Source organism: Vigna unguiculata, chromosome 7 (genome assembly GCF_037176805.1).
Source record: "Vigna unguiculata cultivar grain cowpea cultivar isolate G323 ecotype 2 chromosome 7, ASM3717680v1, whole genome shotgun sequence".
Taxonomy (NCBI): Eukaryota; Viridiplantae; Streptophyta; class Magnoliopsida; order Fabales; family Fabaceae; genus Vigna; species Vigna unguiculata.
The window spans coordinates 46,011,062-46,083,150 of record NC_140798.1 but is presented as its reverse complement, the minus strand read 5'-3'; the positions used below and the strand labels follow the sequence as shown (position 1 = coordinate 46,083,150).

At 30.3% G+C, this 72,089-nt stretch overlaps 5 protein-coding genes and 2 non-coding genes across 8 annotated transcripts; 2 read left to right on the top strand and 5 right to left on the bottom strand.

Moving 5' to 3' along the window:
- The first annotated feature begins 9,441 nt into the window (after nt 1–9,441).
- Nucleotides 9,442–11,204, top strand: LOC114190512 (zinc finger protein CONSTANS-LIKE 16-like). The gene is made up of 2 exons (XM_028079426.2): nt 9,442–10,746; nt 10,890–11,204. Exons 1-2 carry the CDS (start codon nt 9,457–9,459, stop codon nt 11,139–11,141), a joined length of 1,542 nt encoding a protein of 513 aa, XP_027935227.2. The 5' UTR covers nt 9,442–9,456; the 3' UTR covers nt 11,142–11,204.
- Nucleotides 11,205–21,626: 10,422 nt separating this feature from the next.
- Nucleotides 21,627–21,698, bottom strand: TRNAC-GCA (transfer RNA cysteine (anticodon GCA)). The gene has a single exon. It is a non-coding gene; the product is annotated as a tRNA-Cys (tRNA).
- A 146-nt stretch (nt 21,699–21,844) lies between these two features.
- Nucleotides 21,845–21,916, bottom strand: TRNAC-GCA (transfer RNA cysteine (anticodon GCA)). Its single transcript has one exon. It is a non-coding gene; the product is annotated as a tRNA-Cys (tRNA).
- A 7,514-nt stretch (nt 21,917–29,430) lies between these two features.
- LOC114190339 (uncharacterized) lies at nt 29,431–30,298 on the bottom strand. Its single transcript, XM_028079180.2, has one exon. It carries the CDS (start codon nt 30,125–30,127, stop codon nt 29,678–29,680), a length of 450 nt encoding a protein of 149 aa, XP_027934981.1. The 5' UTR covers nt 30,128–30,298; the 3' UTR covers nt 29,431–29,677.
- An 8,149-nt stretch (nt 30,299–38,447) lies between these two features.
- On the bottom strand, nt 38,448–40,324 carry LOC114192609 (uncharacterized). The gene is made up of 4 exons (XM_028082388.2): nt 40,156–40,324; nt 39,475–39,671; nt 39,320–39,386; nt 38,448–39,183 (listed from the first exon to the last, which is right to left on the bottom strand). Exons 2-4 carry the CDS (start codon nt 39,612–39,614, stop codon nt 38,866–38,868), a joined length of 525 nt encoding a protein of 174 aa, XP_027938189.1. The 5' UTR covers nt 39,615–39,671; nt 40,156–40,324; the 3' UTR covers nt 38,448–38,865.
- A 4,037-nt stretch (nt 40,325–44,361) lies between these two features.
- RPL15 (ribosomal protein L15) lies at nt 44,362–47,639 on the bottom strand. The gene is made up of 4 exons (XM_028078463.2): nt 47,496–47,639; nt 47,092–47,419; nt 46,046–46,197; nt 44,362–44,879 (listed from the first exon to the last, which is right to left on the bottom strand). The coding sequence occupies exons 1-4, from the start codon at nt 47,553–47,555 to the stop codon at nt 44,661–44,663; spliced, it is 759 nt and encodes a 252-aa protein (XP_027934264.1). The 5' UTR covers nt 47,556–47,639; the 3' UTR covers nt 44,362–44,660.
- Nucleotides 47,640–59,233: 11,594 nt separating this feature from the next.
- On the top strand, nt 59,234–62,100 carry LOC114192636 (zinc finger protein JAGGED-like). Of its 2 annotated transcripts, XM_085675819.1 has the most exons (5): nt 59,234–59,595; nt 59,723–59,817; nt 60,330–60,461; nt 60,759–60,846; nt 61,047–62,100. In XM_085675819.1, coding segments are annotated over exons 1-5 (801 nt in total). In that variant the 5' UTR covers nt 59,234–59,593; the 3' UTR covers nt 61,531–62,100. The 2 variants fall into 2 exon arrangements, with proteins under 2 accessions (XP_085531945.1, XP_085531944.1); XM_085675818.1 differs by lacking the exon at nt 59,234–59,595 and having other exon boundaries at nt 59,700–59,817.
- Nucleotides 62,101–72,089: the final 9,989 nt, after the last annotated feature.

Sequence of the window (72,089 nt, the reverse complement as noted above, 5' to 3'; positions counted from 1 at the left end):
TTGACTGCTCTGGTGCCAAATTTATAGCTCCAATTTGAATTTTGTTTGATCAAAAAGTACAATGAGGACAAAATAATTATGCCACATCTTAATTACTTTTATCCTTTTTCTCACGGACTGGGTCATCATAACTCTAGTTAAATGACAATTCTTTCGTCTTAAATTAAGTGCTTGTTAGAGTAGGTGAAGTAACTACAATATAGAACTTTAAGGAGTTTCGATACGTGGATATAAAAAAGTTAATAACGTGCTTGTTTGAATCGTTATTGTAAAACTCACTGTCTATCATAAAAGATGTTGTTGGGACGGTGTTATTAAAGGGTTAAGGGTCAACCTACTTGCTATTTTCAATACTTCCTTCCTACTACTCACTTTTTTTCTATTCTGTCTTTTTTTTTTTTTCAAATAGTTCACATTCTTTCTTCACCTCTTGAAATATAATCTCTGTTACAATTTGAGTTACGACTTCTTTCAAATTTATTGAATGCTCTTGCTCTATGTAAGTTGAATTAAACCTCCATCCCTTTCTTCGTTTTGTTTATGTTTTGAAGTTTTGGCCTGATTCTATTAGTGGTCATAGTCTCATTGTTCCTTTCTTGATATTGGTTGTTAGCTCCTTAAGTAGTAGTCGTGTTGTGGTGCTCTGTTGTTAGAGATTGTTTGACTGAGTTAATCTCTCTCTAAGGTAAGGAAAACGAGGATTTTAAAACTTTTTTTTTTATGTTTCTTGCATGTTTTTGGTCTTAAATCATACTTGAAATGTTGGTTTGATGTTCGTGGTTGAGTTTTTTAGTTTTGTTGTTTGATATTTTTGGTTTTTGCATACTAAAACCAGTCAAATCCTGCTATTTTAGCTTAAGCGAGAATTTTTAGTTTAAACGAGATAAATCTAGCTTAGTAAGAATTTTTAGCTTAAGTGAGAATAATGTAGCTTAAGCGAGAATTTCTAGCTTAAGCGAGAATAACAGAATTCCACATTGCTCTCTGTTCGAATTTTAGCTTAAGCGATAATTTCTAGCTATTAGTCTAGCTTAAGCAAAACCAGTCTAACTTAAGTGAGAATTGCTACAGAATTTTAATTCCTTATTTTAACTTGTGATTGACTGAGTTAATGTTAAAAATATGATCTATGAAGCTATGCATGAATGATGTAGCATTTTTGTAGACGTGTACGTGATGTGTGTAGCATGGGATGATAATTATTCTAAGGTAACATGTGGAATGTTGATGATGAAAGAGTTTCGAGGGAAATTCTTGTTGATGGTGTGGTTAGTGTATGTCTTGATATAGGAGATATCTAGATAAATGAAGGTATTCTGAACTCTGATAGTGACAAGAGATGCTAGTCTTGAGACATGCTTGGGCCCAAAGCATAATGGGATTAACACAGTTGGGTGATAATCCCTTGTGTCTAGACTCTGTAGAGTTTAGAAACCAACACAAATGCATACTTCCTTTAGAATTCTATATCAAGCGCACAATCCAGATAATTGAGTTTGAGGGTCTTACTCTGTTTACCTTCACATGTCTTGTGTACTTACTGAAACCTGTTTAAAAATCTGTTTGTATACATATATGATTATTTTTTTATTTTATTTTTAGCTTACCCTTTTTCTCTCTATGTTTGTGTTCTCTGTTTGAATTTTCCTTTTTGCAATGATCACCAAATACTTAGTGTGAACAGACGTGTAGATTCTTGCGGATCATTTAGATGGTGGTGATGCTGCTGTCTAGTCTTGGACGCAGTAGCTAATGCTCTTTTGAGCACCTTTTGTCTAACTGTTTTATTTTGCAACTCTTTATTATGTGAGCACTCTCAAGTTAAACGGTTACATGTCTAACTTAAGCTTTTAGCCTTGTTCCTTAATATTTTTTAGTTCAGTATATTATGGATAATTTTAGAAGGTTAATTCTGATATAGTTGGTCGGTGCTCTATTTTTGTTCTATAAACATGTGATGTTTTATGTCTGTGTTAATTTGAGATGTTACAATTATTAATAGATGCCTCATTCTAGAATATATTTTTGAATATAGCATAGTTTAGTTTAATAGTTTTATTTAGGAATATTTCAACTTTTAAAAGCTAAATTAATATCATAAATCAGTACAATATTTTTTTTAAAGGATATTTTACTTTTTTGTATAATTAATATAAAATTAATCAATACTGTGGCAAAACATATACTTCAGATAAGTGTATTAACTTAAATCATTCTTGATTTTAGATGAAAACATTTTATTAATCAAATTAGAGTTTTGTCTAGACTTATAAAATATTGTATAATTATAATTTTTATTTATATGTTTTCTTGATTGGCTTACAATTTATAAGAGTTAAATGTTATAAGAACAAAATATCTACATACAAAAATTATATAAATGAAATTTATAGAATGATTCTATTTTTCAATTTGGTATTAAAGATTTTTTTCCCTTGAATTATTGAAGATCTTAAGAGATGGTAAAGAAACCATTTCCAGTGGTAATTAATTTGAAAGTGTAGGACAGATCGTTCTAAATAAATCTAATTATGATATATGATCACATCTAAGAGAGATTAAATGAGAGGAAAATTTGTGCTACATTTAGAGAGAAGTGAAACTTTTTACAAAAGAATCACCAGATATAAAAACTGGTACGTTGAAAACTTGAAAGTGAAAAGATGATTGATGTCATGAAACCGAATTTTTTAAAATGTATCCTCGCTTATTCACTGTCCTTGACATTTGGAATGCTTTGTCAAATAAATTTACGAGGTAAGTGATAAGTTACAAGTGTTTGAAGTGAATCAAAGAACATTTCCGACAAAAGAAAATAATAAAATCCTAACTTAATATAATGAGAGTTAGTTGTTATTTTAAGTACTTGGATCATCGCGACAAAATTTTTCATGGTCCACAAAATAGTCATGGTTTTGTACAAGGAATTGACACTTAATCTACAAAATGTTCACTGAACAACTTTATAAACTGAATGTGTGATTTTTATTTTTTTTATTTGACGTTATCATGACAATGAAGCAGATAAAGCAATCAAAAAGTTCTAAAAAGGACAAGTACAAATATAACGAATAAGGACGGTAATACCGATCTATGATACTATGAAAAATGATTGAATATCCTAAGTGACGGAACCATGAACAATAAAGAATAATTCAAAAAGGAGAAATGATACGTTAATATCTACATTTGATCGTTTTTTAATTTGTAATTCAAGACAAATTAACTTGTAACGTATGAATGTGATAAAAAAGTGATCAAATGTGAATGTCAACTTATTATTTTTCTTCAAAAAGAAACTCAACTGTTGTTAACGTAAACCAATGAAAAAAATGATGAAAAGACGTCTACTTGCTACAACTACATGCAGTGATGATTTTAATGATAAGGTCTTAATAAACATATCTATTCTTTTCAATTATATATGTACAATTGATTTTGTATATTTCGATCATGTGATTTTGATGTTAGACAAATTAAAAATCTTAAACATTTCTCACAAAAGCGAATCAATAAATCTAGTCTCGTTAGATAAAGAATTATTTCTGTTTTAGTGTACTTATGGTTTTATTAATTAAACTCATTAAATGGAGTGTTTCTTTTTTTACAAATCGTGTTACATTACAATATTTTTACCCTTTTGTCGGGACTCTAAACCAATGGATTCGCATATTCTAAATCATAGATTATTTTCTCACGACTTTCCCTCTGAAGCACTTATTTATTATAAAGTGTTACACACTATATCCCCCAGTCTTTTTCAGCCAAGTAAATGTTATTCATAAACCCCAACAAGGGGATCCATTAATATCACACATTATTATATCAGTAAATTGACCTTGATGCAGTGTTTAAAATAGTTTTGAATTTGAACTCAAATCACAAAATCAACTGGAGTTGACGAAACTAACATTTACTTAAATTGTTAAACCGCTACTAAATGAGTTAAAATGAAACAACGACTTCACAACATCACATACATAATAAGATGTAATGGTTATTTTCTTTTACAGATGTGTGTGTGTTGAGAGATTGAGGCTTAATGAATGAAAGTTGGCATAGTCAGAATACTTATTTAAGATGTTGTGGCAGCTAAAAAGTTACATAGAATTTCGTGTAAAGGTGCCGTATAGGTAAGAATGTTTAATACTCCCTACTAATGGTTACAAAAGATATAATAGGTGGCGCTTAATAGTTGCATCAAAATGAAGTAACTAGTTATGGATTACTTTGTTGTGACTTGTCATCAACTTTTTATTTTTGTCATCAAACTCATCACTGTTTTGGTGGATATGACTTGGATAGAAAAAAGCTGAGTCCTGAAGAAGCACACCAGATTTACTAGCTATGAGAGGAAAAAAAGAAAAAGCTTGCAGCGGAGAAAGATTTTTCTATCAGATTGATTGCATTGTAAATGATTCTACGATATGCTAATAAACCTTCAAAAGTGTGAAAATACGAGTTTTGCTTCTCTGATCAAGAAATTTGTAAGATCTTTATTTCTTGGAAATGCAAATGGTAGTTCAAATTTTGCATTAGGTAGAATTTAATTAAGGTTTTAAATCGAAAGTGTTGTCATTTATATGAATCAAGATGAAATTACATTTATGTAATTCCTCCCTCATTAATCATTCCACAAGAAAAAAAAAACGACCATTTTTTTTGCCGACAAACCACTGGTGATGAAAAAAAAAAAACTGAATCAAAGAACGATAAACTAAAATCCAATCACACAAAAGAGATCATAGGTCAGAAGTTATCGAAACAATATAAATCAGAAAAAAAAATGCTTACATTAAAAAAAAAATCAATGTTCTCAAAATTATTCTTCGAAATAAATAGGTATGTATCTTGTAAGTAAGTTTCATAATATCAATAAATCAAGCAGAATATTAACAAACAAAAAACACAATGTAGTAATGAACCTTTAAGATAAAGTAATTGCCGAATTGACTTAAATTATAAAAATAACATACATGATATATGTAATCGCGTTCGTACAAAACATGTAGCGTTAATTTAAATTTCATAGAAAACGCCAGATTCAATACAGAGAACAAAATATAATAAGTTATATTACTTTTTAAATAGAAGAAATAGCTGTTAAAATGGACGGGAAAGGACGTAAAGAACAACGGAGAGGCTATGTACAATTAAAATAATCAAGATGCGGTGCAAAATTAAATTTGAAAGAATAATGAAGTTCGATACAAAAATTGGGCTTTTTCTTGCTTTAGTAGTTGGCCCATTTTTCAAAACGTATATCCAATCAACCTCATTCGGGCTCAGTAGAAATGGGTCAAATGAAGCTTCTTTTTGTTTCTTTATGTTTTGGGCTAATTTAGAATTCGGAAACCAATTACATTAAAAAAAAAAACGACATTGAGGCTTGAGTCTCGTGAAGATAACAATACTACAAAAATCAATCCAAGATAATAAACTACAACATACTATTAAACGGATATGATTATAAGAAATAGTGACCACAATGCGATAAGAAGACAGAATTAATCTTCTAGTTATATTTTTTTTATGTATATAATTTGTTTGAGTTTGTTGCATTACTTCAATTTTGCGAGCATAATACTTTTGTTCAATTTTTTTTTTTACTTTTACATCCAACATCTTTTTAAGCAATGAATTGAATTATAAATTTTTCCATGAAAAAATATTTTTGAAAATATACCATTAGTCTAGAAAAAACAGATTCATTGGTTAAATATATCTGAAACATAACTCAACCCACTGTGGACTCTTTAATTTTATTAAAATCTAGACTTTTCAATTACATGTTTCTAATAGAAACTCAAAAAAGACACAATGGGAGATTACAATATTTTTAACAAATATTTTATAATTGATAGTTTTTAAATTGAAAGATAAAATAGTAACTTAATGAATAACTGCACTTTTTTTTATCCTCGCATCTTCTTTCTCTATTCTAAGTTCCTTTAATCCTTTTCTATTTTCTCTGTAATTTTATGAAATGATTTTTTTATAGCTTTCATTCTCAGATCATATTTTATGATAAAAAAAGAAATGTAATAAATATTGAATAATTTTTTTTAGCTTCTTTGGAAGTGGAGTATACTGTATTTTCCTTAGTTTTAGAGTTTTAGAGAGTTTCTCTTAAGAATACAAACTTGATATATGAAGATAACTATTTTTAATAGCTATAAATTATGCATAATGTGTTTTAATGCTCTTGAGATTTTAAAAGTGCTTATATAGTTGGATTTGAATTTTTAACAATTTTAGGTTCCAAGTAGTCGACTTAAGAATAAACAATTAAATGAATGAAGAGAAGGTGCGATAAAAGAAATAAAAATGCATTTGAAACTTGAGAAGATGGAATTTATTGCTCTGACTTGTTTTTTAACATTGAATACTTACAAATTGTTGACTTGGTATGCATCTATATCATAGTGCTTTTAAATTGAGGTTTAAAAATTGGTAAGAAGATGAAAACTAATTATTTTAGATCGAATGCATATTCAGTGATTCTATAAAATTTTCTGGTTTTGTATAAAACCATCCCTAAATAAAAATACGCTCAAATATTATGAAAAAGAGAGAGTAATAGACTAATTCTAAAATTAAATTATAAATTCAAGCGTAAAATTAAAAGTGTTATTAATTAAATTCGTCGAGAAAATGACTCTAATGAAAAATTGTCATAAAAGAAAATCATTGACTCTAATATGCATATTTGATTTACTCTGAAACAACCGAACAAATATCTTTCTCCCTTTCCGTCTCTTGATTTTTTGAAAGTGATTTTTTCTGTCTCTCTCTCCTTAGAGAAATTATATAGCAAATACTTTTTAAAAAAAAATTAAATTGAATGATTTTTTTTTTCGAAAGAGCAGAACAAAAATGGCAGATTTGCAATGACTGTGTTGATTAAAAAATATGTTGGTAATTTTACATTTACGAAGGATGTTGAAAAAAACGACAAGGTAATAGAAAGAATATAAAATGTACTTGTTAGTGGGTATTTATCTTTGAATGCGTAGATTTGAGTATGAAGTATCTGACAGAATAAGATTCCAAATTGACACGTGAAAGGGAAGAAGATGGTAATGCTATTGTCCTTTTCACCTCCAAGAATATGTTTCCCCATCACAATTCTTTCTCTATGCTTTCCAAATTTTGCATTTCACTCTCCATTTTTACTTTCTACTTTCAGAATTCCTAACTCCACATCACTCTTTCATAATTCTCAAATCCTTATCCATAATACTTTCCATGTCACTGTATATAATTATATCCATTCGTTTCTTTTTTCTCTTTTTCCATCACTATATAATCATAATATTGGATTTCTTTTTCCTAACCTAATTCAGGACAAGTAATCAAAATTGGATTGATTTTTCAACTTAGAACCTTACATCTTTCCTTGAGGTAGGTTTCATGTTTATCGGTGTACAAGGCAAAAATTCCTTCTTATGCTATTCTTTTCAAACACCCAACTCATTAACATAGCACTCTCTTTCTTTGTCTAATATTGGTCAATGTTTAAGTTTTTTTTTTTTCTTTACATAAATTAAGAAAAACAAGTATTTCAAAACAGCACTTCATCTCCTCTAATCTACTCACCTCGTCAAGTAGTCCTCTAACATTCTTATATAGTAACTAATAAACACTTATATCATTAGAAAATAGTATTTGTAATTAATAGATTCATGGTTAAATTATCTTTTTGATCTCTCTATTTGTCATGAAATTTCATTTTGGTCCTCACGTTTTCCGTTGTTTCAATTTGGTCCTCATTTTCTTAAAAATGACTCAATTTGGTCTTCACTGTTAACTTTGACTAGACAGTGTTAAAGTCAACGTCACGTGTCAATTTATGTTTTTTTTTAATATTTTTAATATTTTTAATATTTTATATTTTTTTATATATTTTTTAATTTTTCTTTTTGACACATGTCACTTCACAGTCGTGCCACGTGTTAAAGTGACTCAATTTGGTCCCTATATTTGTTTTTATTTTCAATTTAGTCATAATTTTTGTAAAAATGAAACAATATTGTCTTTCCTCAAATTGACACTAAATTTACTTTTTTATAAATTTTATGGTGATATTCTTACTAAAAGTAACGTTTTTATTAAATATTTCTATAAATATTTTAAATTAACTTTAAATTCTACACAAAACATTAGACTTTGATTTTGTTTTGAACTTGAAATTTAGTTCCTAAGTTTATGTGTGACAAGTTATTTGATTTTTAATCTTTACCAAGTTTGTATAATATGATACACTTGATGCCTTTATATATGATGATAAAATTGTTAATTTTTGAAATTAAGTTTGGAGTTTAACTTTGTTTAATAATAAAACTAAAAAAAATTTATTTAAAAATATTTCTATAAATATTTAATAAAAATGTCAATTTTATTAAGAATATCATCATAAGTTATATAAAAAAGATTAAATTGAGTCTCAATATAAGGAGGGACAATATTGTTTCATTTTTACAAAATTTGGGACTAAATTGAAACTAAAAACAAATATAGGGACCAAATTGAGTCACTTTAACACGTGGCACAATAGTGAAATAACACGTGTCAAAAATAAATAAAAAAATTCAAAAAAACCATAAATTGACACGTGACATTGACTTTAACACCGTCTTGTCAAAGTTAATGGTGAGGACCAAATTGAGTCAATTTTTAAAAAAATGAAAACCAAATTGAGACAACGAAAAACGTGAGAACCACAATGAAATTTCATAAAAAATAGAAGGACCAAAATAGAGGGACCAAAAGAATAATTTAACCTATATTCATTTAAAAAATAAGGTTCTTATTAGATAGGAGTAAAGACTATACGACATGTATGACATGGTTCATTAATAATTTGTAAATAAAGGTTTGAATGCGCATGATATGTTAATTTGTTTGGTATCTTGCCAACTTGGGAAGAACATGATTATTGTCTAATGAAGTGTGTGAAGGGACTTGACAAAATAACCTGATCTACTAGGACGCCTCATATTTGTGGTTATTTCCAGATAAACTATGACAGATGTAACTCTATTATCCAAAATCCAGGGGATCCAAGTCATGTATACACACTCAGCAGCAATAACTTGCAGACAAACTCAAGTAGGGTATACATTTAGCTGGCACCGCTGCATTGGCTACACTCTCACACTGAACCCAATAGATATATAATTGGTAAAAAACCCCAAAAGTGATTGAGGAAGAAGAGAAAAGGGGACCACAGAACAAAAGTCTTACCCTTTTAACGTCACTGTGAGGCTGAGGCAACAGAAACTACCAAATCTATCTCACTCAGATATTTCTAGCAAGACGGGAGTAGATTAACTATTTTTTGTTTCCGATATGGGATTAAAATTTGAAAAGCCCATGCTCATCCACAGGGCAAGTGGGTCACCACGAGAAATCGCTCTGATTAGAAATCTACCCAATGAGGAAGCAGAGAAAAGGATGAACTTTCCATGTTCCACCAATGAAAAACCAGATAAGGCGTTGCATTGTGGACCCCAAAGTTCACTCCCTTTCACTGTAGGAGGTCCCAAAAGTGCAAACCCGAACGATCTCTCACTGTTAAATGGAATGCAAAAGCGTCTCTGTGGGTCACCGTTCACACTCACACACACCCCTTTTTCATCCAAAATAATAATCATTGTATCGTATTCCCTCCCCTGTAACCAAACCCACACTGTAACCCGATTCCCCCGTTTGATATTTGGCTTCAAATTTTGTTTGGGTGTGATGAGTACAGCAAAGAACGCGGCAAACGCGGTTGGAGGCAAAACGGCAAGAGCATGCGACAGCTGCATAACCAAGCGGGCACGTTGGTACTGTGCCGCTGATGATGCTTTTCTCTGCCAGGCCTGTGACTCTTCGGTTCACTCCGCCAATCCTTTGGCTCGCCGGCACGAAAGAGTTCGCTTGAAAACGGCGTCGTACAAGTCCACCGACGAACAACAACAACAACAGCAACCTCCCACTTGGCACACTAAGAAAGCTCGAACGCCCCGACACGGGAAACACTCTCGTAGCAACAATCCCTTCCATCTGGTCCCGGAAGTGGGTTCGGAAGAGGTGAATTCCCATGACGAGAACGAGGAGCAGCTTCTTTACAGGGTCCCCATATTCGACCCTTTTGTTGCTGAGCTATGTGGGACCAATAGCTCTTCTCCTTCTTCGGTGACTTCAACTGATCAAGGAGCAGCAGCTGCCGTGGCCGAGGCCGAAAACAAAGGGTTTCAGAGCAATGTTTTTCATCACAGTAATAATGAGATGGAAAACCTGCATGGGATGCTTCCTTCCGACGCAGAACTTGCTGAGTTTGCGGCTGATGTTGAGAATTTACTGGGTAGGGGGCTTGAAAACGAGTGCGTGGGGATGGAGGATTTGGGACTGATTGATGCGAAGGAGGAGGAGTGTTCGGTGGGTAGTGGGGGGGTGAAGGTGGAAGAGGAAGAGAGCCCTGAGATGGAGATGGAGATGGTGGGGAGAGATGTATCGTTTGAGTTTAGCTTTGATTATGAGACGTGTGAAGAGGTGAAGGAGAAGATTTGTGATTTTGAATTGGGGAAGGAGAAGGGGAATGAAGAAGAACTGGGAGAGAATGATGAGGTGAAAAAGAAGAAGATATCGTTGCAGCTTGATTACGAGGCAGTGATTATCGCCTGGGCTAGCCAAAAGTCTCCTTGGACCACTCCTGACAAACCAAACTTGGACCCCGACGAGTGCTGGCACGAATGCATCGTATGTACTATTGTTTCTCCTTTTTCATCTCTCTTTTCTTATTAATTGCCACCAACTGTTAGATTCGCCATAACTTTTCTTATTAAGGGTGATGTGATGCTTGTTTGATTATGTGACTAATGATGTTTAACTTAATTAAGCAGGAAAGTTATGGAAGGGGAATTCATGATCCTTATGGTGAAGTGGGTGGATTTGGGATTCATCCGGTGATAATTGACGGAGGCAGAGAGGCAAGAGTGTCAAGGTACAGAGAAAAGCGCCGAACAAGGTTGTTCTCCAAGAAAATAAGGTACGAGGTTAGGAAATTGAATGCAGAGAAGAGACCCAGAATGAAGGGGAGGTTTGTCAAGAGGGCTTCCTTTGCACCATCCACATTTCCCTTGCTAAATCATTAAGACCTCATTCAAGTTTTGTTTACTATTTATTTCCTAAATAATATATTTTTGCTTTTTGTTTTATTTTCTCATCTTTCTGTATAGCAATTTTGTTAAGTTAATAAACGCAACAAATTTATAATCATGTCTTTAATATATACTGTAAGTGATGAGTCTTTTGTGAAGAAAATTTCTATAGAAAAAACAACACAAATGAAATTGGAGAGATTTATAAAGTTTTTACCTCATATGTTGTATAATGTTTTCCTGTACATAATAAAATTTAGACTCACTCAAATTTGTAATTGTGATAATGTTTCACATCTATACTCATGAGTAATTTCTTTTTTTTTAATTCCTGTAAGAGTTCTTCAAATTACATATCAGTTATCCCTGCAAAATACATACTAGTTACCCCTGGTATAATTTTAGTTTACCTTTAATTATCCAAATATCGTCATAAAATCAGAACTAAAATTAGAAGTTCCTAAGTTATATTTCACAATCTTTCACAAGTTTAGTGTACACATGTACGAACTTTAATAACCATAAACATATTTTCAACTTTCAAAAATATTTTTTTATTTGGTCTGACTCAAAATATCAGGGACTCGTGACAAAACTTATATTAGAATCTTACAAAGATATATATATATATATATATATATATATATATATATATATATATATATATATATATATATATATTCCGTGATTTGAGTTTCGTCAAATTAAAAACGAATTGATGATGTTACTAAAAAATATAAATTCGATTAAATGTTAAAGACTGAAATTTGTCTATCATTTTTACTGGAAAAATCATTAAATATTTTTAGAAAAATGTACGATTTCTAGTACAATGATATTTGGGTACACTTATTTTATACTTTTAAATGTTAATCAAATTATTATAATCATTTTATTAAATTATATAATAATTGTATGTTAACTTTATATATGAACTAATATATTAATTATAACATATTTAAATATTACATAATTGTTAAAAAAACTCTCTCAAACTTCTCATAACCATCATTAACATTAACATTGTGATAACTTGAAATATCAATTATCAATTAGATGTAACATCTTAACTTTTTTGGTAGTTATGATGGAAACATGACGCACTCATGAATAACATACCCCCACCATGCGATTAATATTTTTACTGTTATTGTTGAGCATCAGAGAAAAGTTGATCTTTTTCATTGAGCCTAATAAACAATGTTTTACATAGATTAAAAAATATATATATTAAAAAGAAAAATAAAATTAGCAACGGTTAAAATTAATAATGAATTTTATTGCCATGTGTTGATTGGCAATGAAGGTAAGAGTGAGTTCCAACGACTCTCTTGAATACACCTACACCAGTTTCCTTCTGGATACAACTTATATCACATTTTGAGTGATCATGATTACAAACATGTTTCGAAGCAGAACATAACTGATATAGATTTCCAGACACAAAACCTTAAACTAATATACTATTTCGTTAGTGTAACTATAATTTCTTTTGATGTCCCTTCTCTTTTTCTGGCTCATTCTCCAAAATCCTGATATGATGACCCAATCTAAATTGGGCTTCTGTTTCTTTAATTATTGGGCCTAATATCTTTCTTGACCCTTTACACTAACTAACGGGCTGGGCCTGATTCTTCCCGCACCTCTATAATTTCATCCTGCACTCATATATACTAAAAGATTATCATTTTAGCATCTAGTTTAGGATTTTTATTTTGAGTTATAAAATGCACAATCTAATGGCGTTCTGGAATACAATTCAGGAGTAACTATTGTCCTTACAATTTTCAATTTCCTACTTCATAGGGAACTTGGTGCATGATCTCAAACATGGCTTGCAACAATTGCTTTCTATGATCACTTTTCCTTATCTGTATATAAAGTCAAACGAATAGTAATAACCAGTAAAGTGGGAAAATTTTCTACTCTTGAGATTGATATAGATTGTTGGTTTGACTTTGTATAGAGGCCGCAGAAGCTTTGCACATTTTGGTCTAAACAAGATGATGTTAAACTCAAAGAAAGAGTTTGAGGGTCTTGTTTTGATGCGAGGAATCTTGCTGAATGAGATGAGAGTAGGTTTAGGGGATTGTGGGTAAACCACCTTTAACTGTGCGTAAATCATGTGCCTTCTAATACCATTCTAGGATGGTATCTTCTGATTCTGTTTTCCTCTTTGTCCATGTACCAAAAAGACATTCAATTCAGAGGAACCAACTCATAGTTCTTTTTCAAAGTGTAGCTATCATCTAAATTACTTTCCACTTTTATACTTCCTTTTATTCCCTTTCTTCTTAAGATATTTTTAAAAACTAGTGAACTTAAAGTTGTCCTATCTTTCGATTAATTCCATAACAGTAACAAGATTGAGATCTCATCTAGCAGTTATCTTAGTTCAATGCATGTACAGTGCTGATGAATAAATCTCTGTACAGGGTCGCAATACATCTGATTATAATGTTTAGATAGCAACAAATTACAATTAAATGAGTAGAAAATTCATACTTTTTTCTATCAGACAAATCTCATTCAAAATGAAAAATATATCTTTATTACAAGTGTCTTAAACTTATACATAGAAAAAGGCATGATACCATTCTAGAACAAGCAACAACTTTCAGCTTTTAACACTGATTTTTTCCTATAGTTTGGAATTGACTGAGAAATCATTTACATCTTTTCTAATATCTTTTCCTCCTTAATTTAGTGACTTGAAGATGGCAACAACAGAAACAACATAAGAATGGAAGAAGGATGAATGAGCTTAATAAGTGTCTCTTTGGTATCCCGAATTCCACAGAGATCACGAGTTATTGTCGAATGGCAACATAGATGATCAGCACAAACGAGGATACCCCACCCAGCAACAGCAACATAGATATTTGAAATCAAGGGAGGGTGTATTTAGTATTTGGCAAGGAATATTGGTCAAATAATAATAATGATGAGAAAAAAAGGAAGCCAATAGATAGAAGAAGATGGAGAAAGGGTAAAGAGAATTGGTGAGCAAGACACTGCGCAACTTAAAATGCATCGAAGGGCTAAACCTAAAATTGTCTTCACAAGAAGAGTGGTGAATGAAATTGAAAGTTGATTCCAAATCCAAAATGCTACGTGACAAAGGAGCAGACTACGAATCACTGACAACTTTTATTAAAACCTCTTCTTCGCCGCATAATACGTAGCGCTTTCCTTCATCAATGTCTCTGCCATTCTCGCTTTTTTCCTCTAGTCCCTCTCATAACCACCTATTTACCCTTTCTTCTCTTCTTTGGGTTTTGCAACATACCACCAACACATAAACCAAAACCTCACCCTATAAAACCAACAAAAACTAATCAATTCCCTTGAATTCAACCAAATCACACTTTTCCTTCCTTTTTTATTTTTTTATCTGTTGGCCTTTTCAATACTGCGTGCCTGTCTTCACCACTTTTCTTAGAATGAGACACAAAAAGTCATCATAAAAAATACAAACCAAGTCTTCTAAAGAAACATTACTTTTCAATGACTAAGTCACCTTTTTTTTTTTCAAACCGAACTTACCTAGTACTTCTTCTCCTCTTTCATACCAAACTTTAATGTCGTGGTGAACTTAGTTATTACTTTAATAAAGGTTTATAAAATGAATGTGAATGGCTAATGACAATAATACATATTTTATATTGATAACATAGAGACAACTTATTCATTTCTTTCATCAATTTTTATTGTCCTATATAAATATATTCTTAAACAGAAACCTTACAAAGAGACAATATGAAATTAAAATTTCTAACTTTTTCAAAAATTTTGACAAAGTTACATATTGACAAATTTAATATTATTAATAGAATCAACTAGATTTCTACAGTCTGAGAAATTAAGCTTTAAATTTGGAATATGCTGAGAGTACAAAATATCTAATAAGTATGTAACACTTTAAAAAATTACTCTTACCCATGAGATCTTTTATTTGTTATGTTACATATATAAGGTAACGAGATAAAGAAATTTTCATTATAAATTTGCTTAAACTAGTATTATTTTTTCTATCAAAATTGGAAAAATGTAAAAAGTTTCAAAAGCTATTTGCAAATTAACATTAATTAAAAATATCATACAAAGTTTTAACTTGAAACACAAAGTAATTTAGGCTATAGTTACTTTCCCTAAAAATTGAGTATTATTTGAAGTACAAACACTTTAGATAGTGTATTATTTGAATACAACTATTCCTATGTAAACATTTGAGTGTTTTTTAGAACACAATCATTACCAACTTAAATAACTATGTATTTTTTTGAAAAATAGTCATTCATGGCTAAATTAAATATTTTGAACACATTTATTCCTAGGTAAACAATTATCAGACGTAGTCACTTCTCGTTAAACCCTTTATTTATACAAAAGGTGTGATCTAAACAATTATAATAAGTTTTGTTTATTAAGAGAGGGAAGCATCACGAAAATGTCAGTATTCTTACTCAAAAACTAAAACTTAACAACTAGTAAAGATTACAAGATCTTCATTGTTCTTATCCTGATTTTTGTTATCTACATCATCATCTTATTTTTTTCCAAAGAAATATATATATATATATATATATATATATATATATATTGAGAAGGAAAGCATAATTATAGATCCTTTTAACTTCATTATGAAGTCTTACACAATTATTTTTCTTTGTCTTGAGCTTGAAAATGTATTAATGTTCTTCAAGCAACCTTGAATGCACATATATATTTTTATGCATCTCTTTGATACACAATACAACTTATCACACCTCAATCACGTAGCTTCTTTCCAAACTTGGGTAAAGCAAAGAGCTTGATGTGGCTAATTGTTTTTGCAGGACTACCATTTCGCCTTTTCAAAAGTTGCTTGTTTGAAACAACTCTAAGGACTTTCATGAAACAACTCTTAATTGACATATTATATACCTTATTATTAAACACATAATCAAAACTATATATAGTATTTGATCAACTTTGCTTTAACATTTTCTATAAGTTCATTCTAAGAGATTTTCTTTTTCATAAGCTAATTTATAGAAAAAATCATATAATTATTGTTTTTTTTTCTCTCTTAAAAGAAACTTGTGGAAAAGTTTGTAGAAATAGTTCATGTACTATATAATATTACTTCAAGAAGACCACGTTTTGAAAATTCCCTTTGTATAAGAAAAAGTAAGGTTAATTTAATATGTCTACGTTAACCTTGGTTGTCTTCACTGTTTTTTCTCTTCTTCACGCTAATGAAACTCAGTTGTCAAATTGCGTTTATGTTTTGTTTATAATTTTTCTCATGCTGTCATTTTCCTCGTTCGACAAGATTGCCGCATTGATTAAATTGTTTAATCATGTTAGCAAATTATAGTGAGAAGTCTACTAATATAATATTGTCCTCACAATGTGTACCACCATCAATAATTCAGGAAAAAAAGATGCTTTGCCAACAATAATTTACTTATTTGGAGGACTTCTCATAATTCAAAATTATTCCTCTATTTGTTTGTACATATAGTAGTGACATCTCTACAACAACCAAGATTAATTGCCTTATTTTTCTTTACATCTCATTGCTTTTTAAGAATAATTTTCTGTGTGTGATCCAATCCCTTGTAAGCTGATTTGCAACATATATTTTCTCTATATCACACAAAGTTTAATGTGTACAAGTAATTTAAGTGTGTACTAACAGAAACATGTCAAACCAAAAAGTGTTTGTACATAATAACTTTTTTCTGAGTAAAATCTATAGAAAGTTAATGATGAGTCAAACTGAAATGGATCTTCCAAACATGTCTCCCGCAAACAAAAAAGTTGGATGCTTTTATGACTTGAAGAGGGATCTACGCTGAAGTGAATTTTAGCTTATATTTGGCCAAGTCAAACTTTTCCACGCCAAATAATATAAACTAAACTAAAATGAAATTAAATATGACTCAACTTTTTCAGACCACGCAGTGAATACCCGCAGACACATCAATAGACTATTCAGAAATGAATAAGCCAACTTCACTCACTGGAAACCAACGGATGAGATTTTCTGATGAAAGTTTAGTCCTTCCCATCAGATTCCAAATCAGATCTTTTGACAAAACTTTTTAGAAAACTGAGAAGTGTAGAGAAATGAACAATCCCCAATTCGCCAAGGAAGCAACAAGTCATGTGAGAGAAACAATAAATAAAGATAAAAAACTTACCAAATGCAGCAGATCATGTTGCAGCATCACCCACAATATATGCACACTGCGCATTCAACCTCAGTAAAGCTCGATTAACTTTTTCCTATTTCTATATTTTACGAGCCACAACTCATCAATTTAGTATTCGGAATCCCAAAAATAATATTTCAATCCCTCAGATTATTACACTCATTATTTTATTATACCATCAAACACTTTATCGTTGATAATGAAGGAAGCTGTGTTATTGGTTTCTGCACTCAGAGAAGAAGAGAGAAAGTAATTGTTTTACACTGCTATACCCAAACCTTAGAACCATAGATTGAAGGCATGAATCTCTGCCTCTGTTACTGCGTATATCCGCAAGTTTTTTTTTTTTTTTTTCAGCTTCCCTTTCTCAAGCACAAGGAAGAAAAAAAAGGTAAATAACAAATAACAAAGGATTACAAAAAGTATCCAACGAAAATAGACTCTATACTTAACATTCCTCAACGTCTTCTATATACAAGCTTAACATTGGTGATTATGATAATTCATTTCGGATACTTCATGGATGAGAAGTTAAAAAAAAAAATCTGAATATATAATACCAAAATACCACCGGTTTTCCCTCATATTCTACATCAAGAAGACACATTACTGGATAGAAAATGATGAGAAAAACGTGGGTATTTTGGATGAACATATATATGTAAACCAGAATAAATTCAATACTGGAGAGACAGAAAAGAAAAAGCACAGAAGAAAAAAAAATGAAAGATGGAAAATTGGATGGGAATTCTACTGGTTAATTATGGAGAGGATCTGGGCAACTCGGTACTCTTCTTTTGGCTTCATCAAAGCCCTTTTGGGTTGTGTTGGTGCGAGCAAGATGAGTCCTTCCATTGAAGTACTTGTTGAACAGATCCTCCTTCCTCTTATTGTTATCATTCACACTGCCATGACTGAATTCCACGTCGGGCACTGCATTTCCTGGGAGCACACGAATCCCCTCAACCTGGCACGTGTGGCACGTATGCAACGCCACGAGCATCAGCACCACACACGCATAGAAGATGACCCTTCTGCCGCCGGCAACCAACATGGCAAGAGAATAAAACACATAAATTTTGGAAGCCAATTCCCCAAACACCCTCTTGTTTTTCTTCTTGTTTGTTGCTAAGTAGTGTTTTGTTGAAAGCTGAAGAAAAGTTGTGTAGTGAAGAAAACAAAAGAAAAGAAGATAAAGGAGAAGTTGGAGTTTTGTTATAGGAAGAAGGAGTGTGAATTAAGAGAAAAGTGTTTGTGTTGAGTCTGTGAGAGAGAGAAAAGAAAAAAGCAAAGAATTGACGGCTAGTTATTTGAGGAGAGAGATGCATGGTGTTTGTCTGTCTCATGTAATGGCCATCCCACAGTGGCCCACGTGAAACAAAAACCCGCAGTGCCCGCTAATGCAAGTTACTATATTATTAATTTACTCACTTAGCCACATGCTCTTCTCTTCTCGTACAATTTCGCTGCATATTCATTTATTATCAAAAACTATTTCACCATTTTTCATATGAGATGTTTTCGGAACTCATTCCAGATCATACATCATCCTCAAATTCTCTTGTTACACCTCTCTTACTACAAATTAATTATTTTCAACAACAATTAGCTTCTTTCAAACACCTTTTACTTTGTAGATCTGAAGATTCATTAACCTAAAAAAGGCTTAATTAAACTAAAAAAATTGTTATGATGAGTTTTAATTAAGAGTGAGAAGATGGAGTTTGAAATTTACATAGAATAGGTATATGTCGGTGAGAGACAGTTGGGGAGGAGAGACACCATTTTGAGTTTGCAGACTGTGCATTGAATTTGAGCAGTCCGTGACTTGAATTGAATGTTTTAATTATAATTCTGTCATTGATAACATAACTGTTTTTCTTATTCTTCAAACCTCAGACCTCCATACCCACACCATACGGCAATTCAAATTCACAACCATATCTCATCCTAGATCATGTTTCACAAAAATCTTCTTTCATATCCCAAATAACAAAACTACTTACTAGACCATATAACAAAATTAATTCTTAAATTACATCATTAATGTGAAAATAACATGAAACCACATTGAGGTTGAATATTGTTATCTGTATTAAAATGTGGACCATGCTAATTATTATTAATCAGAATAATTATAATATTTCAATGACTCTGACAAAAGATATTATTATGTATAAATGCACATATGTGTGTGGAAAAGTTATATTGAAAATATATAGATTTAATTTTACTGAAAAATAATTGATACACGTGTAAAAATTAATTATAATTCTATTAAATGAACTAGTTGGTTAAATAAGTTATAAGTTAATCTAAATATTATAGCCATTGAAAAAATAAAGCAACTGATAAGAATTTTATTTATTTATATATATATATATATATATATATATATATATATATGCATTTTTAATAAAAATGAATTAATTTATTATAACAATTAAAAATGTTTGAAGGAGTATTTATACTCTCTTTCTTACCGCATCCTAGATATTACATTTAAAATAATTATTAGTGAAGTAAAAATCTCAATACACGCGAAAATCCATAATTAAGTGACAATATGAAACAATATTGTAACAACTTGCCTTCTAAATGAATTTAAAAAAAAAAAAAAGTAAATGTTAGTTGTTTTCCACATAGCATGAACAACTAGCATAAATTAGAGTAAGGATAAGAATAATATATATTAAGTTATTTGATTCCACCACTAAAAATATTTTTTTTTGCTATGAAATTTATTTGATTCTTAATCATATTAAGGACTTCACATTTTATCATATAGATAAATTTATTAAATAAATCTGTCTAATTAAACAAGTTGTTAGTCAATTTTTATTTGTTTGATTCGTATTTTAAATAAGTCATTTTTCTTTAAACTTCAACTTATATCAGATAACGAGTCATTCTAGTTTGTTTTAAAAAATAAAAAAATTATATATATATATATATATATATATATATATATATATATATATTCTAATAAAATAATAATATTATTATTTTATTATAATATATATTTAAGTTAAAATATATAAGAAATTTATATATTTGATAATGGTCTAATATATAAGTTAGAATATATATTTAAGAAATTAATATTAATATTAATATTATTTTATTAGAATATATATATATATATATATATATATATATATATATATATATATATTTAATAAAACAATCTTAATATTATTTTCTTAAATATAGCTATTATTTTGTACAATAAGTGTGACATTAACTTAAAATGTTCTTATTTAATTAAGACTAAAATTATTTTAACTTGTTCTAACCTGATTTACAGATTTTTTTTTTTTGTCATGTCAAGCTTATTATGCAAATCCAGTATAATTTCCAAAAGAACTTCTAAGATTAGAGATTAAATACGAACAGTAAAATAAAATAACTCAACGAAAACAAACATAAAGTGAATCAGGAAAATGAAGTCATGGACATGAATATTATATATATATATATATATATATATATATATATATATATATATATATATATATATATATATATTATACGGTTAGTCATTGTAATTATCGTTATGATTCTGATTAAATACACTTTTTTGTTTTTGAGAATGTGTGAATTGATATATTGTTCCTCAGACAAACCGAATATGGTCGATCGGGTATTTTTCATCAACACTTATAGTATAAAATACAAGTTTACACAATTATAATAGATGAATTTGTTTATTTAAAAAATTATTTTTATCATAAACCAGATTTTTTAGATTAAAAAAATTATCATATTTTTTAAGTGATTGTTTAAATTTCATTAAAAAAATTCACGTTGAAAAAATTGTTTTACGAAGTTGCTTGAAATAGGTAGTTTCAATTAAAAAAACAAGAAGTACTTTCAATTCAAAAATGTTTTTTATAATTGTAATAAAGAAAATATTAGTAATTTTCCATTTTTTAACTATTTGGTTTGTGATGATTTTGTTTCCAAAAATAATTGTTTATATTATTTTTCTACTTTCGAAGGAACAATTTCTTTTATATAGGTAGCCAACTAATTACATTTAATAAAATTATTAAATCAAAGGAAGAGGGCCAACCGGGTTCGAACCGGTGACTTCTTGATCTGCAGTCAAATGCTCTACCACTGAGGTATGGACCCCTCGACTTTAATTATATTTTTTTACGAAACAAGTATTTAGTTTAATAAGTTTATTATTATTCTGCTTTTGGAGAAACATAGGTGGCCACTAATTACATTTAACAAATTAATGAAAACGAAACAATTGAATTTTAAAAAAAGGGCCCAACCGGATTCGAACCGGTGACCTCTTGATCTGCAGTCAAATGCTCTACCACTGAGCTATGGACCCCTTCAATTTTAGTTAAATTTTTTTACAAACCAAGTATTTAATTTTTATAAGTTTATTATTATTCTACTTTTGGAGAAACCTAGGTTGCAACTAATTATATTTAACAAAATAACGAAAATGAAAAGATTAAATTGAAAAATAATTACAGGGCCCAACCGGGTTCGAACCAGTGACCTCTTGATCTGCAGTCAAATGCTCTACCACTGAGCTATGGACCCCTTGACATGATTAAATTATTTATTTTCTAATTAATAAATGTTTACTAAATTTATACGGATTTCAAAATTATTCATCACGATGATCTATAATTATAGAATACGAATTAAAAGATAAAGTTGTAGAATATGAATTAAATGAAAAATAAAATAAAAGACTAAGATAATAATGAGAAAGATGCTGAAAAGAAAAAACGCAAAAGAGAAAGAAGACAACGGCAGAAGGAAAACGGGGTAGAGAGGCGAGGAAGCTGGACCGCGAATCGCGACACCCTGTTTTGTCTGTGTCGAGGTTTGACGTGCGTAACAAGATATCGCATTTTTTATAGATACAAATTATTTGATGACTTGGAAATTAAGTTCTACAAATTCGAATTTCAATCAATATTCCACAAGTATTTATACATTGGTAATCAACAAAATTTTTAAATCATGTCAATTTTGTTTTGAAATTTTGTTTATAAAAATTAGCTATAAATTTTACTATGAAAAAAAATTGAAGTAAACTGTTTTTAATTATTTTGTAAAATATTTTATATAAAACACTTTTCCTTATTTACGAATTTTATAATTTTGTAGAAAATAATTAGACACGAAAAAATTAATTGTCAATTAAGATTCTTAAAAAAATAATAAAAAAAATATTTTTTGTAAATTTTTTTAACAAATTTACAAAACAATTTTTATGCGATACGAGAATGTACAATTATTTCAGTCAAACAAAATGTAGGTTCCCATGCGTAGCACGTTATAATCTTCCCTTCCCACAGTTTTTCGTTTTCGTTTTTCCACAAGGCCCACACTACAACAACAAACTTTGCCTGCATTGTCCGCTTCATGCTGCCAAAGAAAATTCTTATTTAACCCTTAAATATTTATTTTCACATAAACCTTTTTTTAACCCTTGAAATTCTTGTTGTTCTGTTTGCGTTTTGGTGAGGGTGACCTTAATTCTTATTTATCACAAAAAAAACAATATAAATATTTGGTATGACCCAAATAAATGATCACTTGATATTTCTTACATGTGGTAGATTCTAGATAGGGATCGATTTCTGTATTAAGATTTGGCAGACGTCGAGAGAGATGCACCACCACACAAGCATATAAGATCGTTGCTTTTAGTAAAAAAAATATATAAATAGATAAATAAATAAATAAATAAAGCCATAGCTACAGTACAACACTCGGTAATCATAGTAATCATAGAAGAAGCAATTGTACACAGCCAAAGAAGGGACCCACAATTTATCACTGCACCAGTGCTCAGGCTTCGATAATCAAATATATGTTCATGTTCTTCTCTCTCTCTCTCTCACCAATCACTCACTTCATTGCTGTATTAATGGAGTGTTCATTATTATTACTCTACTACATCATTCTTATGTTACATTGTTTACATTTAAAATCAATAAATGTATATAAATATTTATAATGGGAAAAAAAACTTGAGTTATAAGTGAGGTGTGGCCAAAACTGGTGAGTGAATTGAAATGATAAAGAGAAGAAGAACAGAAGGTGCAGGTGGAGCAGGAGAAATAGGATGCGTCACTTCCGATTGAGAATGTGATTAGACTAAGCACACCATCTTGACTTTCAGTGTCTCTTGTCTGCACAGCAACAACACTATTTAACTGACACATACGTACAAACCCTAACCATCACTTTTTATTTACTTTCTTTTTATGCTTAATTAACCAAATTATTACCCTAACCATTACATATCTCAGTAGGATCAAGTAAAGATATATGAAATCTAAACGCTGCTCTGCAATTTCAGCCAGAAAGTAATCATGAATGTAAAGTTCATGTTTTTTTAGTTTCTTCTACGTACGTTTTTGCCTTTTTCTCCTTGGAACTTACCTTCTTTCTATTCTCCATCATTTTATGGAAATTATGAACTCACAAAACATCTTCTGTTGATGGTTGCTCTACAAAAATGATATCTTTCATCTCCGGTAACACTATTTCATTACAAAACCTTACCTTATCTTCTTAATTATTAGTTTAATAATTGTACGCATTATAGTTGTATTTACTGCTACAAGAGGCCAAATTTTACAGTCATAAACACATCATATTCTGGGATATTGCCAAAATTGTAAGGAACTTTTCTGAATATCACCCTTTATTGCTGCCCGCACGAGCAATGAAAATATACAGCTGAAAGCTACAAAAAGAAAAAAAAGGGTATCATTGTGAAAAGCAATGTTGATTTCTATAAGCTTATATGCACTGTATTTGGTTTGGATAATTTCAGGGAAAAAGAGAAACGAAGATGGAAGATAAAAACACTATGCATTTAATTGGGTAGTGACAAAAGATAATACATTTAAAGCTAACACATTTAACATTGTGTATGCAGATAAATGTTAAGGTAAAAAAAATTTACCTTACAACTTTTGTAAATTCTTGTAGGTTTTAATGTTTCTTGGTAATTCGAGTATTGTATAAGCGATAAGACTTTTAACCGAACAACAAAACGTGATTTCACAAACAAACTAAATTACACTTATTTTTTAAACTTAAATGATAATTGTGTGTAGTTATTTAAATTCACAAACTAACTGAATTACACCACTTTCATTACATCTTTTTACTTTCTATGCCATTTCTTTCGTATATTTAATTTATAATATGTAAAGAGATGTAAATATTATTTTTCAAGTTAGTTTTATAAAATTAGATTGTTTAAATTCTAATTTTTAGAACGATATAGATTGTTATTACTAATTCAATATGAAACATTTTTGTAAATAATAAAGACTAAAAAGTTAATTAATAAAAGTAAAAGTAATGAAAAGATAAAATACACTAAATTGATTTTTTATCATTTAATTATTTAATTAACTACTTAAAAATTGTATACAAATTATATATAAGGATTTTCTTTTATAAGGATAATTATAGTCTCATCTATTTACAATGTGAGTTTTGTAATATGAGACTTTAGTATTAAATTTTGCACAAATGTTATGTATATGGATTGGAGCATCCCAAAGTGCTTTACTATAAATATATATTCTGCTGATAAAAAATACTAAATATAAATTTACATCTTTTTATACTTTTATACACCTAATTTTTCTAAATCAATACAGTATCATTCACTATTTTCAACATAAAGGAAAACAGTTTTTTTTTTTTAATTAAAAGACAAAAAATGTCTCCTTTTTTTAAAAATTGAACACTAAAAGATTCTTCGTTGCTTTAAAATCTTTAAGAAATTATAATATTTGTTCACTTAGCTTAATATTATCATTAATGATTTTTCTTGTAGGAAGGTTAGACAAGTTAAGCAGTAATTTATGATATGTTTACAATATACTTTGTTTTGTGGATGACAACGAAGCAAATGACATTTTTAACATTATGAAAAGATGAAATAAAATTTAATTAATCAGAAAGGATAACATATTTAAAAATAAATAATTTTTTTATTTATTAATGCAATAAACGGATGAACTAAACCCCCGCCCGTCCATTTACAACGTGGATTTGTTCTGGCCCGTTATAAAGCCTGCAAAAGCCCATCCAATTTATACTGACTAAAACTTTTAAGCACCCACAAGTAAGGCCCACAATTTGGAACTACAAACATTTTAGAAAGAAGAAGAAAAAAATAGTGTTTGGAAAGCCTTTGAAATTTTGTAGGTCCAACAGTGTTTATATAATTTCAACCCTTACTTTGAAACATATAACGCATTCAGCCAGTGAACATAGTGTATCGCTTGATATTGCTTTATTAACCACGTTCGAAATTTGATGAGATCAGTCGTAATTTTTATAAGGTAAATTATCAACTGTAACTGTAAATAAATACATTTAAATTTGACGTATTAACTTCTAATTTAATATAGTTAAAAAAAAAACTGTTTTCACTTCTCATCTTTTAAAAAGTAGATCATAATATTAGTAAAGAAATAATTGATTGTATAAGAAATCCATTAACTCCATTTATTATATAAAAAAACTCATAATAATTTTACATATTTATATTAGGTTCCAAACTTACGCATAAATTAATTACCACTTTTTTTTTAACAAATTATTAAAAGAAACGCATGAAAATTGTCCTCTGTCACTTGTCTTCAACAGGATCGATTAGTGGAAGGGGTCCAAGAAAAAAATTTAGTTGTCCCTTTTACAAAATATTTTTTTACACTACAAATATTATGTTAAAATTAATATTTATTTACACGAGAAAGTTGTTTATTATTTAAAAAAAATTAAAAATATTAGTTGAGATTTTTTCGAAAAAAAAAATTACATATAAACTTGTGTTAAAATTAAAATTTATACGAGTTGATAAATTTTATACTCACCCAATATGAATAAAAGAGAATAGCTAATCAAGAATGGTGGCTCAAAGAAGGTTGTTGAGTCACTCTATTGAAGTTTGATTGGATGCATCTTCAAGTGTATTACAGGACACGTATTTCTGAAATGAAAAGAATTTTGATATAAAGAATCCTTATATTGAAACCGAAATTGTGCTAATGAGGAGAATTTTAAAGATGTACTAAAATATTTGTCTGAGATTTTCTAAGGCATTGCAAGAAATATTTGATGGATTTTCTGATAGTGATTGCGCAGGTCCAATTGAAGATATTGACAAGTACACGGAAATACTATTCAAAACTAGAATCTGAAATATTTTGAGTTCATATTATCAACAACAGAAGTACAAGTTGTTGCTATTGCAGGACTATTAATCAAGGAATATGTATTAGACCACTATTTGTTTATTTCCACTCGGGGAAAAAGAAAGAGTAAGAGAATACCATTGCGATTTTTAAAATCTAGAAATCTAAGGAAGAACAATTTTGTTTTCACGATCAGACAAGAAGAAAGATCCGGAAGTTGTTATCAAAGTAGGTGTTAGGAATCTAAGTGTGAGTCTAAGTTCCACATTTATTAGAAATGAGAAAGTAAAACATTATATAAGAATAAAGATCCATAAATCAATTACTTTAAAGTTTTGGATTGAGAGTGATGTCAATGCATTATGTGATTGAAGTGTTGTATTTCTCCAGAGATACCTCCTCTATAAACCTAAGAAATGATATCAGAGTCGATGGTTAAAACCGGTATTACCCCTCTATAAATCTAACGGTAGGAGTATGAATAGAGTGTTAAGGTAATCAATGACTAAAACTTTGTTACTTACTCATATAGCAGATTTTCTTTAATAACTAACAGCAACCTTGTTTTCATTGAAAAAAACAAAAATCTTAAGAAAAGTATGTTGGATAGTATAATTGTTAAGTGTCATGCACGATGTTCTGATTAAGTCCACCAGTAATAACAGCATAATGGGCGATCCGTGTTAATCTTAGATTCTAGATGTAGTTATGCCATTTGAAATTTCAGATTCACAAAGTGCACACCTTTTGGAACGTGTGTTAACGAAGTCCATATATTTAAGTTTCGTGGAGCTTACGCATCCAACTACTTGCCTAGTTATTAAAACGGCGTGAGTGAATAGTTCCTAAGAAGTTGGTCTACTTGCATGGCTATTTATCTCTGCCGACAAATAATTGTGGCCTTGAATTTAGCTTGTGTTTGAAGTGTTCGGTTGGCTTTTGCCAGATATGGTGTAAAGATTTGGAGGCAAAAAAAAGAAAAAATAACCCATCAAACTGTTGGTTGGTTATTGTATTCTTGTACCTATCATTTTCCCACGACGTGTTATAAACAGAAGGGTGGTTCATCCAATCATTGTCTCGTGAGTGGTGACTTGTTTCATAATTGATACGAGGCTTCCGACCAATCCTCGGCATCTGAGAATGAAGGCTCAAGAAGTGAGAACACACCAGAATAAACCAACAATATAGTCGCATTCATGTTCCCATCCAACACATTAGATAAGACAATGACCCTTCCCACATGGAACTACCAGTAGTGCTTGATGATAAGGCTACAAATTCCTTTCAGTGCCTCAGTTAGGAACCTTTGCTATAACAACAAACATTATGCGATGAGCAGCAGCTTGCAAAACCAATGCTCCTTCCATCATTTCATCCGAAGAACATTTTCAATATAACTGCTTTTGCACCTTCTATGTCAAATTATCAGTTACATTACAATAATGTATAAATGCTATCAGAATATGAAATCAATTGTAAGATGTTTCACATTCACCCTAGACTGCCCAAAGAAACAGGGCACTGAACTAAACGTTGACAATTTCGTACACACCACACTGAAGTCCTGAACCATTACCAGAATATCGAGGAGCTTGAAATTTTTATTCTATATTTAATTCTAAAACTTGTTTATTTTGCCACCTTTGTCACGTGTGGTCGCAATTGGTAAGTAGAATTTTTAGAGTTTTTCTTTACCTTCAACCTCTGTCCCCACTCCCTTTACCATCCATTAGCTAAAGAAATTGAATAGCTTGGTTAGTGATTTGATATGTATATACACATGTGAAATTACAGAAAACTAGACAGAGTACGCTGATTTTTTGTCGATGTTTTCAAATGTTTCTTTAGTTGTACACGCATGTTTTTGTTCCATTAGTTCTTACATTTTGGTGGAATCCATTAGCTCTCTTCTTGATGTTTGTTTCATTCATTGGTTTCCACTTAAGAAAAGGCTATTTCTGAAAAGTTAGATTCGTGATCACTAGCATGCCTATTATGTTATTGATGGATGAATGAATGACGAATTTGGGAATTAAAATTAACTGGTTGGGTAGGAAATGACTTTTTTTTTTCCTGCCGTGGAAATATGTGGAACATAGAAATGACAAACTGACACACAATTTTGGCTCATCCCACAAAATTAGCAAAACTCAATAAATAAACCAGTAATTGGGATTGTTCCAACTTCGACAAATTTCCTTCCTGGTCTTCCGTCAACAATACTTAAAAAATCAGAAGTACACTTTAAGCCTTATTCTTTAGTTTTTAGCGTAATAAAATCATGAGATGGTGTGTTAAAGATAAGATTCTTAAAGATAAGGAATAAGGTCTCCAAGCTAAGTTTCTCCCCTACACGTCTAAAACAAGGGTCATCTTGTCTGACTCCACCCAGTAGCATTTCCAGGATTTGACAGGCCTAGAGATTCGTTTAGTGCTAGACCTAGATATTCTTCGTTACAGTATTATGCTCTTTCAAGAGCCAGCATAGGATTTGGACGCATGCACCTTTACAACAAAGAACATTGCTGCTCTTACCAAATTGACCACCGAATAGTGACATTAACACCGAGACAGAGAGAGCAATAGGACATTAGTCTTGTTGAGATGTCACACACAACAATCGGAACCAAAAATAAACAATCTTCTTCTACCCATGTTTTCTCTAGTACAAATGCCGGGGTTTCCCATTTCCACATTCTTCGTGTGATGAGGAACCGGTTTCCAAATTTTATTGCTTTTCCTAACTTTCTATTATCCCACATACACGCCAACTTTTTGTAAATGGAATACCAAATATTCTTCTCAAACATTTTGACATACTTTCCGATATTTCACATCCGGTGAACGTTTTTCACTATTCATACCAGATTTGGGGAACTTTTTCATTTCCATCTTGAAATCGTCACCCAGTTACAAGATTTTGCGAATAAGAATATTTACAAACTCAAATAGACAAATTTACAGTAGGCGGTGACGAACCTCGATCAGCCAAATTAGCATTATAGGGAGAGAATTGAACATATATAATTGAAAGAAAGCACTGAAATTCCATCCCTAACTAAGAGAAACATAAAAGACGATGAGGCTTGAGAAACAGTGTTGTTTACTACAATCTCTACCCCCAATCAAACCTCTTGGTATCGAGGGGAATTGGAATTTGATTGTTGAGATTCCAGATATCATCATCCCAAACAACATCATTGTAGAGGTCAGTGAAAGCATCACCCCCCAAGAAGTCCATGTCCCAAGCAGGGACCCAGGTGGAACCCCATGACATTTGCTCATCAACCACACCTCTCAACCAAGGGATATTCTGATTATTCTCCTCCCAATTCCAACCCATCATGCCACCGTCTCTTGCTCCCTGTTGCTGCTGCAAGAACCCACCCACCATGTCTCTAGAACTTTCCTTTCTCTCCTCGTCCTCCACCACACTCTTCCCCACCTTCTGCTCACCCTCTTTCTTCACTTTCTTCTTCCCCATTGCCGTCACATCTTCAACATTGGGAGGATTGTTCGTGGGCATAACAACAGCGTTCACAGCCACACCTCTCTGCCTCTTCATGTTGGTGGTAGAGAAATTACAAGAGTCAAGCGATGGAAAAGCGAAATGAAATAGATGGTATTTATAGAGGGGGGATTACATTCGGTGGCAGCAGGTATGGAAATCTAGAGTGTGGACAATTTTGTAATCAAGTTGTGGTGGTGTGATGTGATGTGAGCAGTAGCATGGATTTTTTCAGGGTCATAAAATGCATATTCATTTGGGTTACCGGCACCATCCTTTTGCTCTAATTTTGGAACATAACGACAAAAAAAATCCCACCTTTTAGACAACGTAGGGGTCAAGTACCAAGTGCCGTAAGTAAGTTAGAAGCAAGTCAAACTCTTGATCTGGTCCATTTGTTTTCATAGGTAGGCCTAGTGCAATGAATTTTTCGGTGAAAATGAGGTCCCTATTTCTTTTTTAATCAACTAGCGGTTCTATTCTATCTCTTATTTTTTTACGGTTACCACTGTTTGCCTAATGAATCGTGTTGGAATCATGCATCCACATGACGCTGTTGCAAGTTGTTGCAACTTGCCTCTCTCTCTCTCTCTCATTAAATTGTTCTCTTTCCCCTTTTCTAAAGATACTTTGTTAAAACTTGCAAGAAATCGAAGGAGTGCTGTCAATTTTTTTTTTCTCGGGAAGGTAAATCTTGTTGGGATGGAAGTTTCAAGTTTCAAAAACCATCACCGTTATTATAATTATAAAAAAAAATTATAAATAACTGGAAAAGAAAATATAATAGCACAAAAATATATATTAAAAATTCAAAGAGATAAACTTGTATAATTGCATTAATTTTAGTAAAAAAACTTAAACAACTATCAGGATACTTCAACGTTTAAAGTATGACTTTAAGTATTTAAAATTGAAAACTTAATTAAAGAATACTCTTATCTTTGATAAAAAAAAACTTGTTCTGTAATATAAGCAATCAAGTAAGTAACACAAATAAAATCAGGAATTCAGTTAATTTTATTAACGTTTTAAAGAAACTTACTACTAATACGTCAATTTACTCTACTTAATTAGTAGGATTACTAACTTATTATAGAAGACGTTAAGATATTAAAGTCCAAAACGGTGTATTTTCTCTGTCTCGTAATAAGTGCAGCTTAATATTTTTTCACACACATTAAAAACAAATACAATTATATTAATTATAAAATAATTTTATTCTCCAATAAATATATCATTTAGGATAATATTTATTAAAACCTGAAAAAAAAAAGGTAATAAATCACCGTCAATAATTTGTTTTTAAGTTTTAAACGTCTAAACAAGGATCTCCCACTTTTTCTATTGTTATCACTATTTTCCTGAATTGAAAATAATCCATATTTAATCTTTAAAGTGTTTTTATGATTTTCACAACTGTTATTTTTATCAAGAATTCACGATAAGTAAATCTCGGACAAAAATATCTAGTCAACCAACATGGTAACAGAGTTATATACAAGAAGTGGTGAGATAATATACACTTAGAAGACTGCAAATTTGTATTACATTATGACAAAGAAAATAAGAGAAATTAAAAGAAAACAAGATAATATTTGATCCTATATAAAAGTGAAGGAAAATCTGAAAAGATGTGGCTATAACAGTGACTGTTGTGGTAGTTTTGAAGAGGGGAAAACAAAACAGTGAAACAGACAAGGGATGCATGATTGTCTGAAAAAAAGAAAGAGTTTTGTCTGATGCAGGCAGTGGTGCGTGAGTATCTGTGATTAATGCAGAGTGAGCGAGAAAGGTTTGCATGGAATTGAAAATTGTGAGAAAGAAATGAATAGTATTTGAATAAGTGAGGAAGAAGAAGTGTGGCATAGGTAGCAGTGCAAGAAGGGCATGCCTAGTCCTACAGCTTCAACTGTTGCATGCATGCTCTGTTTCCTCCACTGTCGGCATAAAGGCCAAATTGAAGTGTGGGCCATTTTCCAAAATAATCTCACCAACTTTCTTATGTCATCTCTCCTAAAGCAGCTGGAAAGTAGATGGACGCCATCAAATCCATCTAAAACTCAACTCTTTTTCACTCTTTCTGTTACTATATTTAATATCCTACAACTCTTCATTATTTTCATTCCGATAACTACTACTACTACTACCATCATCAACTACTATATTTAAGTTCTCTCACTTCCCAGTGGGTCAACCATGCACAAATCTTCCTTCATTCACCTAATGGATTCTCACCTTCCCCTCTCCCTCCATATTTTTCAGACCAGATTAATTAAAGATTAATTAATAAATAAAAGGTTAAATATGTTTTTGTCCCTCAAATTTAAGTGAAATTTAAAATTATTCTATCTACAAAAATTTTGACTAATTTAATCATTTATTTTAAAGGTGTGTAAATTTAGTCATTTTAACCAAATTTTGTTAAATTTATCTGACGTTTTAAGTGTATTTCATAATAATATTTGAATTATTTACACCGTTTGACACATTTTCGCTTCAATGTTAACTCAAATATTATAATAAAACATATTTAAAATGTTAAATAAATTTAACAATTAAAAATAACTAAATTCACACACTTATAAAGATAAAATGACCAAATTAGTATAAAATTTCAACGAGAAAAAAAACGTATTTAATCCATAAATAAATAACACTGAGAAATAGGTCAAATCAAAAATGGTTTTTTTGTTAAAAAAGTGAAGTGGAAATTAACCTTTCAATTGTTTAAATTATTTTTAATAATTTTACTTTTTGTTAACTCATTTGTTGTTACTATGTTAAAAACTAAGAACAAAAATATAATCTTTCGTAATTTGTTTTTAACTATCTACCTTTTTCTCGTCTTTGGTCTCTCTTCCTTTCCCCTCGCTAACTAATTTAAACTAACGATTTCAAAAAAGCAAGTATTTTTTGGTTTATACAAACGTTTTATGCAGGATACATTTTTTATAGCAATTTTTTATATATAAGAATGACCAAAACCCCATTGGTTGATAAAAATATTTAAATAATTTTTTTAACATTTTCATTTATTTTAAAAGTTAGATTCTGACATTTCTTCACAGTAATGATTTTGCGAAAACTTCAGAAAAAAAAAGTACTGTTGTGTGAAAAGATTAAGTTGTAAAAAAGTAAACCAATCACGACAAAATATATGCTTTTTAATTATAAATTCCTAAAAGAAAAAATCCTATGCTACACGTGGGATATATTCTAAACTTTGAACTAATCTCCGAGGTATAATGAATATTTTTCAACGATGATGGCGCGCGACATGCATGCACAGTAAGCTCATATGTACATCGATGTTAAAGTATTATGTACAGCTGTAAGATGGTTGAATCGAAGGAAGCAATTCCATAGATTTTGGACATTGTTTGCATTTCCTACACTCAATTATTTCCTTTTCATTCTAACTATCTTCTCTGTCCCCTTTCCGCTTACTGTTTAACAATAATTAATAGAAACAAATTCAATCAAATTTATTTGTGCGCGGAAAAGTCATACATATATTTATATATTTGATCAATTTTAACTAATTACAACGTATATTTCTATGTTAAAAAATTTAGAAAAAATCCTTCATATTTTGTTTCTTGTATTTTTGAATTTGGTACTCTATTTAGACTGGGCAGTATATTTGTTTATTGTTATTCACATACCTAAAAATCATTTGGTATATCTCAAATTACTTACCAAAAATCGTGTTTTTTTTTTTATGTCGCGTCAAAATCTATCACTAATTTAGAGACGTAAGGGTATTCTTATAAATATTGTAACAAAATTGTTTAAAAATATCGTACATTAATATCTATAACAGTTCTAACAAATCATTAAACATTTTCAATTATTTGAAAACTAAATATTACCTAACTAAAAAAGTTTATTACCCTATTTCCTTTTAATAAGTACCTAACATTCTTTATGACTGTCCTTTATGGATTGCAAATTATGAGAGTTAAATGGAACAGAGCGACCACTAATGATGATACTGAACAAATGGTAGCATTTTTGTTTTATGACTATGCACTGGCATTATTATACCATGGTGGCACCATGATACAAGTGAAACACCATAAATGGAAATGTCTCAATGGTTTTGAAGAGTGAGAATATAGTACAAAGTTGTAATCATACATGGTATGTGTGATGACAACATTGATGCCCTGACAGATCATAGTGCTCTCTGTTACTCAGAGGCATGAATTCATGAAACAGTAAGTGGGCCAGAGTTATGACAGACAGAAAGGGACGCTAATAATGAATCTCTGTTGGACCGAACAACCGTTGTCAGATTGTGGGCTTCTCTTCGTCAAAGCCTTATCTGGTTTGGCCCATTATGAATTCAGAGTGGGCCAACAGTATCATCTTATTTAAGAAATTTTACCCAATCATCACTTGTTAAAAACAATTTATGAAGGTTATAGTTTTGTAATTACCAAATTTTGTGGTTGAAATGAATCGCAACTTATGAGAATTGAATAATTTTGTAATTTCTCTACGTGGGACTTTCAACAAAGACAAGTATCATGAAATTCATATCTGTCTCAATTTAATGAAGAATTTGAATTTGAGATCTCAAATTCATTGACCATGAAAGCTCAGTTAAAGAAATAAAAACATATTAAAAAAAAAATAACGTAAAAAGTTTCCCTCTATTGAAATAACGGATAAAGGTCATATTAATTGATTAAAATTGTTTTCCTAAATTTTATTTTAGGGAATAAAATGAACTGAAGTCAACCGGCACTCCCAAAGATAGCGGAAAGCATAAATTGGGCGATAGTTACTTCCATTGTTTAGCGTTTGTCTGATTAGATAACCATCTTTGTCAATCTAACAAAATTACTTTCAATTCTTTATTACATAAAAAAATTGGTTTAACAAAATGAAATAAATTTTGGTTAAATATTGTCTCTGTTAACATAACATCTAGTGTAACTAAATCACACTACACTAGCTAGCCACAAACGTGATGATATATACACGTGAATGTGCGAGTATGTTTAGTTCCAGCAAGGCTACCTCTTTTATTTACCAGTTTTATGAAATCCAAACCAAGAATTATGAATTTAAAAATTATTAATAACAAGAAAAATGATGATTCTTAAAAATGTTTTGGGACTGCAAGATTGTCAGTAAAATGAAATTGAGCTAATTTAGAATAAACTTTCTTAATAAGGTATGAGATGGTTGAAATATTAATCTTGCTTCATTACTAGAATATTTTTATAATTATTCTGAATTTTTTTAGATTCTAACTTTTTAAGATAATTTATTACCGTGATAGATTTCCATAATAATTTATTTGTTTCCTATATATTATTAATTTTTCTATTTATGATACTTAATAACATCTTTTTATACACTAATAATTTTGGACAAATTTTAAGAATGACATATTATTTCACAGAAAATAATAATAACAATAATAATAATAATAATAATAATAATAATAATAATAATAATGGAAATGAATTTTGTACTGTATGCTCATGAATCACCGCTACCATTATTAACAGGGTAAAAACATAGACAATGATACTTTAACTCATTTTTTTTATCCACTTTTAACTCACAATTTCAATCACCATTAGATCATCACTAAAAATAATAAAAGAAAAGATAATCTAATAGTAATTAAAACAATAGGTTAAAAGTGGGTAAAAAAAACGAGTTAAAATATCATTTTCCTAAAAACATGTCCATAATTTCAAAATTGAATGTTGTACTAATTTTTGTTGTTGTTAGATTTATAATTTAATGTTTTAAAACATATTAAAAAAAATTTGACATACCATAAATAATATGTTTTAAAAACACAAAAGAGAACAACGCTACGATATTCAAACAAAGAAATTTGATTCGATAATTTTATTTATGATAGCCTGTGGACCTTTTCAAGGACAGAAGGGAGCATGGGCCCCAAACTTTTTTTTTTAATTTTTTAATTTTATGTATTAAAAGGTTTTAAAGTTTTTTTAAATTTTAAATTATATATAATATATTAAAAATTCATAAAAATTAAATTATATGTATTTTTATTTCTTTTAATAAATATAATATTTAATGTTAATAAATAATAAAATATAAAATAAAAATGTATATTAATATACTTATTTTATTTTATTTTTTTAATTATCTTTTGAGTTTTTTTATATATTTTAACTTTTTTTACATTTTTAAGAGAAAAAAATAACACAAATTCATTATTTTATTATTATTATTATTTTATTTTTAAGAAAAAAAATCCTTCTTTTATATTATTTGATAATGAAATATTAATTTAATAACTAATATTTCTTTTCATGAGTTGTTGTATATTACTTTTTATTAATATAGAAAAAAGATAATGTATTTTATGTGTTTTTTTATAATTAATTTAATTATGATTTGGTTGATCTAATTGTTTAATTAAAGATACTTTCTTACATTTGAAAAAGTTAAAGGTGAAGAATTTAACATTAATTATTTAAAACTTGATACAATAAAATATTTTTAGATATAAAAATATTCAATGAATAAAAAAATAAAATTAAAAAAATTTATTTAAAATGTAATCAGTATAAAATACAAATTATAAATTATAAATTTTAGATATACTGTTTTAATTTCAAAAATTATTATTTAAGATTAACCGACATTTATAATAACAACAATAATAATTAATAATAATACTTTTAATAATAACTTAATGACTTATTTAACCACAATCATAAATTATTGTCAGTGAATTTGACTATAATACAATTTCTCATATATCTCGTATCATCACTTATTAAATTTAATTAATAACGTTTCATTTTTCATGACTTTGAACAAAGGAAGGTGATAAATGTCCATAGGATTTGTTACTCACTTGAAAAAACAATCACTGTTAAACAAAATTGATAATAATGATTATGAAAACTGTAATAATGTAATAGTTATGCTGAATTTTGTAGAAGTTCTTCTTTAGAAGTCTCAGTATAAATTTATGATCAACATGTAAATTAAAATAGTTGAAATTTCTTTTGATTTATCTTGGATACAACATTTGCGTCTTGTACAAATGGTCAAACTACACGCTAACCCTAATTTACCATGATCAAAAGAAACATATAAAAATGAGTCATCTTTTTATTTGTGATATTTTGGGAGATGAAATTATAATTCATTGATAGTTTGACCAAAATTCTTAACAAAATCACACTTTTTTCTATATTTTTTCTGCAAGCTGTGTATTAACGATCTCCAAACTGCAGCCTAAAGGAGTGGCAATGGAATAAATTGTTTCCAATGTTAGTTTGGTTATTTATAAAACATTCATACGTTAATATCATTTTCATATGTGTTTACCGTATTGACGAAATTCAAAAATAGAATATTGTCTCGCAAAAATTCTATATTAAAATATTTATAAATGGATTCACACACTCAGGTAATAACTAATAACTTCAACTTTAAGTTAGGATGGTTAAAAATTAGCTGGTTATGATGCATTGTATTAAAACTAGCCTGGACTTGGGATGAAGAAGTTTGTATTTATTTTGTAAACGGTGGTTGATAGCATTTGACAACTGATAGAAACAGTGTTCAACTTTGAACGGAAACTTTCATTCATAACTGCTGGGTATTAATTTAGATTAATCCATTGATCCAAACATAACTGTATACTCATCTTCCTAAAATTGAAACAAGTTTATTCCTTTAAAATAAAATTAATATCTGCACCGTATAAAATTAGCAATATCCAATTATTACTTGCACTTTAATTAAAATAAAATGTTTCCCGTCCTGCTTCAAAAAAAAGGTGTTAGAAGACATAAGAATTTTCTCCATACAATTTTACAAGACTATATACTATTTTTTGTTAATTTAATACATTAATGAACAAGCACAAAAATTAAAAGGAATAAGAGGATAACTAAATATATTAAAAACATAAATTCTTATGAGTATTAAATAGGATCATGCAGTGTCAAGCACAGGATCTCAACCATTAAAATAAATTTTCATTTATACATTATTAAAAATATAATTGAGAGAATAAAAAAAAATGATACCAGAGAACCCTGTTTTATTGGTCATCTTTCCATATGCATATTAATCACTGCACCTAATTAATACACAGCTCCACACCCTGCTTTCAATCAAACAAAGAAACCATTGCGTTGAGAACAAGGACAATAGATTCCAACAGTTTTGAGATCGCGACAACACAAAATAGCACATTAGACAAATGTGACCGGCACAAAACCCTTTTTTACTTTGACAAAGCCAATTCTATTTTTCTTTAATTCTTCCACACTCTTTAATGCATGGCGTAGAGCATAAGCAAAGTCAGAGAGGTATAATTTGAATTGAACAACATCATTGTTAGCACACAGTCAACTTCATTACAAAAACATCTTAACATTCTCATATAAACCATTTTGTACAAATTTTCGATCTTAAGCTGCTAGTAGTTACAATTTGAAGACCCATGAAAGAAAATCAAAATGAAGTTCACCATCCTCGTAAAGACTTCTACTTACAAAAAAAGGAGAATGGTATCTAATCACACCTGCAATTCCAAATCAGTCCTCTATTATTATTTGGATACAAGATGATAATACTTTTTACACATGACAGATCCGGTTGACATTTACATATTCATCAACAGAACATATTTACAATCAAGATAAAATTTGATCTCTTCCTCTAGACTCGAAGATCCAAAAATTTACTTTTGTCCGTGCGTGTTGTATGAAGACTCGGTTATGTTTTGAACTGAATCTAATATTAAAACTTGTGTGGTGTGAGGAGAGGATCTATGCCAGGGCAGGGATGCTGCAATTTCGCCTATCCCTATCAAGGCAATCAAATCCCTCAATTCTCACGGCAGGATTGTTACCAAAATTAGCTCGAACACAGCCTCCCTTCCTTGCTGAGGAAGAGGGAGATGGTGGGAGACCTGATGCAGTCGGAACCACCACCCACGACTGCGGTGAGAGCGGAGAAAAAGTCTCATCCCCAAATCGAGCATCCTGAATCAAAGGGTTAGTTGTTCTGCTAGGCGGCGACCCGCAGAAAAATGGTGGCGAGGAGGCTGCCACTGGCCACGAGTGCTCTACATCAAAATCACCATCCTGGAAAACCATCAACAAACAAAATCAATTAAATCTGAGCACAACCTTCATCACTAATCAACAAATTAACCTAAACCACACGACTCACAACAGAAGAGAAAAATAAAATAAAAAAACATTAAAGAACAATATCTACCTTGGTGAGTATGTTGTCCAGAGGATTTGAACCAGAGGAGTTTGAATCACATGGCTCGACCTGGCAACTGCACAGAAACAAAGTATGCAAAGTTTATTAATAATAGAAATAATATTTGGAAATAGAATAAGGAGAAGAACGGAAAGCAGTTATACCTGAGATGCCATCGGAAGTTTCTAGCAGGGTGATCGTTGACGGGAAAGTTGAAGAGGCCGAGGCGGCGGGGCTTGGGGCAAACCACGCTAATCTCATCGTGAGATGGAACGACCGCGTTTTGGATGGCAAACTGCTTCATCTTCCTCCTCCGATTTCTATCTATGTATTTAATCAACAACTAAAACCTGCTCCACACCTATAGACGTAGAAAAGGACAAAATAATTAGAACAGACATCGAACGAAAACTCAAAAGCCGAAAGCAATAAACAAATCAAGCCTGTCAAACCAAATTCGGTAATATATTAAACGGATCCTACAAGCACATGTAACTATTCCAACAACTGAAGGTTGAGATCTAGTAAAAAATTGAAAAACTCAACAACAAAAGTAAATTATAATCACGCGTTGAGTTTCTGAAATCTCAATCACCTAGCTCCTACCATAGCTATACACCTCACCTACAGATCTAACTAAAACAATACAATTACCGGCGTGATTTATTTATGCAAATTGAAAATCGAGCGAGATCTGGAAAAGGAAAGTGCTGGTTTACGATAATTAAAAATAAATTTGAATTTGAAAGACAGGAATTACAGATATTGAAAGAAAAAAATAAGGAGAGAAGGTTAACGTTTGGGAGCAGAGAGATCGAAGAAAGTAGTGATAGTAGAAGCAGTACCTGTGAGGTGAGGTGAGGGTTTGATTAACTAACTGTACAGAGGTTGTGAAGAAAAGAGAGGAATTGAATTGAAAGAAGAAGTTGGTGAGAGAAGGAGACAGAGAAAAGTGAGGGTGAGGGATGAAGAAGATTGAAGTATGGTTGCAACCACACTTCCTTTATATTTATCTTATATATATAATTTATTTTAAGGGAGATTTTTATTTTAATATTGTATGGTTAATTCATGCGGGCGGTGCCTCCCGCGATAAATCACATCGATTTTGGCACCCTCAAACCCATTCTCTTTCTTCTACAGTAAAATCATACTTTTATGGGTATCCATGAATCATGAATAATTTATCAGGTTAAAATATTAAATACGATACTATGATGTGAAAATATCTTAAATATCAAGCCATCCCTTGGGAATGAGAATGAGTCTTGTATGGTGTAGCTTTGTGCAACGCACAACGTTCAACCTCCTCCCTACACGTGGCACCCTCTCCACTTCTAGGACCCAAGGTCGGCAAATTCGTACTTTCAAGGGGCCGCTCCTACCATTCACTATTTTTTTTTTTTTACTTTCATCTTTCTCTTACCACTGGATTAAGACTACATCAATCAACATTAATCAAAATAAATAAATAAACCTTTCTCTCTAACGATGTTTTTCAAACTTATTTCTGTTTTCTCTCTTCTTTCTTACAGGATTAAAACTAGTTATTCTCTCTCTCTTTAAAATGCTTTTGTCAGCTTTCATTTTCTTTTTAACCTTTCTGACTCTTACTTCCTATAACCTCCTTTTTCATACGTATTCAAATAACTTATTTTAATTACTTTCCCGTTACCTATCTGAAACCATGTCACATCTACCTTTCCTTCATGTAATTGTTTCTTTTTATAAGATCAATGATCATACATATATATTTGTTTTAACATTTTTGTTAGTCCTGTCTTTCTTCTATGGCTTCTAATAGTCGTTATCATCTGATGTAACCAGATGCACACCCAATACCATAGAGTATCGCCTAGAAACACCCATCTCACTTTATATTTTCAGAAAATATTTCTTTTTCAAAATCCAAAGACAAAATTATTGCAGTGATAAATTCCGTTTTCTTAAAATATTAAATATTTTCTATGTGCGAAGATCTTGAGATCAAACATCTAATCCAATATTTGGAACAGAAAATAGTTTCCGAGATCATGTTCCTTCATGTTAATCTCACTTGATATATCTTTGCATTAATTTGGCTCTTTAAGGTCGGTGTAATAGCTATTACATTTTCGTTTGGTATATATCAATTTAATTATTTTATTTTTAATCATTTAATTGGGCTGTCGTTAGAAAACTTCTACCAAGCGAAGATATAATTTCCACCATGTCAATCTCCCTTGATAATCTTGACCCGGAAGGTCAACCATTTTGCTTTTACTAAAAGTCTATTATGTTTTCGTTTTGTATACGGTAATCTTTTATTATTATTTTTTTATTAATGATTTGATAGATATCAAAGACATTGAAAAACAAAATCAAATCAAGAAAATAAATAAGATAATTAGCATATAAAAGTTAGGTTCGACGGAGTAAAAGAGTGAAAAGAGATATGTTGGAGACAAGTACGATTGAAGACAATAATTAAGAAAAAATATTGTTAATATATTAAGAAAAGTTTGATCGAGAGGGAGATCGAGAGAAATTTGATCGAGATAGAAGGACGTTAAGAAAAACTTGATCGAGATAAAAGGATATCTAAAAAATGGCATTCGAAATAAAAATTGAAGCTATTAATTGAGATTCATATAAAAAGAGAGTCAAGTAATTTGAAGATATTTGCAACTATAATTCATAATATAAATAAATTGATCATTAATTTCATTCTTGTAGTGGATGTATAAGCACTTGAAACAATTTAAATAAGATTGAAAAACATAAATTTGCTGATCCGCTAAAAAAAACTCATATCAAGTTAATTTGGTTTAATAATTAACATTGATAATAACATCAAACCAAATTTATCCAGAAAATTAAATTTATTATTAACAAATTTATATACACTTAGAAGATTTTTTCACTTAAAATTCCTTTGACAAAGCTGTCAATTTATATAACCATACTTAATTTATTACACATCAATTTTAAAGAAAAAGTACACACCAATGAATTACCGTCAAGTATCATTCTTTTTAAATGTTTATTTACGATAGTTTAATTTGAATCTTATTCTTTTAAATTCTGTTGATAATAGAAATGTTTTCAAAGATGGGGAGGGCATGTTTGTAGAAAAGAAAACCTAAAAGTCAAAGAACAGAAAGAATGTTAGGGGTGGACAGATGATGAGAAAACAGTGAGAAATTGAAAGAAGAAAGAAATATCGAAATAAGTCGAAGATGATGGAAAGAAATGGAATAAAGATAAGCAGATATGGTGACGCAGTGACCTTTTAGGCATTCGAATTTTGACCCTCAAGCTGACCCCAAAACATGTGCCATCTACATAAAATGCAAATCCTAGTTAATGGATGAACGTATTTGATGCAATTTGATTACGATTTTGTCAGCGAATTCATCCTGATATCTCAGTTTTTGGGCAAATGACATGTCACCAAAAAATGAATAAAAAAAAGAACTTGCAAATATTAAAGAAGAAGAAGACGAAGACATATTGATGAAGAAGTGAAATAATTGTAGACAAACCGAAAGACATATCTTTTCTTGCATCTACGCTTCCAAAGCAGTGGGACACACAACACAATACTCCATTCTGGTAAAGAAGTGCAATCATATTCTCTATTAACTGTGTCCAGATTTTGCAAATTATTCTCATTTCAAACCTTAATTATCGGTAAAGTTTATTTGATATGATTCTTTTACTAAAAATTTAAAAAGAAAAGTCCCTTTGACGTGATTTACCTTCTGTCATCAACATATTCTTTATTAATTTATTAATTATATGAAAAGCAGGTGAGGGTGTCCAAGTTAGGCTTACGATCTGGTGAAAAGGACAATTTCGGTTTGAAAGGATTGGCACGCGTTGGTCCCAAAATCAAGTTGGTGTTCACACAACACAACCACCATGTGTTGCCTTTGCTTTTCGCAGTGGCTTTTAAGAGGAATAGATCCAAAATCAACACTAATGGGGAAGCATTATAAACGATGCCCATGCTTAGCATTACAGAATCATTTTGTTGACGTAAGTAAGCTCGTCAAAAAAAAAAAAAAAAAACTAGTGCGTGTCTTAGAGTCAACAATAATATTTTATTTTCACGTGCTTGACATCCACTCGACATAGGGTAAGCGAACAATGATTTGACATCAAATTGCTAAATTTTGTTACAATTTTCTATAATGAAAGAAGAAAAAAAAAATGAATGGGTCCTCCATCATAAGAGGATTACATTGTTTGTTTAACAAGCAAAATCAATGAAAGCTGTAAAACAACCAAGAGAAGAGGTTTTAAGAAAGAGACGTAGCTTTTGCTTTTCTGAGATAATAGGGTAGGAGAAAAAGGATGGAAAAGAAAGGATACAAGAGGAAAGATTTGAATTTGGAGAGGTTATTAACGATCTTTGTGATGAAAGGATTGTGAACCATAGGTTTATCTTTCTCCTGTGAAAGAATGGGAAAGGTAGGGTGATATTGAAAGCTTGACCTATTATTTCTTATAAATCCATGAGTTTTGTAGCATGATTAATTATATGCTTTTAGATATAATATTTTTTGTCTGAAATGTAGCATAATTAATTAAGATTTTTGTAAAATTAATTTTGTAGGTCATCTTAAACATTAAAAATTCTTGTCTTCGTTTCCTTTTTCATTAAACATATAATTATTAAAAATTCTACCCTTTTGCTTTTTCTTTCTTCATTCCCATTTATTTTCCACACCATCCAAACAAAACAAAGCATTAATTGTATACAACCATATTTCACAAGTTGTAAGGTTTTGTTTGTATAAGCCACAAGAGAAAGGAAAAGGAAAGTGGAAACAGGAGAGGGGATGAGGAAGTCGAAGGTTATCTAGTTTTGGAAGACATTTTGTTGTCAAATGCCATGGTCAACGAAGTAGTTGCTCCGTAACGTATTGGGTTGGATATAACTGTAAATGGAAGTATTTGCAGGGCCAAGAACTTTCAATATCCACCCGAAATAATAAACTAGAAAAATGTCTTTACCAATTACAACTCTTATGATCACCTCATAACAAAACTAAACACGCAAGAGATTTCCACAAAAAATGGCAAACCAGAATTTACATTTTCTTAAGCTTTTTTTTTCTTTTTTCAAAACATTTTCTGATGATGGTTGAACAAAATGTTACAAGGTATACAACAATAAACATCGTTTGGAACCAGAACAAGAAAACATTTAAATGCAGAAAGAAGAATGAATTAATGCCTTAAGGTAACACAACAGCTTAATGAACTCTGAACATCTACAAATATGTGAGGTGGTTCCTAAAGAAATCAATCTGCAACTCTCTCGAAGATTTCTAAAATGTGATGACACAGAAATGGTTCAAGTTCAAGCAGAGGCTGCTTCGGTTGCAGCTGCAGCGCGCTTCTTGGCAAAGTATTCTTCAGCGCGAGCAAGGTTTTTAGCAACTGATGGCTTAACCCATTTCTTGCGGCCAGGAAGCAAGGTGAGAGAACATCCAGCACTCTCAAGTTTCTCCTTCGCTGCTGTGGAAAAGGCACGGGCTTTTAACGTCAATTTCTTGCTCAGTTCTCCTTCACCCAATATCTGAAACCAACAGGCACAATAAATTTTGTTTTGATCAAATTTTAAGGCCTTCGGAGTTTGAATGATGCATTGGATGGGTAAATAAAATTAAAAGGCTGGCTTAAACATACTACACTATCTGGTTTATAGTTGTACAGAAACCAATTTTTTGCAAAGATTTCCTGCGTGTCTGGGAAACCAGAAATGCATTTATACAGAATGAATACAGTAAAATTTAATCAACAGATGCATACAACATTTGCCAGAGCGAACTAAAGTTTCAACCATTAAATATAAGTAAGTATCCTCTCATGTTCAAGAATCATTTCAATCAGTATCCTTCCATTTCAAAAGCTTGTTGAAATAAATGTCAATGTAGAGTGCAGTTTGTTTACCCAAATATTCATTTTCTTTTGGTAAAAGAATTATCATTTAAAGATTCTAGTACACTGATGGGCATGTCTTTACATCTCATTGCTTATCCCACAAAGATTACTTACATCAGAAGAATGAGTCTAGCATTTGGCCTCTGGAATAAAGATATGGAAAAGACTATCACCTTTTATTGTACGAAAAACAAAAGGAATACCATAAAGATATGGAAAAAGGACATAAATAAATGACTGAATATTTTTGCCTCCTGAACTGTAGGCTGCAAAGTAGTTATTGCTTGAAAAATCATCATAGGTATGTTTTTAAAGGGAGTACTGACAATCTGAAAAGCAAACCCACTGACCATAACCTAATTTATCCATGATGGATAAAAGAAATGGTCTAATAGAAGATTCACAATACGAATAGATAAGTATACGTAATATTTGGTGCTCGGAACAAAGAATTTACAGCTTCAAACCACTGACACATCCACCTATATATCATATGTTTGATCTTACACGCATTTCAGACATACCAAAAGGTGCAGATAAAATAAAATAACAAACTAAGAAGAAAGAACATCTAAAGATTAACAGAAAGTAATTTCATTCACAGCAAAGCAGGGGACTCTAAAGAATTGATCTCCATGGTAGCTGGTGTTACTGCTAGGAAACTAGCATCCTCATTTACTTTTAAAATTTAATCATTCATAATACCTCGACACATCCAGAAAATGATCATGAAGAAGTATGATTTAAGACAACAGCTAAGGAAGAAATTTAGATGTCATTAAATCAAGAAGTAAATTGTACCTTCAAAGGAAGTCTCCTTTCTCTTCCTGATGGTTTAATCACACCTTTAGCCTTCAGTGACTCCAGAGACACCTCTTCCCCTTCCTTAAATTTAGCATCTTCTATGTCTCTCAGATTTACATGGACATATTTGGGCAATCCAGCATGCATACCTTAATATAGGACAAAGGAAAAGAAAAAAAAAAGGCATAAAAGAATAGCTCCGAAAGAGATAAATGCACAAGCATTGACTAAACAAGTTAAGAGAGGATATAAAGAAAAGAAGAAATACACAAGAATGCAAAACCACACAATGCCTACTTTTTATTGGTTAACTTTATTGGAAACTATATAATCATATATGAAATAAATTAAATAAGTGAGACGCACACAGTACTGTGACTTATAATAAATTTCAGCTAATAGTGTGTTCAAAAGAGCATGTTGCTAATATTTTTCAATATACAACATCTGAGATGAAAGGGGACATAATTAGTAAAGAAGTGTGACATAACAACATCTGAGGAAAGGAAACTAAGATGCTAGAGATTGATCGCAACCAAAATGCAACGATTCCCTTCCTACAATAATCACCATTTTGGGCTCTTGTTTCCTCCGAGTGCTTCTTCAAATAGAGAAATTCATCGTGTCAAGTCCCACAATATATATACCCCGTCTCTAGGGTGGATAACAGCTTGACGACTTACCAAATACGATGTAGCAACAATTTGTAACCAAACTGCCCACTAATATATAACACTTTACACTACAACTTTTGACTTCAATTGTAAAAGTCACTTAATGAAAAAAAATAAGAAAAGGGCAATAAGAGATTGGTCATGAAGGTATCGTAATGGAATTAAAGTAAACTTATGGGCAACAATACCAGGACTAGAGCCTAACACACAACAATACACACAAGTAAAAGTAAACTAAGGTATAATTCAGTCACAATTTTCTCATCTGCATCAAGGGATTGCAACAATCATCTAACTTGCAGTTTTGAAAGTAATGCTTTTTATTTTACTACCGATAATGATAGAATCGCCAATTAATTGTGGCATTACCTCCTGCAATTCCTCTGAGTTTGGGGATTCGTCGATAAAGGGGCATCTGGCCACCTTCGAAACCCTTCCTAACTCCAGGCCCAGATCGAGATTTCTGACCCCTCATCCCAAAACCACAACTTGCTCCTTGCCCAGCCGATATTCCTCTACCCTTTCTCTTTGCCCTCGGCCTCGAACCCGGTTGGGGCCCCAAATTGTCTAGCCGAAACCGAACGCCAACCATGGGCGTTGCCACCGGGGCAGAGGTAGACTTGTAACGCGCGAAAACGATGGGTCTTGCTCGCTGAATCTTCACACATGGTTTTGCGACTAAGGTTTTTACTGTTCCCTGCAATGCCCAAATGGTTGAGAAGAAATAGAGAAGAAGAAGAAGATTCTTATTTTTTTGGAGGGAAATGAAAAACCTTGAAAGGAGTAGACAGCTGCGGTGACCATGAAAGTGGAATGAGAAGAGCAGTGGCCATTGCTGTGATGATAGACTCAGATAGATGACACGATAACTCCACAAAGAAACTTCAAATAACGGATAGGATAAGTTTTTCCATTATTCTTTTATTAGAAAAAAATATATCAACTTATTCATTTACTGTACGTGACACTATTGTACAGAAATTATTCAACAAATTTGATAAATAATTGGCTTAATTTATTAAGTTTTAAATTCATGGTAAATTTAAGAATGAATTTTTATTAATTTTTTATCTATTAAATACCCAAAAATTTTATATATTATTTAAGTGTAAAAATTTCACTAATGAGACGATATGATTATTTACTCCTCCACATTATTTAACTTTCATCACATTATTTAACACCACAAAAATTTAATTCAAACTGAACTAAAAATATATAAATTTATCAAAAATTTAAATTTTAATTAAGATTAAATAATTTTCATAAACACTATTAATTAAAAACTAAGTAGTACCTCGGTTTAAAGGAAAACTAAATTGGTACCACAAAGAGTTGATAGCATAAATCTTTATAACTTTTCATTATTCTTAAAATAAAAAGCTAACTATATTTTCTTTTATCAGCAAATAATTAATAAAAAATAAAATAGAGTCACTGTGTCACTCTAACTCTTATACACAAGCATTGTATATTTTGTTATACTACTCAAATAACCTAAACAAAATTCACTACAACAAGTAATACAAGAAACCTATACAACTAAAGAAAATTATGTTCCTGTCATTCTATATCTAGATGTCATCTCATTTTCTTTGTATTTATGTTTGATTTATTAATTGTGTGAATTCCTCAAATTGAACCAATTTTCACTGGAACCAATTCATTCTCCATTCTATTTTTTATTCCTAGTCGTTGGTAGTCCATTCATCAAACTTTCTTATTGTTTTATCTTTAGTAATTGAGTTTCCATATACTCTAGTAAACTTGCTATATAAAATGATCCTATCCATGTATCCTCTAAAAACTTAATCCTAAATCTTGACCTACTTTTCTTTGTAGGTTTTGATGAAAACATTTTCCTTCCTCTCACTCTCTACATACATCACATAAGTCCTTCCATTATATTGATGTATAATGTTTTCTATTATTTTGTATTAGCCTTTCTAAAATCCATATTTTAGTTATAGAATATTCTTCCACAATCTCTCTTCACTTGTCTCTAATATCCACTTTTATCTGGCTGATTATAATGTTATAATTAATTAAAATGTTATAAAAAACAATTGTAACGTGTAATAAAAGTTAGACATTAACTGAAATTATGATATTTAAAGAATTCACTAGATTAAAAAAATTATAATATGTTTATATTTCAATTTTTTTTTTGTTTGGGATGACTAAGAAAGGAATAATATGCTACTTTTAAATAGTATTATTAAGGAATTTTGCTAGTATTTAGGTAGATGGAAAAGATATAATACAATAATATAATACAAATAATGATAAAAGAATTTTTTATATGAACGAGCTTTGGAATGTTCATTCAAAATTCACTCATTTGAGGTTGGTTTTTTAATGGAAGAAAAATGACAATAAAGGTGTCAAATAACTATATTAGTCAAAATAGTATAAATTTTAAGACTTATTGAAATTAGTTTGATTTTTGAAAAGGTTATGAAAGTAAACAAATTGAGTTAAGCACGCTTTTATTTTCATAAATATTTATTGTGTACACACAGGCACTATTGTGTTTATGTATACGCATTTTATAAATATGAATGATGATATATTAGTAGGTGATAATAGTCTAATATTAAATTAATATATAAAATAAATTTATATTTATCTATAATAATATATAAAAATTTGTTGATTATTTTAAAATATATAGACGTGTCCAACTCAATATTTTGAAGGATGGTGATATACAAATATTATATATTTTTAGTCTACACCTCTCCAATAGTAATGAAAGAAAATTTGTTATTAAATATAAAATAAATTGAGATGAATAGATAAATTAATTGTTGATGAATAAAAAAAAAAGAAAAAAAGATCAATAGTTTTATAGAAAATAAGTAAAAATAACCGTTAATTTTAAAAGATTTAATAAATAATTATATTGTAAAGGATAGAACTGATATTATGAAATGTGGACACAAAAGAGAAGATTTATCGTTATAGATTAATGAAATTGGATTTAGAAATGTGATTTTATTACTTACTCATGAAAATGTTACAATTAAAATACAATTTTATCGAAGTAATATAAAAAATTTAGAATATTTTTTGAATTTTAGATTGGACATTTTAAAATACAAAAATCTGTACACTAAAGTTTATATTTTGAAATAAAAAACAAAAAATACATTTCAAATTATATATTTTTATGTATAAATTTTTCTGAATGTGTGAGAAGAAATTTATTTTCAGGAAGAAACTTTACCGAATTTATCGGTCCATTTTACAATAAAAAAATTTACATCCATAATTTTTAAAATTATATATTTTAAAATATAAAATTTACATTTTGAATGATATAATTTAAAATATAAAATTTCATGATGTTGCAAGAACAGATTTATAGGGTTTAGGAAGAAACTGTCCTGAATTTATCGGTCAATTTTACAATGACATAATTTGGACCCATATTTTTCACTACTGGACCTTGATCTGTTTATAAGCCAAGCCATTGATCCAATTAAGGTCTGAAGTTTTTGGGCTTGTCTAATTTTGTATGTGCGGGCTCCTTATTATTACTGCGATTTAATCCCAGCACTGTCTAGACCATAGAAAACCGCGTCCAGCTTCAAGGCTCGGGCAAAGTAGCAGTTAATAAACACTGAGCAAAGGCATTTATTACACACTGACACGTGTAAAACGATTTTAAAACATGACAAGATTGGCATGCAAAAGTTATTTTGATACATTACATCAACAACTTTAATATCTTAAATGTTTTACACTTTCTTTTTTGTTACAGAATCAGTCAGACCGTCTTATAGAAACACATATTAACCTCTTCCTGAACAAAACCAAAATGAACCTTAAAGATCTACGAATCCTTTATACTTGAAGAGTTTGCAGGTTCAGTAGGCTTTAAGTTTTGATTGTTATGAGATTTCCATCTGAGAAAATTTTGGAATGTATCATGTTTTTGTAGAACTGTTGTAGGTAGGCGATTGGATATGATATATAGATGGGTCGGGTACGAGTTATAACATGGGTTGTACTATTTCATATTTTGCACGTAGGTTACGTAGTATTATAAAAGAAAATTTCTGTGGCGATATACTAACGCAGATGACATTTAATTACATTTGTTTCTGGTAATAATAATCTGGGAAAAGACAGAGATAAAACCAGCGAGATGCATAGCATACTTAAGTGAGGGCTCTTATGAGGGATTGAAGACGAAAATAAGAGTGTATGAGAATGGGGGGTAACACTAACATAACAGGTTTGGGTGTTGGTTAGTGTGCCATTGGGGGTTGTGCCTGATTATGCTATGTGTAGCTTACTTAGAGCATACCACTTAAGGCTACTTTTCGAAATTGGTCATAGTACTAATTTGAGTGTAAAGATTTGAAGTGGTGCATTGTATAGGCAGCGAAATCAATGCAGAGCTAGGTAGCCAAAATAGAGGCTCGAGAATAGTTTGGGAAGGAAAGAAAGAAAAGATGCCCAACCAAAATCTTGATCAAATACACATGCTTTAGTCTTGTTACTATGTTTAGTCCGGTTTAGTTATTTGTCTGCAGAAATGAGGCCTCTTTAGTTATTTGTAGTTGGTATGGAACTTTATTATAGAGAGCAAGAAATATTATTTAATATGATGAGGTTTGTTCCCGGTTGGGAATGAAGGTAAGCTAGAAGGAAGAAGAAGTGGTAGCATTCTGGTGAAAGTAATAGGAGAAAGAAGCGGGAGTGAATCCAAAAGCATAAAGACATAATGCATGAGGTATACTTTTTGTAAGAAGAGAAAAGGGTGTATATGCAAATGGAAACTGCAAGCTGAAAAATCAAAGTAACTAAACAGGTATTCAATCACAGAAAGTTTGAAGCAGCTGAGCCATGATCTCTCTCTGAATCCCTCATTGTGGCAAGCACAGTACGTAGTCCAGACCTATCTGAGAAGAGTGAACAATAACTAGAGACATCCATTTTCGGGGTCTGCATATATAAGACCAATCACCCTACCATCAATAATTTGGCACTGATTCAATTAGCTGAACCTCTCTGTTATTCATGGAAATTCAATGCTAATAGGGATGCAGACAATTCTCTGATTCGTCTTCTCATCACCACCATCACCACCACTACTGCTACCAAAACAGTCATGTTGGTTCCATCTACTAACTAATTCTTTGCAAGTCACCACTTATTTTCTTTGGAAAAAATCTCTCTTTCTTTACCTCCTCCTCAAAACTCCCAACTCTTTTTTCTTTTCTTTCCTTTTACGTGTCTCAAACCACTCACAGCCTTCAACTAAATTTGCATCATGTATTTAGGTGTTTTAACATTTTTACCATCACAATCCTTTGTCTACCCCTGCAAGGTGGGAACCGACAATGGAACCGAAAATCATCTCAAAATAAGCGGCTAGAACTAGAAGTAGCAAATAACACACTTTCCATGTACACCAAAACAAAACTAAATTTACCTTCGGTACGAGCTACTTATAAGAAAACTACGATAATTAATATCGGAAGTGTTAGGAATTTAAGTTTCACATTAGTTAAAAATGAAAAAGTAGAGCATTATATAAGAATAAAGGTTCATAAATTCATTGTTTTAAGATTTTGGGTTGAGAATGATGTCAATATTTTATGTGATTGAGATAAAGTCTTATTAGTGTCGTATCTTCTCTCTTAATAAAACTTAAATTAAATTCAAATTTGATAGTTTTACTCTTTTATATAATTATTACTTTTTTTTCCATGGAGAAAAGAAAATATGTATAATTTTAACATTGAATACTTATAATATTTTTTTTTATTTGATGTAAAGAAATTATTTAATTAATATTTAAAATAATAAAAAAACAAGTAAAAACATTATATATTATTATGAGTATACTCATTTTCTGATGTGAATGATTGGTATGGAAATGAGATAAATATTTTATAACCATTAAATATCATAATAATAATAGAAATAATTTTAACAATGAGGATGGAATACTCATGGCCATCTTCTCATCTCTATGTATTTAATCATGTTAAGGAAGGATGAATTCCAATCATCTTCCTTTACATCTTCCTTTTAATAACTGTATTATATTGCTAATATATTATATCTCAATCTTTGTTATCTTTCTTAAAATGAGAATTAAAAAAAAAAAATTTAAATTAAAAAATGAAATGAAATAATTTTTTATATGATTAGAAATAAATTTCATTTATTAACTACAATGATTTTAGATTTTAGAAATATAAACTATAACAAAAGTTATAAGAAAAACTCGTTAATTTTATAGAGACTCACAAAAATTTACGCTAACCCATTCATTTATAAATTAAAAGCCAGACCATCTTTTTGGACTCCAAATTTTTTAACAGAATAATATACTTAATTTTGCACACACAAATTTTATTCATGATTAATCTACTCATTTATAAATTTCGTTATTTTATATGTTATTTTAAAAGTAAGTAATAATACTTTCGAAACTTTAAACTCCTATAATCAAGCATATTATTTATTATATTATACTAATGTGATTAAATCTGACTTTTGACAATAAATTTGACGCACACGTGTTTAAATTAGAAAGTGAATTTGAAAGAGGAAAAAAAAAGTTAGAAAAAGTAAAGCAAATGGAAAGTGAATGTAATGTTTACGAAAAGTTTGGTATCAGTTTAATTTATATTATAGTTTATTTTAATTTAATTATTTAATTTAATTTATTATTCTGATATTGCAATATAAAGCATATATTGATAAAATTTAAAATTATTTATTAATTTTATTAATTTTTTATTTTAATTATTCATTTTATTATAATTATAAAGTATATTTGTTACTATGCAATTATTATTTATATTTATATATTTCATTTATTTATTATGTTAGAATAAAAAGATAAATATTTTCTTATATTTTATTTAACTCTAATAAAATAGTCTACTTCTCTAATCGATTAAAATTGGAAAAATTAGTAAAACATTTATGGTAGAAAGTTAGCGAGAAAATATTTTTACAACAGAGAGAAGAAAGTCATAGGTGAGAAATTAATTATTTTTTATCATTCTTTGTTTTATTTTTTGGATTTAATTAATTCTCTTTTCTCTTGTTAAAAGTTTTTTTCTCAAAAAGAAACGCACCGGTAGTATGTTTAATTTTAATGACGAATCTTAAACGATAACGTTGGAGGCCGAAATAATATACGCATAAGGTTAACCGTTAAACAAATCTTTTATTATTAAAGTGATACGAGAGAATTACTTCTTTTCTTAAGAAAAGAAAACAAATAAAAAATAAAAATAAAAATGATAAATTTAAATTTAACCATTCTTTTTAAAAGAAAAATATGGGAGAGTGTAAAATCAATATAATTTGTGAAAAATTTAAAAATATAATAAAAAATTAAAAAAAAATATTTTAATAAATACTTTAATTCTTTGTTACATTCAATATTATATTTTATTATTTATTAACATTAAATATTATGTTTTATAAAATAAATAAAAAGATAATTAATTTAATTTCCATCAATTTCTAATATATGTTATATATAATTTAAAAAATTAAAAATAATATATATATATATATATATATATATAATATAAAAAAATTAAAAATTGTAAAGAGCCATGGCCATCCGTGCTCCAACGATGTTCTGCCACCGATTGCATGATCAAATGTTACATTAATTGAGTATATTATTGGAAGCTTTACATCTAAAATTTTGTTTTAATCTTTACAATTATTTTTATTCAAATTTTATTTCTTTTACATGGCAAAGTGAATTGGGTTGGTTCACCACGAGGCGGGTTGAAAATAAATGAATCCAACCCGGCTCACTTCGTGGTGAGTCAAAAATTTTACAACCTGACTCAACCCACCACAGGTTGGTGGGTTAAGTGGGTTGACTCACTAACTCACATAAAAAAAATATATTTATGTATTTATTTTTAAGTATTCATATATTTAAATAAAGTTTTAAATAATCCATGAGATGACACTCACACAGTAAAATCAAGAACCAATATTTTCATCATGCTCACCACCAATATATGATGAATTATTTCCAATAATGTGTCCATATAGTCCAAGAAAACATGGTTAATATTACATATTTTCTGTCATGTTATTCAACAAAATATAAATCAAAAAACTACACATTCTTGGCATGCTAATTTAAAAAAATATATTTATAAAAGACAGTTGATTGAGTAATTTACTATAAAGATTATAGTATCAACGTATATAACTTGCCAGTGAGTTAAATGGGTCAACACACCATCAACCCGGCTCGAACCCGTTTAACCCGTGGGTTAAGTAAATTGGGTTGAGTTCAACCCACCTTTAAAAAAACTTAATTTTTTTCAACCCAACTCTGACTCGAATCCATGATAAGCAGGATTGACTCACGAGTTAAAACTAATTTTAACATGATTGATGGTGTTACTCGGTGGTGTCACTCATTTATTTTTTTACCTGAGTTCCAGAATCATATATGGCGGGAGTAATGTTTAGACAATAGGGAGTATTAGATATAAATAATGCGTCAATAAAAAGTATTTTTTGTGTACCATATCAATGAAAATACTTATAAACTTTTCATTTTTTTTTCCCATTTCTCTTCACTTTCCATCTTCTTCCGCTTAATCGAAATAATTTTATTATTTACTCTCTTTTATCTTATTTCCATCATCGTTTACTAAATCCTCAAATCTACCCTTTAATCCAAACAATTAACTACTTCTATCGAAAAGTGAGATTTTTTATCTTTTTTTTTTTTTTCATGAAGATGACAAGGCATTGTTCAATTTCTCTCATATATGACGAACTGTACAACCCCAATCTTTAGCTGGTTTGGCTAGGTTATAGGCAACAGAGCCATTTCTATACCCAAACAAACAACCCTTGCTCGTTATTAATGTGTGAAGTCCTTTTCTTTTTCCATAACCTAGTCATGCATTTACATTTTATTTTTTAATACAAAATTTATAAGGAAAAAAACTATTTTTTTTAATGACACAGTGAATAAAAAGTTGATAATTTAAATAAAATGCCTAATAAGTCATCGTAAACCTTTGTTAATTTAGTAAAAATACTTATATCTTAATTAACGCTCAAACAAGTTTTAGCGCATTCTGAGAACTGTCTCGACAATTTCGCAGCCCTAATTATAAGCCTGATTCAACTCGCAAATAACCTTTTATTCATGCTACGAATAGTTTAATAAGAAAATGTTATACTATTAACTACCAGTACATTATTTTTATTTAGGTTTTATGATTACTATACAAATTAACAACATTCTATTATATATATCAGTTTATAACTTTTTTAACAATATAAAGGAATAAAATGCCTCAACCTTTTACGTAAACTCCGGATCTATGAGTTAGATAATTTAAAACCTATCTGGGCAAATCAAAGATAATGTATGTCACATTATTAATTAATTGAATGATAATAATTTTGTTTCACTTTGTTATTATTTTCTGTTTGTTATACTCAATTTTGTTATTTGATAGTGTTAATTTTTTTAGGCAATATCAAATACATAAATAAGATTTTGATAACGTAAACACGAAGAAAAATGTAAAAATTGAAGAAGAAACATAATTTAAATTTAATAGGTGCAATAACTTAAATGATGTAAATATTACATAATAGTTATTTTTGGATATATATATATATATATATATATATATATATATATATATATATATATATATATATATATATATATATATATATATATATATATATATATATATATATATATATATATAGGCAATGCTTCCTGATTTTAATTAAAGTTGCTGTCAGTATCTGTGTAAACATTAATTAATCTATCTTTTTAGCCAGGTAAGGCTATTCAAAAAGATACTTCTCAGAATAAAGATGATTGTATGCACATCAAATATTTCTCTCCAGGGTACAACCTAATGACCAAAGGAATCCTTAAACTTTTTCGCATGTTTAGGGGCATTTGTTTATATTTTTTACGACATAAATGCTAATTTGTGATATATATTCCCAATAAATTAATGGCATAGCTACCATTTCATAAAACTAGAAAATAAGAAAAAAAAATCGGAATAAGTAAACCAAAATCATGATGAAACTATATCACACATAAGAAAAAAAAATTATTATGAAAAAAAAATTAATAATTTTTTTTATAAAAATTGTTTCATATTTTAAACTTCATATACTAAAAAAAAGGAAAATTATTGTACACATTAAGCATATTACAAAATTTATCATTAGCATTCTAAAAAAAATTTCGACTTTTAAAAGTGTTTGCCGATTTAATATTAATTTTTCTGGGGTGGTTCTACTAGGTATTAGAATCTTCCCTTCATCAAGCACATTAGTCTATTTAGTATTTTTTTTTTAAAAAAATTTCACAAAGAGTTTTTTCAAAAATCAAAAAATTAAAAGTTGTCGCTGAGTTACTATGAGTTCTGCGTACTATTGTGAATATATTTTTTTTCAACAATCAAAACTCGAAGGAAAAATGATCCAAATGCGTGTAAATTATTTGTTGGATTATTTATTTATATTGGTATGCAGTATTTAATGGTGCAGTAGAGGTCAAACTTGACCTAAAAGAGAGAAAATTTGAATTGTTTGTATTGACAGTACAATTATCGGATTTGTAAACTTTAAAGGTTAATTTGGTTTGGTGAAAGAATGATTTGAGTTAATTTGGTTTGAAAATTTTGGTGGTAGAGTGTACTGTTGGTTGGTCTGATGTATGTTTAGAGTTGAAAGGTGTTGAGATTGCATCATTTAAGCGCTACCCCACGCTTCAAATGAATTTGTCAGAAAACTTTTTTACCTCTAATAGATATCACCATAATCTGATTTTGTAGTACCACGATCCGCAACAGGTATTCTTCTCTCCACGTTTTCATCAATAGAATCCAAGAAGACTGTGAGGTTTTGAAGTATGAAGTATGAAGTAGTTTTAACGTTTTATTTGCGTTGGTTGGTCATGGTCTGAACATGGATGCAGTTTGCTAATAATTTGTTTCGTTTTCTCTCCCTAAAAATATAAGTAGTTAAAGGTCTTGGCTTTTGTTTTCCAGTTTACATTATTAAGCAGTACACATAAATGCAATGCACTTTCTGTCGTAATAGGAAAGGTAACAACTTTTCAATTTAAATTTTGACTGCTTGAAGGTGATGAAGACAATTTCCTCTACTGGTTTGTAAGTTTGCCTTGCTAGACTTCTGAACATGGAAGAAATGTTTGTTGGATTTACTGCTTAAATTGGTGAAGGACCACTTTAAAGGTAATCATATATAGACACACACTTGCAAGAAAAAAAATTCAGATAGTTGGGGCGCGTTCATATTGCATGAATCTTTGGGTCCAGGTTTTTAAAAATATGAAATGTGTCTCGCAACATTTTCTTCTTAGTACCAACCAGCTAGTCAAGGCCAGCTGCAGTAGTGTGGTCCATGAATCACCTGATTTTAATGCCTAGCTAGCCCTCTTATTAGGTAGTGTCTTCTTTCTCCTTTATAACCATTTCAGGTGTGGTGGGGAACCTCTCTAACTATTCTTTCTTTTTCCCATTTCACACACATGCTGCTCCAAATCAAGACTCACTCCTTAATTACATTCAACAAAGTTAATCACGTCAATCACCTGCTAAGCATCTGCTTAATTCAAGCTCTTGTTAGAGACTAAGAGTTTGGATCGAAAGAAAATGAAGCTAAAGCGAACAGAGAATATAATGATGAAAATGATGAAAACATAAAGAAATTTGAAATCCATTTGTTCACTTTCTTCATGCACATCTACTGAAAAGGACTATGTATATGTAATCTATGAGATATAGCAACTTTCAAAGAATAAAACAATAAGTGGGGGTCGAGTCTATCCCAACTTAGATTGCAAAAAACCCTAATGATAGATACTGATAGCAACCCTTCGTGGATGCAAGTCTAAGTCCCCTGGGTAGAATTTTACACCCAGAAGGAGGCATTGAGCTATTGTGGACCATACACAACCTGTTCTCAAACATCCCCCTCTTTAAGCACAATAACCACGCTAAAATGTCTACGTACGCTATGCCTTGTCTTGCTTTCTTTCTGGTATAAATGTCATCTTTCATTCTTAGGGCAACCTTTAATGCTCAAAGATTTGTACTATACATTTGATTGCCATCCTTTGTTGGTAAACATTTTCTTTTCGAATATCACTTAATCATTTTTTTCACTCAAATTATTTGAATATTTTTGAACCCTTTCTTTCTCCCCACTTATATACCTAGGGCAAAAATAAAACCAAAACAAAAAAAATAACTATAGGCACAAGCATCATATAATTAAACAATAACCACTATCAACCTCATTTTCTTTCTATCTTTCTTCATTCATTTTTATATTCATTTTTTCCCTTATATATATCAATATCATTTCCCGGTGTATTAAGAATAATTAATACAAAAAAGCAACATGTTTCTGAATCACATATCTAGCCCTTCCTAATTCCCTCTGTCATTTCCCAAGTCTCAACCGAACCAGACGAAGCTAGCTAGCATTTTGCAAAAACCCTGATTAAGCCCCCCACTCCCACTACCACACTCACGCTCTCCTTTTAAAGTCACGAGACCCACTGTCCCATTGTTCATTCAATTTTTTGTGTGGGGGGAGATAAAGAGAGAGAGAGAGAGAGAGTGAGTGGCAGAGGAACTGATAGAGAACTTTCAAAGCTCTTTATCTTCTACCATCACTCAACTAGCCTCTATATTGCAGTCTCAAACTGAAAGTCTAACATATTTTGTAAAAAGCTTTAGTTTTATCCCCCCATCTGAAAGAAAGAGTGTTTGCCTCACATCGTTTTTTTTTTCTCCTTTCTCTCTTTCTGTCTGTCTCTCTCTCTGTCGGTACCATGTAGGTCTTCTCCCGCTACTATACCTTCACACCCTTTTCTGATTCACTATCTCCTCCTCTTTCTCCTTCTCTAACCCTTTCACTTTTTTTTTTCTCTCTCTCTTATGGCTTTGTTGTTTCTTTACAGGAGACCGGAAGGAAACCCGTTAGATCTTAACAATTTGCCTGATGAGTTCTCTAGAGATGGCAAACAAGTCCTCGAAGACCATACCTCTTCACCCGGTAACTTGATCATCATACTTGTGCTATCACATACAAGCTAAAACATCAAAGGAACATATTTTTTTCTTTCTATTTTCCGAATTCTGTTTCACTATCGCTCACCGTGGGAAGAAGGATTTCACTTTTCACAGGATACAAAATTTAACACTGCCGTGATTTGTTACCCAGCACTTGGGTATATTCTTTGACTATGAAACAGTGCTCATCAAACTTTCTTTTTTTATTTGATTCTTAGTTTTTGTTCCTTATTCTTTTTCCTCCTATTCTTTAAACTTGCAAGGTAAACATCATGCAATCTGGAAAAGTAAAAAAGAAGAAAATGAAATAGAGAGGGTAGTAGCAGTAGTAGTTTGTCAGCAAAACTAAAAATACTTGTTTTTTTCTTTCTGTGGGCGGTTAATTAATTAAATAATTAATTAAATTTATGTGATGGATTTGGGTAATCGAGAATGGGCTTAAAGGGAAAGAAGGGTGTCATGGAAGTTGCTTTAATTGGATGGTTATGGTTGCAGGTTGCAGGAAAAAGAAAAGCGGCGGGAAGGATGGAAAAGACGAGTGTGGGAAGGTCTACGAGTGTAGATTTTGTTCCCTTAAGTTCTGCAAGTCTCAGGCTCTTGGGGGACACATGAACCGCCACCGCCAAGGCTAGTACCACCTATACTATTACCATTACTAAACACTTTTCTTTTCTTTTTATTTTCTTCCTCTTTACTTTATCCTCTTTCTTTCCACTCTTTAAACTAAACCATTCACTCAACCAAGTCTCTACTGGCCGTTAATGATTTCCTCATCAAAGGTTGTCATTTCAATCACAAAAAGTTGAGTTGTTTTGTTGGATCGCTGAAATTCGAGAGGGCCCCTTTTGTTTTTTCTTCCTTTTTAATTCTTTGTTCTTATTTATTTATCACTATTATTACTTGTTTTGTGATTCTATTCGGCAGAGAGGGAAACGGAGACGCTGAACCAGGCTCGTCAACTGGTCTTTCGCAGTGATCATACCCTTGCTGCACAAGGTGCCCCTCACTTAGGGTATGTATATACATGCACCATTACTTCTTTTTTCTTCTTAAATTTTATCATTTGCTGTTTTTGTCATTTTTTTTTCTAGTTCTTTGGCGTTTGTTGTCTTTCAATTTTAAAGCAGAAGCAAAGGTAGCATGCAGACATAACATTAGGGTACAGAACAGTGTTTGATATTGATAAAATTTACTTTGTGGTAATATATATAGATGCTGCCAACCGATAGGAACGGGTGGTTATCACCCACCAGGAGATCCATCGGCACCTCTAAGATTCCCGAGGTACTTCTCAGGTTCATCATCAACTCACATGCCGCCAGCAGCACCGGCACCGGTAGCTCCACAGCCATACCTGTATGCGTCACCCACAAGGCCAGTGTCTTTTGGGTCATCACACTTCCCTCACCAGCATCCGGTGAATGATTACTATGTGGGTCATGTGATGAGTGGGAGTCACGGACACTATGTGGGAGGAGGAGGAGGGGGAGGAGAGAGCACAAGTAGTTACACATGCATCGGTGCACCGGTAGGACAAGGTGGTGGGTTTGGCAGTGGTGGTGGTGGTGGTGGTAAGGACGGGTCACTGCATAATAATCAGGAGGAAGGGTTGAGTTGGGGAAGGGGGTATCCGGCAGGAGCACAGCATCGTTTGGATCCTCCGTCAGCGATCAATCGGTTTCAAGATGGTTTCTAATGAGATTCTTTCTGTGAAGGGTAGTGTTTTTGGTTTTTGTTATGTGGTATCATAAAGACACGCAATCCAGAGAGAGAGACATTACAAGCTGACACATGGGGTCACCAAGGTGTAGCTAAGCTAGGAAGAAGAGAGAGAGAAAGAGAAAGAGAGGTGGTTTTGGTTTATCTACAGTAACCAGGGACAGCTTTTGAGCTCATCGACACCCTCAGCTACTTTGGCTTGGAGTTGTGGGGTTAATGCCTTCCATTTCTTCTCAACATCGTCTTTTGTATTGCTACCTAGCTAGCTGGGACAACCAGTTAGATATGAACTGAAACTTTCCAAACCCCTTTTTGCATTTCTCACTCCTTCACTTCCTTTTGCATGCCAAATTACAAACACTTCCCTTCTCTAATCTTTTCCTTCACTATACTATACTAATATTTCTCTATTTATCAGTACTTATATATTTATATGTATTTTCTTTTCTCTGTTTAATTTTACGGCAGTTTATTTACCATTTCAAAATTAATTCTCAAAAGCCCCGTCACTCTCTCACTCTTTCTATCCAAACCAAAATTGGGATCTTCTAGTTTCTTGAAATGTTTATAGTCTCAGTGTCACACCATGCTTGCACAATTAGGGTAATAAGGCAGAGAGGTTTTGGACTCTCTTGCCAATAACCATCTTGCTGAATGCTCCTTCAATAGGATATTCAAACGATCAAACCTGTCAAATATACAATTTCTTATTAAAGAAAAACTTTTATCCTACCTCCCAATTTTCACCATATACTGTATTGTAAATAATTTTCTAAAACTTTAAAATACTTATTATTTATTGCAGCAGACAGTGAATGCAGCTATATTTAATTTGCTTGGTACATACCGAACAAAACTACTACCCAAGGAATAAAAACACTTTTGTTTGTCAGCTCCTAGAGCTTCTACCAAATTCAGCAGCTTGTAGAATATATATATATATATATATATATATATATATATATATATATATATATCCTTTATTTATCTCATCATTGTTATTGAAACAGTGAAACACGTGCAAATAAATAAAATCACATTAGCCTTTTTTTTTGTGATAGGTTGTGTTTCCTCTACGCATATTTAATTATACGAAAAGTATCCTCCAAAAATATTATTTATTTTTTTATTACTTCTGCATATTGTCCTCTAGATTTTCAGTTTGCTATATAATTAATAAGTCAAATTAATTAATTCGTGTTTTTATTCAAGGTGTATTAATTCATTTTCTTGCTGTACAATAGATTATGTACTTATTTGTGACACATAAGACTTTTCGTTTTCTGAAAAAAAAAATTCGTAACTTAACTATAGAGGAGAGGGGAGTTATGAACTTGAAATTTTTTTTTGGACTTTTTTATATTGTCTTTTAGTTATACTTTTAAAATAAATTCATTTCACTACAAAAAAATATCTCATTAACAAAAAATTTTGTGACTAAAAATTACTAACTACAATAATGACTAATCTAGATACCAATCTACAAAATAAAAAATTATTGCTGACTAAAATAGTCACTATTATGAAAAAAATAATTATAATTTGTTACTAAATTAGTCACTAATTAATTAAAAACTAATTTAAACTAATTTCTTTGGTAGAAAAAATCTTAAACTAATGTTTAGTGGTCACTTTTTTTTGGTATCTAAAACTTTGGTAGCTAAACTTTAAAAATCAATTTAAAGACCAATTATAATTTTGTATTCACAATATTTAATTTTTTAATATATTTTAAAATATCAATAGTATTATATTTTGAAAATACATAAAAAATAAAATAGAGAATTTGAGTTTTGACATATTAAAGAGCTTTTAATGTATTTTAAAATATCAATCATCGTACTTTGAACATACAACACAAAAAATTTAATAGAAAATTTGGATTTGAGAATTAATACCCATTAATTTATTTTTTTATTGGATAAAAACTACTATACTAAAAAAGAGGTAATTTTGTTAAATAGTTTATAAAGGAAAGTTATTGTTTGACAGGGTTCATGTGGTGGACCATGACAATATCAACATTGCTGATGCGGCAAGAATTTAGTTGCATGCGATGATGACAAATGAGACATCGGAAATTATAGATGAAGGTAGTGTCGGTTAAGGTTATGAATGTAAACGAATCTACTATTGATTTATGAAAGAAAACTGCGTCAATTTCTCTTATGTATTTGTAAAGAAACTAACTTTATTAAAGTTGAATGTGCATCTTTTTTTTGTTGTGTGTACATGTTAATACGATTTTGGTTATATGATAAATTTCAAAATCCGGTAAAAGACATGAAAACATGGTGGTGTCTTTGAAATGAATATAAAGAAAATTGTGATTATTGATATATATAATTTTGTGGATGCGAGTGAACGGGGGCCTGAAGAAAATTAAAGCAAAAGTGTAACCCCTCATGTACTTGAGTCGGTCAGACTAGTTAGTTCTGGCTGATCCAAAAGTAAATATCACACTGAGTTTCAACCTTGACCAGATGATTGAGGTTTTGGGTGTGAGACTCACGAAAGTAATTAAAAAATGTTTAGCAGTTTGGTTTGTGCACGGTGAGAGGCATTAATTAATTGAAATTGGAAGTAGGAGCAGCATAATAGGTATAGTTAGGTAGGTTTAGCTAATAAGCTTTATATGGGTACACTACAGTGAGGTGGGTCTATTAGATATAGGTATAGGTAGGTGATGAAGTGATTAGATAGAACCCAAAGATTACTGTGAGACATTTCAGGCTGCCTAAGATGCATAGGGTTGAATTGTAGACCAAATCCATTTTTGGGCAAGCCATGGGCATGCATGAATTTGGGAACAGATATTAGGGTTTCAGGTGTGCTTAAAAGTGCAAAAACCTGGGGGGTGTGTTGGATTTGATAATAGTAGGTATTAGGTATTAATTAGGTAGGTAGTTAGGAGGAAAAGGACAAAAAGATAGAGACAAATTAATTGAGAGTGGTATTGGTGTTTGTGTTGGTGTTAGCATGGGATAACATGTGATCCATGTTGAGATGTGATTCATTAATAAGGTAGGTTGGTTGAAGACAGAGTGTGTAGCCATGCAACATGTCGCGCCACCACTTGGCATTCAACTCAGGTATATGTTACTTTGTTAATTAATGGAGCAACAGCTTGGGCCCATTCCCCATATACCTTTAAGCACAACACAAACATCATTCACATCTCAATCTCAAATCTTTTTTATCCACATTTTTTGCTTTTTCCCTAGTACTATTACTTCCCTTCGTGGGGTCAACCTCTAATTATAACACCACCCTTCCTCTTCCACTCTACCTCACCATAAAACTCTCAGATTTTTCTATAAACAAACAAAACAGACACTAATTATTATGACAGTACACCTTCAAACACAAACAACACCACAACCAAATTTTGTATCATTTCAGGTCACTGTTATTTCTCATTCAAAATCATTTCAACTTTTATCAAATTAACACCCTTCAAATTACTGCTAATCAACAAACACTTATAAACCAAAATAATGTTTCTCAGTAACTATCCCATTTTTTTCCAACTTAAGCCCCGGGTCCTATTTTTTTTTTTTTTTCATCATAGTATTTTATTAGTGTATAAGTTGAATCCACTCCTAAATATCAGTGGAAGAGTTGAACCGATAACTTTTTTCGTTCTTTCTTTAAACTTTACTCTTAAATTACTTTAATTGAACTAACACCCAAAGAATATCATATCATTACAAAAAAAAATTCAATTAAAATTAATTTTAAAACTAAAAAATAGTTCATTACTGATCAATTTAAATATCAATTTAAAAATTATTGATTATTAAAATAATTATTATTATAAATAAAAAATTATAATTAATCATAGATAAACAATTACATATAAATCTAAATGTTAGATCCATAAAAAGTTATAAATAATTTATTACTAAAATAATTACCATTTAAAATTATTGGTTATTAGACTAGATCCATAATTAGATCTAAATTTAATTATGAGAAAAGACGTTTAACATCATAAAAGAATTATTTGGAAACCTCCTTTCCTTATTATAAAAGGAGAAAATTTCTTCTCTAGTAAGAAACATCAAAATTACTTTATACTTTTAGCGGTCTAACATTTAAGAAAAAGAAGTTTTCCTTTAAGATTTATCCTAGTGTGGTTGTTTTTGCTTTTTTCGTAAAAATTGTGTTATTGTGTTCTCCTCGAAATTTTAAAGAAAGGAGTACTGTAATTTTTTTTACTTAATAAAATTACAGTATTAATTATATTGTTTGTTATTTCTTCTTTCATCTTATTATTTTCATTGTGTGTTCTTATGTTGTCTCTCTAATACCTAACAATAATATCATAATCTAATTCTTAATTAGAGTATAATGGGAGAATTGAACCACTAAATCAGCTTATCACTCTTTGTGATTAGAATAATGTTGAAAATAAATCTTAGTCTTAGTATGCTCTCTTATTATAACTAATCTAAACGCTAAGTTTTTTTATCATAATGAAAGGTAGATAATAAAACATGACTTTAGTAAGAGTCAAAATCATAATAGATCGTAATCTCTAAATTAAGTATCTCAAATACTATACCATTGTGGTAAGAGCAGTAAAAAAGATAGATTATTGACATAGGAAAAATGAGGAAAAAAATTTGAAGCATCAATCTCACAACACTATCATACAACTATCTCATAAGTCAAAGACATTCTATTGAGCTGTAGCTATAATGGTGAAAAACATTTATACGGTAAATGCATAGTGGATTCAAGTACAATAAATCCACACCATGATTGGTTTTAGACTTGATCATAAATATTTAAATATAATTCTCATCTCTATAAGTAGTTTTGATTTTTATGTAAAATAGTTAAATTCAATGCAAACAATAAGATTGTTATAGTTAACGACCTTAATTAAGTAGTTTAGGTTATCTGGAAACAAAGAAATAACATTACTTTTAGTGGTAGAACAGTCGACAGTATAGAAATGTTCATTGTTGCACAATTGAAAACATGGGGATGCATAACTACTAAATTTCCAAAAGCACAATTTTCTTACTCTGATGGGTGTCTTAATCCTTTATCATGCCTAAAATCTATAAGGTAGCATGGGATTATCGCGACTGTAGGCATGAAAAGTATTATTAAATTCTTAGGTATAATATATGCATGGTTCTATATTTTCACCCTACCTATCAGTGTCAAAACTTTTGCTAACTAAGAATTTTTTGCTAAAATTTTGTGTTTCCCTTCGAGGTAAAACTGATGGTTGAGCAGTGCGATGAGCATATAAGGAAATACAAATTAAAGGACATTGGTAATTGGTTGTGGTGGACATTATCTAAAGATGAATGTTGATAGACCAATGCATACATAGACACATGCGAGAATTAAAACATATTTGCAGACACCCGTTGACAGAACACAATGCAAAACATAATTAGGCAGATTATTTTGTAGGGGATCGCTGTCAAGACATGATACATTACATCGGCCATACTACAATTAGACTTAACCTTGTTATATATGGTGTTTGAATTTATAATTGGACTATCCTGATGAATGAATATAAGTTAGAATTTTTTGACCTATAAATACACCGATCAATTTGTATTGTAGGTACACTATATTATAAAATCTTTTTATATTTGTATACGGGTTGGAGCACCCCTAATATTCTAATATATATATATATATATATATATATATATATATATATATATATATATATATATATATATATATATATATATATATATATATATATATATATATATATATATATATATATATATATATATATATATATATATATATATATATATATATATATATATATATATATATATATATATATATATATATATATATATATATATATATATACTTGTTAAGTATATATATACTTGTTGATAAAAGAAATTACACTATATTAATAATATATAGTGAATTAATATATTATCATTTAGTTAGATCCTTTACATTTTGCCTTCCACATTCCTCACCATACATTTTTGACTAACCACTCTTATATATTTTTATGTTGGGGGACTACTTAAACACTGCAACAAACTTGGTTTAATTACATTTCAAACCTATTTATTAAGGACGAGAAGGGATTCGACCTTGGAGAAATTTTTATCGATGAATCAAGAGTGTGTCATAAAATTAAAATCACATCTAAATAAAAAATCTTGAATAATTAACTTCATGCATCGTCATCTAACACACTCATTTCTGTTCCCATATATAGCTGTCTCATGCTTCCAAACTTTGGAACTTTGTATAAAAGTTTGAGGTCAAATGTTTTTTTATTATAAGAAAATAAGTCGAATACGTTTATTGGGATTTATTACCCTTGCATCTCAACATTCTATGTTGTAACAATAAGTAGAATATATTAGGATCGGTTCTTAAATTTTCTTTTTATTTTTTGCAAATCCATATGAAATCAGAATCATAAGTCCAATTCAACTTTTGTAATAAACCCCTTCAAATTTGCCAAATTTCCATCTAAACATCGTTATTACTGTTATCATTATCATAATCATAATTATTACACCTACTACTATGACTGTTTGATATACATACATATATTAAATAGTGGTGTTAAATTGAAATTGACTTGTGATGTGTGTATAATAATTGAGGTCAATAATTGAAGTGGTATATGAATTGAATTTGAAGAATGATATAAATGTATTAATTTAATTTAAAAGAGGGTTTGGAAAACCCAGAAAAGCACAAACAAGAATGGAAAAGGAAAAATGGGAAGTCGTACACTATAAATACAGGCTTTGGCTCACAAGTCACTGAGTCTCTCCGGGTCCCCCTACTTTTTCATCTGAGTACTTTTGTTTTTGCACAAACAAACAGTACACTGATAAAAGACATTATCAAATTGCCATACTCATAATCTATAGTCTTTGACAAAAGATATTCACACACTGATAAAAGACAGTACTAGAGATCAATTTTTTTCTTTGATGCTGAAACACTGATCCCCAGTAAAACTACCTTCGTTCTACCACATTCCCTTTTCAACAGAGAATCCAAACATCTTTTCTTCATAGTTATCACACACATTCTCTATATTTTATGTGGCTTTACCAGAAACCTACCATAGTATATATACATGTATGTAGTATATGCGTTCCCCCGTTACAAAAATTCTTATATTATATATAAGAAAACCAACTCATGTTGGTTTTCCTTTTCATCTCTCAATCACCTTTATTTATTTCTCCCCCTGTAATGATCCTAGTCAGTCTAATGTACTCTTCAAACTTTAATGCCTCTCGGGATCAGAGTGAGAGAGAGAAGAGCATTAATGTGCTGTGGATCTTGGTGATATATAGGGCCAGAACTACACTAAAAAAGTTGCATGTTATGCTGCTAAATACTGAAACGGCGTGAGAAAGACAGTATTGCAGGCCCATATATCTTACCTGCAGAAAAGAAAACAAGAGAGAACACTTTTAACAAATATATTTTTTCGTATTCATTCAACTTTTAAAATTTATAAATACGTGTAGTTAGTTATTCCTATATTATTTTTACCATAATTTGTAATACGTTCATGCTGCGATTCTTAATAATTTTTTAAAATTTATTAATTTCTGAAACACTGTGTATAAATGTATCCTTAATGTATTCAAAGGAATATAATGGAAAAAGAAAAGAAAAAGAACAGCCGCAGGAAAAGTTGATGAACATAAACCCGCTTGACTCAGATTTACCGACTGACCGTACGTTGCATAAATGAGAGAATGTTTAAAGATGCTGAATGGCTTTAGTGTGAATTAATTGGTATCCTAGTTCTTCATCTTCTTCGATACTTCAATGATATTTCTCCATCTTTATAAAGAAGAGGAAACTGCACTCTCCTCTTAGTTGTTTCCAATTAATGTTCAGAAGCTGTGGATAATTAAAAATCATGAAGATGCTTGCTTTGTAAGCCCCACCCAGCAGCCCCACCCCAAATAATAATAATAACGCAGATCCATATCCCTTTTATAGCAGCTTTCACAGTAATTTTTTCTGTCCCTAACACCATGCTTTCTCTCGTTGTGTCTTAATTATCTCCTTCGTTAATGTTGCACACTAACTAGTCCTTGTCTCTGCTCATCACAAAAGAAACAAAAGCTTTTTATTTAATCTCCCAAAGCATATTTGTTTATTTCTAATCTCTAGGGTATTCATTCTACCCGGCCAAACCTCAATTGACTTGGTTTCATCCAGTTCGTTTTGAACCTTCTCGGTTACGCTTTCAAGTTCTTCGCATTCTTAAATCACTCAAATTAGACGATTTTAGGTTTTTAATTTCAAGAAATTCTTTCAAGAAGAATGCTTTCGAAGCACACACAGTTGTCAGTTTTAGTTTTGGGAGAGAAAAACAGGTTAAACAATTTTTTCTTTACACTCAAAGAACGACCGAGGCATTTGTTACGAGGGAAATCTTAAATTCACTGGTATCTTGGATACCTAGTGTACGATAGAGTGGTGCTATATACATAGCTGCTTGGAGCATCACTTGGAAACCTACATAAAGTGTTATTGCATGTCTACAAAAAGCCAAAAATTGAATATATCATATATTATATAGGCATGGAAGAACATAGTTCATTATTGCCAGAGGTAAATACCGAAGATGTTAGGGAAAAGTTCATACAGAAACTCGATTCAGGGTCCTTCAGCATTTAGTTGAGATGGGTGCACTAGGAAATGAAACCGATACTGAGGGTTACAGGTTGTTTCTGCAATCTGCTCCATCTACATTTTTCCTTTTAATGTTTACAATAATTTCACCAACGATGTCAAAAAATACCAACATCCTTATTAGTATAGAACCTAAAGCATCGATGACACAGGTGACTTCATACTAAAGAGAAGGTTTCTATTTGGTAGCAGCGCGTATGCTCTTTGGTAAGCAAAGACTATATAGTTCAGATTAAGTGTATAAAAGAGATGGTGTAGTTTGTTTGGGATACTACTTTCTCGAGGAGAAGTTTAGCTTTGTTTGAATTGAATGAATAGGGATTTTGATTAGCCTGGTTTCTATTTTATGTAATTGAAGGTATTCTGCAATTTCCAATGCCTCCTCCATGAATTGACTGTTTTGTATTTTTCCAGTTTTTTTACTAATATATAGAACAGTTTAACATTGAAATTACTGGTCTAGTGCAGTTTTTAAAAAAAATATAACTTGAATTAAGTCGTCAAAACGTGTCATAACTTTAATTTGAAGAAGTTATACAAAAAAAAAAAAAAAACATTACTATACTTCAATATAAAGTAATCGTGTCAAAGTGGCACGGTTTGAGTTTGATTATAATAAAATTGTGGTATGTTGATGATGGATTTATATATATTTTATGTCATATGGGTTATGGTTATAATCAGGGTCATTGAGAGATTGTGGTTCTATATGATTTATGGCATTAGTCTTATACATATAAGACCTTAGACACCATTTTAACTTCAAAACTTTAAGACAATGTTATGGGTCTTTATTCTTATATAATGTTTAACTTTGTCTTTTCTATCCAATGTGGGACTTTGACTCACACTTGAACTATTTCCAACAGTTGATACAACTTTTTCTTTTCGTATTGAAATGATCTCACGTTAGCATGTCTTAGTGGTTATAATTTTTTTTAAAACTTGTATTAGATTCGTAATTTCATTGTCAAATTATTCCATATTCCATATTGATTAAAAAAAATGTATTTTTCTTGCATGACTATATTAGAAAATAAAATCTTTTACATAATTATATTAAATCTAAAATTTCTCCCATTAGTAAAAAATTGCGTAAAAAAATAGAAAAAATATGTATTTGGCAAATGATCGTCACTTTCCTTATACACAATATTATTAAAACTAATGTTTCTGCCATTAGATTGATTATAGTGGCTTCATATCAATACCAAATTGCGTAAAAAAATTGGAAAAATTATGTATTTGACAAAAGATCGTCACTTTGCTTAACAAGTTTGTTGATTTATATATATATATATATATATATATATATATATATATATATGATATGTTTACATTATTTATTGAATAGGTTAGAACTATCAATATTGCATAAAAATGAAAAATCAATTGAATTATATCCTTACTGTCAATTGAAACTAATTATTTATTTTGTTTTTTTTTTTAATTTTCATGTTCTTCTTTGAAACTCTTCTTTGCAATAGTTGTTTCCTAACTAACAATAAGATAGATAAAATAATAGATTTTTATGTTCACATGCTAGGTAATCAATCCAGAAGTGTTGAAAGTGTTTGAAATGTTGAACCATTTTTTTTTATGTATATATTTTAGAACACTAGCGGTGTTCCAACCCGTATACAAATATAAAAAGTTTTCATAATATAGTGTACCTGTAATATAAAATGATCAGTACATTTATAAGTCAAAAAAAAAAACCTAACTTGTATTCATCCATCACAGCTGTCCAATTGTAAATCAAACACTATATATAGCAATTGTAGTATGGCCGATGTAACGTATCATGTCTTGACAGCGATCCTCCACAAAATAATTTGTCTA

Excerpts from the sequence above, each read along its gene's own strand:
- RPL15 (XM_028078463.2), bottom strand. The coding sequence starts at position 47,555 with ATGGCCACTGCTCTTCTCATTCCACTTTCATGGTCACCGCAGCTGTCT. Across the intron at positions 47,420-47,495 it reads AGCTGTCTACTCCTTTCAAG|GGAACAGTAAAAACCTTAGT; the intron begins GTTTTTCATTTC and ends TGGGCATTGCAG. Across the intron at positions 46,198-47,091 it reads ACTCAGAGGAATTGCAGGAG|GTATGCATGCTGGATTGCCC; the intron begins GTAATGCCACAA and ends TCCTATATTAAG.
- LOC114190339 (XM_028079180.2), bottom strand. The coding sequence starts at position 30,127 with ATGAAGAGGCAGAGAGGTGTGGCTGTGAACGCTGTTGTTATGCCCACG.
- LOC114192636 (XM_085675818.1), top strand. The coding sequence starts at position 59,700 with ATGGCTTTGTTGTTTCTTTACAGGAGACCGGAAGGAAACCCGTTAGAT. Across the intron at positions 60,462-60,758 it reads CATGAACCGCCACCGCCAAG|AGAGGGAAACGGAGACGCTG; the intron begins GCTAGTACCACC and ends TCTATTCGGCAG. Across the intron at positions 60,847-61,046 it reads CAAGGTGCCCCTCACTTAGG|ATGCTGCCAACCGATAGGAA; the intron begins GTATGTATATAC and ends TAATATATATAG.
- LOC114192609 (XM_028082388.2), bottom strand. The coding sequence starts at position 39,614 with ATGAAGCAGTTTGCCATCCAAAACGCGGTCGTTCCATCTCACGATGAG. Across the intron at positions 39,387-39,474 it reads AACTTCCGATGGCATCTCAG|TTGCCAGGTCGAGCCATGTG; the intron begins GTATAACTGCTT and ends GTTTCTGTGCAG. Across the intron at positions 39,184-39,319 it reads TGGACAACATACTCACCAAG|GATGGTGATTTTGATGTAGA; the intron begins GTAGATATTGTT and ends ATGGTTTTCCAG.
- LOC114190512 (XM_028079426.2), top strand. The coding sequence starts at position 9,457 with ATGAACTTTCCATGTTCCACCAATGAAAAACCAGATAAGGCGTTGCAT. Across the intron at positions 10,747-10,889 it reads AGTGCTGGCACGAATGCATC|GAAAGTTATGGAAGGGGAAT; the intron begins GTATGTACTATT and ends TTAATTAAGCAG.